The 72,089-nt window shown below is 44.2% G+C and overlaps 2 protein-coding genes and 1 pseudogene across 4 annotated transcripts; 1 reads left to right on the top strand and 2 right to left on the bottom strand.

The window, feature by feature from the left end:
- Window positions 1-13,637: 13,637 nt before the first annotated feature.
- Window positions 13,638-21,083, bottom strand: LOC118775074 (annotated as a pseudogene).
- Window positions 21,084-26,055: 4,972 nt separating this feature from the next.
- Window positions 26,056-32,612, top strand: LOC118773951 (C-X-C chemokine receptor type 5-like). Its single transcript, XM_036523003.1, has 2 exons — window positions 26,056-26,124; window positions 31,431-32,612. Exons 1-2 carry the CDS (start codon window positions 26,095-26,097, stop codon window positions 32,490-32,492), a joined length of 1,092 nt encoding a protein of 363 aa, XP_036378896.1. The 5' UTR covers window positions 26,056-26,094; the 3' UTR covers window positions 32,493-32,612.
- A 1,485-nt stretch (window positions 32,613-34,097) lies between these two features.
- On the bottom strand, window positions 34,098-71,027 carry LOC118775200 (B-cell CLL/lymphoma 9-like protein). 3 transcript variants are annotated; one of them, XM_036524974.1, is made up of 8 exons: window positions 70,654-71,027; window positions 47,772-48,200; window positions 46,029-46,154; window positions 41,783-41,948; window positions 41,066-41,150; window positions 37,625-40,079; window positions 36,936-37,190; window positions 34,098-35,345 (listed from the first exon to the last, which is right to left on the bottom strand). In XM_036524974.1, the coding sequence occupies exons 2-8, from the start codon at window positions 48,085-48,087 to the stop codon at window positions 34,099-34,101; spliced, it is 4,650 nt and encodes a 1,549-aa protein (XP_036380867.1). In that variant the 5' UTR covers window positions 48,088-48,200; window positions 70,654-71,027; the 3' UTR covers window position 34,098. The 3 variants fall into 3 exon arrangements, with proteins under 3 accessions (XP_036380867.1, XP_036380869.1, XP_036380868.1); XM_036524976.1 differs by having other exon boundaries at window positions 46,029-46,151; XM_036524975.1 differs by lacking the exon at window positions 70,654-71,027 and adding an exon at window positions 49,740-49,778.
- Between the last annotated feature and the right edge of the window lie 1,062 nt (window positions 71,028-72,089).

Here is a 72,089-nt window from a genome sequence, read left to right as displayed (position 1 = left end):
GTCTGTCGTACCCTGGTCTTCTAACGCAGCTCTGATGTGAGAGCCAGCAAAAATCCATAGTGCCCTTCTCTTATAATCATGACAACTGTCCAATGTGAGTTATTTCTTGTGGGCATTTACCCTAAAAAGCTGAGAATTAAATGTGTCTGAGAGTTAGCACACTTTTATTATACATGCTAATAGATTATATTATCAGAAAGTGTAAGGCCAGCATTTAATTCCTTATTGTCATCCTCATGACCTTCATGTTATCAAGTGATCTATTTTAGGTTAAAACAGTATTTACCCAGTTGGTGGTGGTCTACATGCCATTAGTTGTGTACAATAAATCCGTGGACTTATTTGAGTCATAGTTTTGCAATCTTCTTGGTACCAATGACAATTTACTCGATAGGCTACTCATCATTTATCGATGATGAATTTTTATGCAGAATCTCAGAGTTAATAATTATCTCTCAAGGAATATCAGTTGCATAAGTCAAAGGGGAAAACTGAGTGAAGTTGAGCCTGCCCTGCCTCAGAACAAGTAGTTCTTGCTCTGGCGTCACCTGAGCAAACTGCCAAGGCATCACTGGGAGAAAAGGGCTGGGACCCGACGGAGCAATACTGCCTCCTTGTGGATTCATGCGGCTCAGCATCTCACTCAGCAGCCATGTGACACCCCTCACTCCTTGTCCACTGCTTTTACACTGCTGTCATTTTGCTAAATGAAGATTTATTTACTGAGTCTAATCCAAAATAACAATCTTTCTAAAATCTGGGGACTTACATTACATATTGTAAAAGTGGTTTGTGGCATTGTCAGTTCCGGCAGCAGTGTAGGTGTTACTTCCTGAACCTGCAATACACTTTAATATCATTTTTTTTATTGCTGCTTGAGTTGGTCTAGCCTGTAAAATGTTTTAGGCCTTTTTCCTTTGTGGGTAACTTTTAATTATGTTCAGATTTTAAAATGGGAAAACGGCTTTGAAGTCTTTACGAAAGCCTGTTTCACATCACCCAAGTAGCTTAACTGTCATATAAGACGGATGAATGCTAGAGGTATGACTAAATCCTTCATTTGAAAGCTATCAGAAAGGAATATCCAATAATCTACAGAAAAGGTGATTCGGGACAGTGTACCATATTTAATGCAGTTGTTTATACAATTAAATTAAAAAGGTTTTCCCACACATGCGTGACAAAAAAAAATTATATGAGCTTTAAGCAAAAGAATCGATTAACCCAAATGAGTAGTCTCCGATTGCCTGCGTTTCCTGGGACATACGGACACAAATTACCCGGCATCGCACGACACTCGTCTGGCTCATCTCCCGACGGCATGCGGGAAAACCCTGCTTGCTGCTCATGTATCACCTGATCCGAAGCGATTAGCTGCGTAGCTCCGGGTGCAGTGGGGGAGATTAGCCACGGCGCAAGGACTCCGGAGGCAATGAGTTGAGTTTATGAGGCGGAGTTGGGAAAGCGAGAGTCAGCGGAGGGAAGGATTAATGAACCACGGGGCTTTCGCTACGCACATGCCCCAACAGCCTCTCTGAAGGGAGGGCAATTTACCTCGTCTTCCCCGATCCAAAGTTTTCTATCTGTATGAAGTCATTTTTATCCTGAATTAGGATTTGCACTCTTTGTCATGGACTTACCTGTCATCATCTTTTTTTGCCCCTATATTCTCAAACCACTCACCTTGAGGGAAAAATACTTGGGGGCAGAAGTCGACAACAGGGCAGGGCTCCAGCAGCCCTTAAAATTAGTCAGTTAACGGTCCCGCTGTTTACATGGGTAATATTAAGAAACGTTATGAATGGGAAAAGCTGTCTGCTAAGTAAATAGCCCAAATATAATTAATATCATTTAAGTGAGGTGTAATATTGTCTGTTGACATTTCTGTCATTACAGATATACAAGCTCATCGTTCATCTTTCTTTCAGAATTGCCACTGAAATGAACAATTGTGCTTTTCTTGGGTGCATGCTTATCTGTTAGTCTTACCCTTAAGGTAAGCTATTGGGATGTCACTAACCCCTGGCGGACAGGATGTGAATTTAATATTTTCTAAGGTTTGCCATGGATAGTTCTGAATTCACTCTAATACCTCTACCGTTCAGCTTCTGCTTGTCTCCATGTATACGCACTGGTTGTGTTGTAAAATTTAGATCCAAAAGTTACAGACAAAAACCATCCACTTTGGAATTCGTATAATTAGGCTTTTCTCTCTGTGTGCCATTGTTAGTCTGTCTGTGAACAAGCTGTCAGAAAAAGGATGTATTTAGATGAAGCATGGGGAAAATGATTGGTTTGGGGACAAGGACAATTCCATTTTAGCTGCTATAACATCTGCTAAAAGTGGCGGAGGTATGCACCCTGCTGAGTTACAGTGGGGGGGGGGGGGGGGGGGGGGGGTTGGGGGGGGGGGGGTTTCACTGCTGTGAACTAAATGTATTATTTGATTTTGAAACAGTAGTCTTGCGTTGTTGTTACTTAGCCTTTCAGAGGCTATTGCATGAATTTCATTAAACCTACCACCAGATTGTAGGTGGCGACCTGGCAATCTGCCCCAAATATTCCTATTTCATATTATGGCCATGACGCACAAACACATGGAAAAGGTAAGGTAGGGAATTGTTCGCTTCTAGTCAAAACGCCACTATGTTGCCACCCACAGGATGAAAAATGCAGAAGTAGGCATAGCAGGATGATAACCTACTATTTTACTATATAAAAAGATTTGCCCCCTCGCCATTTTAACTGCCCCCTCAGTTCATCTTGGCGCCGGGACCTGGCGCGATAACAGGCATCAATGATTGACAGAAGACCTGTTGCATCACCGTTAGTTCGTCTTGGTGTCGCCAATCTGCAAATTACAAATTTTATGCGTACGCCACCTCGAGACCATGCGCTGAGGTACGCATGTTGTCCCGGGAAGTATCTTTTCATGAATACCGTTTTATGTGTAGAAGAGTGCTCAGCACGATTTTAGTGTGTACGCACCGTTGATACATGTGGCCCAAGGTCTGTCCTTTTAAGCACTGAATGCTATTAACTTTTCAACATGAAGTCATGCCCCAGTAGTGACCAAGCTAATTATTACAGACTCCTGTTTCAACATACCTTCACACAAGGACCATTCTGCACACAAGAGATACTATGGATTTTATTACAAAATAGTCTGCAAACTTAAAAAATATATAATTATATAGATTATAAAATTATAAATAGCTTTCCTTAGAGAAGCCTTAATTTTTTTTTGAACATTTGTCAAATAATAATTCCAGTCCACTCAAACATAAGTATCTAATCCATGCATTTGTATCACACAGACAGTGCTTCATAAGTATTTTCCACTATAATTATTCCCACAGACTAAAACCAAAGCAGTTTTGATATGAAGTATTTAATTTTTTGCCAATCCCAGATCAGTGTCAGGTTTTGTCAGTGGTGGAGGACTGACAACAGTCAATGAAAAATAAGCATTCAATAACACAATGCAACAACAAAAAACACCTATCTTCTGTGAGAAGTTGTTTCTTGAAAGACCTTGGCAAAAGAGCAGCACAAAGAGCCATACAATAAGAAAGGTATTTGAAGATTTCAGTGCCATGCAGTGAAATCACAGCGGACAGAAGTGGAAGATGACCAATTTATTTACATACTGTGGTATAGCATCAGGAGTTATTTAATCTGCCTGCAAACAGCTACCACTACAAAGTCAACAAATGGAAGAATGGTAAGGGAAAATAAATATCTTGACAGCTTGACAGAAAAGGTAGTGTGCCCTTGTCTTAAGTGCTTCATAACCTACTAAGGCAGAATCAGTGACCAGTGGGTAGCACCATATGGCTCCAGAATCGCTGTAGAATCCTGAGGTGGTGACACAGCATGATTCCACGATTTCAAAACACGTGCAGTGTGTCAGTTCTGCCTCCCCCATTTCTCCTGTAACCCCCATAAAGTCTTAGGTTCACTTACAGGAGACTCGCTTGCAATATTTCAAAGAAGGTATGCATTTAGCTGCTAAGATATAAGAAGATCATCCCTTTAATCAGAGTATGTTTATTATGATGTCCCTAGCTGTTGTTCAACATCAGCTGCCATGATCACCTGCAGCCCTACAGCCATACTAAATTCCCTATAGAGAGGTAAGTAGACATAATAACCACAGGCCTCTACAAAGTAATGCCTCCGAACAAAAGCAGCAATTAGCCATGGCCATGAACTTTTCCACTGATGGAACATTACCAAGCTAACCCCACCGTAACCTAGCAGAAGGCTAAATTCCTCTTATGCATTCCTCTGCCCATCCTTCCATAGCAGATCAGCTGAATATTCCCTTTTGGTGGTCAATAATACTCAAATAATACCCAATACTTAAAACTCAACTATGAACTGTACTTCTTGTGCATATGAATTCCATTCAATGAAATGCAAGAGTTATATGACGATGGAGCATGTATAGAAAAATGTAGAAAATAGAAAAAATCCGTATTTTGTAACTGTATGCAAATGCTTGGTGCAATCCCATGTCTTTGCCTGGGTTCAAAATGATGCAGAGATTTTCCAAAGGAGAGAGTTATGTCTTAAAAGATAGAACTTTCAGCAACACCAGCACTAGAGGGGGAAAAAACTGGATTATTGAAATCTAGCCATCAGTCAACATGGTAATACATCATAGTAGCCTAACAATTGTTTGAACTGTAACTAATCTGCAGCTGTGTAACCGCAATTATGAAATGTTGTTTTAGGGAGGTTCCTTGGCTTCATTTAATCAGGTTTTGTTTTAATATATGCAGGAAGGATTAATTGACAATAGTAATGGTAATCCATTGTAGTTACCTATTGTGTTGAGCTCTGTACCCTTGCCACAGAGTAAATGAATTTCCTTCATGAAATAAATCTAATATTAGACATTTTTAGTATATATAACACCTATGCAGTGCACAATATCATCATCTGCATGTACTCTAGAAATATGTACAAGGAGCATGCATCAGGATTTAGTTGGTAAAACAAGCACTAAAGTATGAATAGACAGTTATCCTAGGTGTCACTTAGTTGGTTGAAAAGCATCTGTCAGATACTCAGGACAGCATATTGTTACATTCAGGAGTGGAGACTACTGTGCTGAAGGCACGGGAGTATAGAATCTGTGTGGGGCAGGTCAAAATGCCTCTCCACAGCACCTCAAATTTAGTCAAGGCCTCAAAAATCACTTTCCGGCACTTCGTCCCACCATTCTTAAGATGTGTCACCTCCATGAGAGGGAAACAAGAAAATGTGATGTTCCTTGCCTGTGCACAAGTGGTATTCTTAGTCCTACCTTCTGTTTGTCTTGACTCAAACCCTGTATTCCAGAACCAAAGCCATGACCTCAATTTGCCTACAGTATGTCACCAGGAGTCAAAGATACACAGGCTCTCAGATGTCAACATGATCTGGATGGCTCCTCTCAGGCTCTCAGCTTACCCAGATAACATAAGTCAGATCTGCAAAGCTTGTCTCCAGATCCAAGAGCATGCTACAAAGCACCCTGAAACAATGCAATTCTGCAGTCCCCCCCACACAAATGGGCAGGTATCACATTTTTATGGTCTCATGTTTGCACTATCCCACTTTTGTTCCTGCTCACCCCTGATCCATCTAAGGTGCAGTCTGCTTACTAGCGTCTGCCAGGCCAGGTTTAGAACACATGCAGAGAGACAGGGAGCCTAAGCAAAAACACTGCAGAAAACAAGTTGTGCTTTCAAATAACAAGGCTCAAATCAATAGGCGTTCACAAATTCAGACATGAATGAACTGCTATTTAAAGAACCCACAGAAAGATTGTGGCCACTTTCATCTTACAGTTTGTCCTTCACTGCCACCGCAGCAGCATCACACCATGTTGCAAAGATGGGCTAGGAGCGAAAGTGCAGTCCTGAGCACAGTGAGTGCTGACCAGCCTCTGTCTGGAACTTGAGAGCTTCATTGGGAGCATCCCAAATCCCTTAATCAGAGCCTAAAGGTCTAATAGCTTCTGCAGATCTCCAGTGTCATGCAGGAACACACAAGAGGGAAAGGCTGTGTCACAGGCGAATCCAAGGTGTTGCATTCTGTGTACACAGTACCATCTGCTGGTCAATAGAGCATACTGCACATCCAATTACATTATAGAAATAACATGACTGAGGAAAAAAAATGGTGAAACACCATACCTACAGTCTGCAGGGCAGATGAAGTAAAAGGCAGGTTGGATGAGTGGTGCTGTTGGTATTTACATTTATATTTATTCATTTAGCAGATGCTTTTATCCAAAGTAACTTACATAGGTTACAGTTCTTTACAATGTCATCCATTTATACAGCTGGATATTTACTGAGGCAACTGTGGGTTAAGTGCCTTGCCCAAGGGTACAGCAGCAGTGTCCCAGCGGGGATCGAACCGGCAACCTTTCGGTTACAAGACCTGCTCCTTAACCACTATGCTACACTGCCACCCCATGATGTATGATGCTGTACTCTTGCACACAAGCCCACTGTAGGGCCTTCACTCCTCCCAGCCATTCATTCTGGCCCTGATCACACCAAGCTGCCGCCACATCATCACAAGGCATTTTTAATTATGTCTGCACAGTAATCAGTGTGCTTTTGCAGCCATTACATTGGTTGCAAAGTCTGCTTGTTTGCATTCCCTAGGCATATGAAAATGATTAGCCCTCTATGGGACACTAAGGACACTAAGGAAAACTACTAAAAAAAAAATAACACAAAGTCTTAAACGATGACATTATCCCAAAAATGTGTCACGTGACATCCCTTCTAACCAATAAAATCAAAGGTTATTTCATATATTTATAACATTTGTTGCTCCAAGGAAGTGAAGGAGACAAGAGCACACATTGAGTCACATGCATGAGTAGCACGATGGTAAGTCCATTGTAAACACTAAAATATATAAAAATAATTTACCAAAAAAATATTACTAGATAGCCCAAACTGTTTTCTAACTCTTTTAGCCATTTCATATGAAGATTTCTAAAAATTAGTCTTTAAAACCTTTAAAAAATCTACGTCATGTATAACTGACTATTAAGTTATAGAAATTTCCATAATGACTCCATCTATTCTTCTATTGTTGGGATATAGAGGATCGGACAATTTACACATATATCTCTCTTTTCTGGCAAGGTGAAAGGCAAAGCTATGCCAATTCCTGAAGGCAGTGAGGACAGTGAGCAGCAGCGATGAGGACGAGGTAGTTGTAAGACTGGAAGACAGGAATAATGAGCATCAGGAAGACCGTGCCAGTGAGAGTGATGGCAGTGAGGAAGGGCATGAGGAGGATGAGGAGCCATGCAGTGAGGAGACTCTTCAGCCAGGGACAGGTCGTAGGTTGTTGTGGAAGTCAGGAGTCCTTGCCCATTACCCGATCCCTGTCTGGAAGATGCGTCTGGCTACAGCAGAAAGGGTGCATTCCCAAACCTATTACTTCAGGCAGATGTTCTCCTCTGAGTGTCTCAAACACATCGTACGTCAGACCAACCTTTATTCTGTGCAAAATGATGTTAATGTAGCCCTGAACTGCACAGAGAAGGAAATGGAGCAGTTCATGCCTTCTGCCTTCCAGATGTCAATCTATGGTGTACCAGCAACATGCATGTGTTGGCAGGCACGCTCACGCATTGGCAAAATAGCTGATGCGATGCCAATGAGAAGATGGGAGCAAATCAAAGCAAACCTGCATTTCAATGACAACACCTTGAACTGCAACACTGATGACTTTAAGCTCAGACCTTTTCTCAACTATACAGTTGAGAAAATGAGAAGCATCCCAATGAATGAGCACCTAAGCATTGATGAGCAAATCATCACATATAAAGGGAAGAGTCACTTGAAACAGTACAACCCTAGCAAGCCCCATAAATGGGGATACAAAGGGTATTTGCTTTGTGACTCAAAGGGCGTTGCATACAATTTTGAGCTCTATGTCGGCAAAATTCAGCCAGTCAGTGAGATGCCTTGCCTGCGTGTAGCATCCATAGTACCCCCATTCCTGAATTTCAAGTTATATCATGACAACTGGTTTACTAGCCTTGAAATTGAAATGGAAAAGGTGTCCACTGCCTTGGCACAGACACACTTCTCAGCACTTTCACTGGTGCTTACCCAGTTTCCTTGGTTCAAAGATGGGACAAAAAGAAAAACGAAACGATCAAATGTGACATGCCCCGCTTCTGTCTCAACCTACAATAAGTATATGGGAGGCATTGATCTGATGGACTCACTAATTGCACTCTATCATACAAAGATCGGGTCACGCAAGTGGTACACTCGCATCTTCTTCCATGTTATGGACATGGGCTGTGTAAATGCATGGCTTCTGTACCGCAGAGATAATGAGACATGGTAAATCACACAAAGGGATGTTCTCTGCTCAGAAGAACAGGCAAAGTCAAATGTGGGCAGCCAAGCCATGAAGAATCCCTCCCAAAGCTGCAAAAAAGGAAAAGAGTGTCACTCCCACATCCAGAGATCAGGAAGGACGGCATTGACCACTGGCCTTACTACACTGAAAAGCAAGGCTTGTGTAAAAATGACAACTCCACTGGTCAAACACGAGTGAAGTGCAGGAAATGTGATATACACCTGTGCTTCACACCAAAAAAGAACTGCCTGGTTGAGCTTCATGAGTGACAGATGGATGCATATCAGCAGGGGACATTTCTAACATATCCAGTGAGGAGATTCATCGTATGTTTCATTACATGAATTATTGTATATACACAAAAATAATAATTCACAGACTTCTATCTTTGTCATTTTTGTTTTGTCAAAGATCCTGAAATAAAATGAATTGATTTCTTAATAAAATATGTTCATGGATAATTATGCCATTGTTCATTAATGAATTGTTTTTTACATTGGGAAATCATGAAAGAATATATATCCTAATGGGAAGTAGTCATTTATAAATGACAGCACCCCAAAAAAAAGGTCAAAGGTCATTTTGGAAAAGTGAGCACAGGAAATTTTATGCCTAAAGCACACTTAAAATTAAAATAGATTTTTTTTCAAATTAATATCCTTAATAAGTCCCATAGAGGGGATTGTGGGAAGACAATCTGTAAGACCGCTGTGATGCATGCCTGAAAGGTTTCCTGAAAAGTTTGAGAAGCATTGCTAACCTACCCAGCCCCATTCTATCCCAGGCCAAAAAAAGCCATGTTCTGCTGCTGTGGGCTTCCAGGCAGTCAGCAGGTGAACTGGGAAATGTCAAACCCAGACTGCAAGCCTCAGCCTGCACTCCGAATAAACACCTTGCAGACTCAGCCACTAAGGACCCCATACATGCTTTTCTACTGATGCTCAATGTATTACCATATTTTTGGAGAGGACATCTTGCAGGTCCCAGGGTCATTGGCTCAAACTTGGCCTGACTGCAAGGTCCTTGAATGCTGTCCCTGGGGAAAGGGCAACAAGCTTACTAAGAAATTTAGCCTTGACTGATAACTGAACTCTCAAATCTCCATCAGAACTGAACTTGCCACCTCAGGTGGAACAGTGGAGGTACAGAAAAGGTCACTACAAATTTGGTATATTATCCAGAATGTCAATATGCTATGGATAACTAGGCCAAGGCAGCAGCACACCTCAGTGTTTGAACATTTCAACATGTTCACATTAGCCTTTATAAATACTGCACAAAGATAAACCAAAGACCCAAGATCATCTGGAGCAGCTAACTAACATTTACATGTAGCGCCCAAATTTAAAAGGGAGATTTGATAAAATGAAATACTGTCTACAACTGAAGCCAAAAAGACAACCAAAACACACATGGAATTCCAGTGAGCTTTATTTCATAACATAAACTTTACCACTTCAGATAGCAATCATTGTACTTCACAAACAGTGTAGAAACCCATTTATGTAAAAAGCTTCACTGACAAGTTGCCAATTGGAAAAAAGCCCAGATTCGAAAATAAAATTGTGAGAAGTTAGTCTCACTTTACTTTGGTTGGAATGTCAGGTAAATTGAAATAAACTGCCAGTTTCCTTTAAGGTATTTAGGACATTCCATGTTATCAGATATTACCCAAATAGCATTGATAAACTAAATATTTCTCCAAATTGTTCACGGGCATCAAATTTTGGTGTCTTCTTCAAACCCACAAGACCAGGGAAACACCCATGTCATTCCAATTAAATTCCACAGTTTGCTCCTCCCACATAACCTTAAAACCCAAAAGAAAGAGGGGGGAAAGATGCATCCGTACCAGAGCCTTGCCAGTTAACTTGTGGGTGTTATTCTTCATGTTGCAGTGGCTCCCTGCAATACTGTAAAACCATTCATGTAGCAATCTTTGGATGCATCAAGATGATATCCCCTCACCTACCCGCCCACCCACCCACCCACAAATCAAACACCTTAGAAGAATGAGATGTCTCTACTCATGTCCAGCTCAAAGTCAAATCTGAAGACAGAAATAATGTGCAAGATGCTCCCCATCTCATTCTTCAAAAAAACATACGTAAAATCCCACCCACAAAAGGAAGGAGACGGCTGCACTTCCTTCTAAGGCATACGGAAGAAGCAGATGATCCAATAACGGACAATGCCTCAGGGTTCCAATGTCCACAGGAAGCAACTACACGTCACTTCCAATTGTGGGAGGGGCAGAAAAGAGGGAAAAAAAAATCAGGCAGCTGCCAGACTGTACCTGCAGATTAACCTGTTCTCCTTCCAGTGAACCACACATCCACTTTTATTCCCCACCCCCTGCCAATAATGTTCCCCTTGGAGATGTGTGCATATTGGGGTCACTGAACATTAGAGGGAGAACAGGGGCTAGGTATTGCACACTGAGGGATGTGGTCCGATCAAACTGGCCACTAGCACAAAGGACTTGCCAATGTTATGGTCTCCAATACACTGATCAATGTTCAAACCCTCAAGACATTCCTCAGTGAGAAAAACCAGTAAAAAGAGCATCTTACCCAGAGATTTTACCTAGGGGCTCCACCTAAAACCTAGCCAACCGTTTCACCAGGTAACACATGGCAAAAAAGTCAGAGCAGTCAAGGTGGAGAGAACAATAATACCACAACAATCCCCACCCACACCCACCCCACCCCACGAAAACACTGGGATCAGAGAAGCGGAACAGAAGCCCGAGTTGCTGCATTTGCACCTCGGTTTTTCAAACTCAGATTCACCACTTCACACACTGGTCTCCAATCTCACGATATTCCCCCAACCAGGTGTATACTGAAAATGAACGCCCCAGTGCTTCTCATGCGCTACCTCCCGCACACTGCTCAGGAGTTGCCTTCCCGTTTTGGTAATCATCTTGTGTTAAATGTTAAAGCCCTACCTCAATCCCCCCAACCCCCCTCCCTTGACCCCCCCCCCCCCCCCCCCCCCCCCCCCCCCCCCCCCCCCCCCCCCCCCCCCCCCAAAAAAAAAACCCTCAATCATTCCATCTGAACCCCCTGCATCCACCCCCATCCCACCCCCCTTTCCCAAACATTCCTCTGCCCCTCACCAGCTGGTTCAAGTGCAGAGACAGCAGTGCAGTCAGCATTATCGCCTGACCCCATTACTCAAGTCTGTACTGAAGTGCAGCCCCAACTGCAAAGGTTTTTTTTTTTTTGTTTTTCATTTTCTGTGCAGCATCATCTGTAAACTGGTTAAAACAAGAGCCAGCTGACTTACGATGCACCACAGACTGTTCCCTTCTGGCTGCATTTTCATTCAGTCTTGCGAGATGACACTTGTGAAGTATTATCCAAGACGCAAATTTCAGAGGAAACCAAAACCTATAGAAACCAAGGGTTTCTGTAGATTTTTTTTAACCCCACTTGTGGAACTCTGCATGCAGCCACTTGCATGGGTTCTCTCAAAGGAACAGCTTAGTTTCATTTCCTATCACATATTCACATTGCCAATAAAGCTGCACTGCACCATGGATGACAATGATGCATATATATAAACTTACCTTTTTTGAGTCATTTAAGTCTTAAGGTTTAAACTTACAAAGCAGGGATCCTGACAAGTGCCTCGTAAGTCAGTATTACAAGCAAAGGCTGGATAATTTAAAGAAAATCCTTGTTCTCATAGTTAAATATATATTTAGGCTTAATTTTCCAGCTACCCGCAAGGCATAGGATGTCAAGTCAACACTGGTTATTAAGGAATAGGGGCAGGGGAGGGATTTATCAGTTCAACAATAATGCAAGTTGCAAAATAAATGCACCCAATGAACAGCAACAAAACTCTGAACCCATTTTAGTGCTACATTCAGCACCAGTTCTTCAGCATAAATAACGCAGTTTTAATCAGCTGTAAGACCCAATTAAATCCACAGATCTTCCTCAGTAATAAAGGGTCTATTAAATTGCTCTTAAAATTAAGTGCACTAACCTAATTGGGATCCCATCAGAAACTTGACTTTAAAAAAAAAAAACCATACACCCCTTCCAGTGCTGACAAGCATCTTAACCCTTGAAGGTGCTGCTAACATGTCACTTATTACAATAGCCAGCCTTACACACTTGTTTAAAAGAATCTTTAAAAATGAAATAAAGTATTTACAAAGTTTACATCGTGCCAAAAACGCGAGTCTCTGCGGCACATGTTGGACAGAAAGGGTGGCCATCCACACAAGGTGACAAAAGGGGCAAAATGCTGGTTTCCCCCTCCTCTCCTCCAAGTCCAAGAGACACAGCTCCTGCAAGTCCTGTTCCAGTCCCTTAGTGTTTTGACGCTGATGATGGAGGAGAGTGTTTTGGGTCTTTGATAGCAAATGCTCCTCGACAGCACAGGAAAAGAAAGGGAGCACTCGCTTGCTTCTGAAACCGGACTGAACAATGAAGTCCTGCCTGACTTTTGGACTTACACCTCTGGCACGCTTCTCTGCGCAACAAAGCCAGTGCAGGTGCGCTACCATTTCAACAATATCCACTACTCCACGCTCCCATGGAAACCAGTGAAGTGGATCCTTTTTTTTTTTTTCCAATGAACAGTATGGGAGGGGAAAATTTGGAAAGAATATCAAACTGCTGGAAATCAAAGACAAAAATGGGATAAAATTAGACAAGACTGAGGGGGGAAAAAAAGTGTTATTACTCTGAACAAGTTCGACTGCTTCTTAAGGCACTTGATACAAAGAGCAAAAAGCCTTAAATGAAACGTGAGGAGGAACAGGCAGGAGGAGCCAGGAGAAGTGGGAGTAAAGGGCGTCTGAGTGCTGGCTACGGACACAGGGAGGAGGGACGCCTTCTCTTCATTAATAAACAGGCTTCTAAATCTCCTGGCTTCCCTCCCCACGAGCATCTCTAAGTCTTCTGGAAGTGGTAGTGCAGCAAAGTGTCCGCCTACTTTCACATGGTGTCACATGGAAGCCATAAGCTCATCATGTCACACACTCTGGATCTCGCTCACACACACACACACACACGCACGCACACGCACGCACGCACGCACATACACACACACACACACACACACACACACACACACACACACACACACACACACACACACACACACACGGTGGTTCCAAAAGACAGCAGAACAGACAAAGTATACGCATTAAAAATAAGTCTTCTCCAAGAAATGGGCTGGGGGAAAATACTGAAAAACACTGGGGAAGGGTGCAGGGGAGAGGGGCGGGAGGGGGAGAGAAATGAAGTACGATGACCTGGAAGAGAGAAGGGAGACAGAATCAGAGTCAGAAAATTAGTCAAATTCACAAGTCAAATTCAAAATTAACTGCTGAGAGGTGCCAAACAGGAAAAAACAAACATTCACACACATGCATTCTCACAGTCAGAGAGCAAGGAGCTGCTCACAAAACCACGATAAAGCATGCTTTGCGTCACGTATACATACAGCACACCCCTACACGGCCCCCTCTGCCTCACCTTTCCCCTCACAGTTTGGCCTCCTCCCCGGTCTCGCTGTGGTACTCTGCCACATACAGGCTCTTGTCAATGCTGCCCGGGATGGGCTTGATCTCTGTGCCAAGCTGCTCCTCGATGCCCTTCAGGTTGAAGCGGTCATCATAGGTGATCAGGTTAATGGCCAGACCCAAGTGTCCAAAACGCCCTGAGATCGAGGAGGGAGATCAAAAGGGCCAGTGAAGACAGAGAGCACGGAGGGGCCAAATGAGAGACAAACAGCCAGACTACTGCCAGGAGGCCACATACCAGATCGGCCAATGCGATGAAGGTACGTCTCAGCCAGCTTGGGGAAATCAAAGTTGATCACCACATTCACAGCTTGAATGTCAATGCCTCTGGTGAAGAGGTCTGTGCAAAGATGAGACCGAGAAGTGTTACTATTCACTAGCATCACAAAATGATTCTTTCACTTCTAACCAAGATGCAGCAATGATGTACCTGACCAAACAATTTAATTGGGGTCATTACAGCAAGGTTGGGCAACTCAATTTTCTCTGCTTGGACAGAGACGGAGAGAAACAGCTTACCAGTGCTGACAAGATTCCTGCACAGGCCATTTCTGAAATCATGGAACACACGGTTACGATGCTCCTGAAAAACAAAAATATTCATATTGATACATGGAATCCTTCATTGGTTGAGAAAGCTGAACTAGTGGCCAATAACAAAAGTCATTCCAGGTGGAAGCGGGACTTTGGCCTGACCTGTCTCATCTTGGCGTGAATGTAGAAGCAGGAGTAGCCCAGCTGGGAGATCTTCTTGGCCAGCAGCTCCACACGCTGGGATGAGTTGCAGAAGATTATAGACTGGTTAATCTGGAGCTGGAGAGGAGAGGGGAACAGGGAAAGGCGGGGGTTCAAAACAGCAGCTCGCGTGCACGACGAGCACAGGAAGGAGAAACCACAATCAGGCGCTCGCCTCCACTTCCAAACAGCGTAGGCCTGCCAGCCTCGCGTGCGCAGGAAATGGAGAGTGAAACAAACAGCACGAGGCGACTGAACCTGTCACCACCCATGTCAACAGGTTCACCGTCAAGATCCTGTTTCCTACAGCGCGGCGGACTCACCCGGGAGAAGAGTGTGTTAAGGCAGTGGACCTTCTGTCTCTCCGTCACGTAGGCGTAATACTGGGTGACCCCCTTCAGAGTCAGCTCCTCCATCAGGTTAATCTCGTAGGGCTTCTGCAGATGGGCATTCTGCAGGGGGGGAGAGAGCGGTAGCATTAGCTCATCCTCTGGACCGTGTCCGGTCACCTATCGTGCCAGACGAGTAAGCCCATTAGGACCGTGTGATTCCATCCAATTGCCTGAATTTAGGGGTAACCAAGGAGACACTGACTGAGAGGCAACCTCAACACACCCGACTTCTGGAGCAGGGCCGGGCGCTTCAACACTCGCCAGGCATAATACTTGAATTGGATGACACCACCATGCCTGTGGCAGACAGCCATTTCCTACAGGTCTGAACTTCTGCCATCCACAGCATTAGTAGCTGACCTGAATGTGCCTAACGATGCAAACTCACCATGAACTTCTGCCACGCGGAGGGGGAAGGTGGCAGAGTACAGGAGGATCTGCCTGTGCTTGGGCATGGTGCTCAGGCATCTCCTCCATCATCTGCACAAAGTCCCTGAGGACAGGAGCTTGTCTGCCTGTTCAGGGATAGGAAACGAGAAGAAAAAACCAGTTCATCCACTAAACCTTTTGTTCTGTAATAATGCTAATGGATACAAAATCATCAGTCCACATCTTAAGCTTAGTGGTACTTATGAAGGGGTATATGCACTGGACCTAAACAATGTGTAAGCTTGTGGGAAGCTTGTGCCCAAGAGCTGATACAAGTGTACAAGTGGTGAAAGGGAATATGAAAGGACTACCTTGTCACCAAAAAAAAAAAAAAAAAAAAAAAAAAGCTTACATCTGCATATGACTAATGACATTTTCAGACATTACTGTACAACAATCCTATCAAACAACAATTTGAAAAAGTAGGACAATCAGGAGCATTCAAGATTCTGCCTGAGATGAGAGATGGGGGTAGAAGTGTAGATTCTCTCACCTCATCCAAATACAATTCATCTGTACTATGATTAACTTTGGCCACTCCTTTTTTGATGAGGTCTAAAATCCTCCCAGGGGTGGCAATGACTACGTGAACTGCAAAAAAAAAAAAAAAAAAAAATTCCAGCAAAATTCAAGATGGCTCAAAACTAACCATCATTTTCAAAATCTAACAAACCACACCTGCAACACCATCTGCTTATGTAACACTTAACCAGGGCCAGCTGCAATGCATGTACTGTACAAGGAAATACACGGACGCTAGTCAAGTGAAACAGCAGCCCTCTAACCAGAACGTGAACTCACTCACCTTGATGAACCTTCCTGTTTCAAGCCTGTACCCCTCCCCAACCACCATCATTCTGCCGAACCATTTTTTTTTTTTCCAATAAATGACAAGTTAATTAGTTTACAAAACAGAAATGCCAGTTGGTGTGGAGCAGCAGTGCAGGCTAGGGTTAAGAAGGCTTATAACCACAAGGTTTGCAGGCTCGTTTCCTCGCCACGAGTTATTTGATTCCCCAGTTACTTAACTCAAAATTGCCTCATTTAACTCCACCTTTATAAGCGGATAAAAATTGTAACCTTGTTAAGACAATCTAGATAAGAGCGTCTGCTACATGACTGACGTAATGTAATGAAGCACACCCTCAGCCTCACCTGTCTCGTCGAGCCTCATGATGTCATCACGAAGGTTGGTCCCCCCCCGTGGTTGCCATGACTTTCACCCCACCCATGTGTTTGCTGACCTGGATACAGATCTGGCTCACCTGCAGAGCCAATTCCCTGGTGGGAACAATGACCAGAGCTGGCGGACAGAACAGAGAGAAACATGAGGTGCGTGGTAAGCCATGCAGGTGACCGTGTGACTGCACCCTCAACCAGCTTCCTGTACCACGATCACACACTGCAGATGGCTATGCCCTGTAAAGCCACGTTCCGTGAGAACTTTAAGAGCCTGCACCAGCTAGCTTCCATGAAAGGCCGTCTGCCATTACAACTAAGAAAGCTCCTAACTTCAGTCTTCTCACCTTGTATACAGTCCTTCTTCAGGTCGATGCGTTCAAGTAAGGGAATGAGGTAGGCGCCCACTCTTGCCGGTCCCATTCTATTGCCCTTGGCCAGAATGTCCCTCCCAGACAATGCAATGGGAATGCTCTCCTCCTTCAGTGAGAGATGCCACATAAGCCAAAAGCATGAGCTCATCCAGTCACATCTAGATGTTCAGCACTGTCATTCCATCCATCATCTGTCTGCTTGTTATCAAAAATGAATCTACACATGAAGGTGAATCTGCACATGAAGTAGTGCTGCCATTTCCTCTGACATTCTCCCAAACATAGTATAGGCCCATTCAATCCTGCCTGCAGCTTCAAACTAAAATGGTGTTATTAATTCTGAGTATGAAGTACTGAGACTATTTATTGATATGATAACAGAGCTAACGTAATTAAAACAAGTTTGGAATCACAAAGCAAACAGCCACGCGTTTTAGAAATATTACAGTGACATCAAAAATAGTCATCAAAACAAGGCACCACAACAGTTAGCTGACTCGAGCAGAGGGTGTCTGGAGAAAACTGACCTGGATGGGTGAGGGTTTCTCCCAGCCCATCTCAAAGATGCCCATCAGCAACTCCCGCTTCAGGCAGTAATCTTCAAACTCATTGCCTTTTGTTGCAGTAACATCCTGAAAATACCCAACACCAAGATACAACTCATGGAGCTACTCAAAAACTGAAAGGTCTTGCATAAATCTCACAACTTTCCCTTTCCCCGTGAGGATGCAATACTACACAGGCAGTGACTAACAGGAATTCCTGTCCTTCACTGTCACCCTGTGCTTGTTCAAAAATTCAGATTTCAGCAAGTTTGATACAGTAACCAAAAAAATTGGCAAAATAAGTCACTCACACTAAAATTAGTTAAGAAAGTGAACACTAGAGCATTAAAATTCAATTGATTCCAGTCACTAAGGACAAGAGCAAGTTCTCCTTCAATGGATCATGACAGACAAACATACAATTACAAAGGCAAACATCTTCAATCACTATCATTACAAGCACACCCAAAACATCAAACTGAGTAACCTCATTCATTTTAACAGGTAACAATTCTTACCGAAGTCCTCATTCTCATGTCTTTTGGAGGGAGTTTTAAATTCTTCTTCCAGTCATCGCCAGGGCCTCGAAACAAAAAGTTGGTCTTAATACCTTGTTATTTTCAGTGGCAGATGTCCTGATCTAGAATGGTCTCACAGTCGCATTTCCACATATTCAGAAACACAACTGGGTGTGCACTGCAGTAGAGCAGGTAAAATACAATCCTCACAGATGTAACAGCAGGGGCCCATTGCAGAAATTCTACCTTAACTTTCAGAAAAAAACATCTGGTTCCCTGGCCTCCTAGTTCACTCTGCTGTCCTAATCAGGACTACCTGAAAGAGGCTGAAGCTGAAGACTGAACCTGCTGATCGCTTAATCAGTAAAACTGCTTTTACTTTTTGGTAACCCATAAGTACACAGTGTTAGGGACCTATTACACAAATTTATCATTTTACTTCAAAACTGGGGAAACAAACATTTGCTTGCCTTCAACACCAGCTTTGTATACTAGGGAGCACTTCTTACAATTTAGTGCTATACTAAAAGCAAAAATCCTAAGAGCACTTTCCCTTGATCCCTGTTATCATGCAGATGGGACAGCTGCTCCTTTTGATGTGTCCAACAATGTGGCTACTGAAACCAAAAACAGAATAACCCCAAATAGATGAACAAACTACAAAATAATGGACATTCACTTGCTTTTTAAATGAAAATTATGCATGGTGGAACGTTTCTTAAACTCCAAACATGGCTTGATGACCATCATCAATGACAAACGGCATCAGGAGGATGAACTCACTTGATGGCGGCATTGGCACGGTGGGTGTGGTCCCTGGGGGGGTGACGGTTTGCCATTTGTTGATTGTGCTGGAGGACTTCATTTGGCCTGTCTGTTGTGGTGGAGGACCACCCCCTCCTCCTCCAGGGCCCCCAGTGGCCTTCACTGATCCCCGCAGCTGACCATTCTGGTTGGACAACCCCATGATCACAGGGTTCTCTGTTCTAGCAGTGCTCATGGCTATGCTGAGTCTATTTCAGTCAATCCTTTTTCAATTTCCCAAAATTTTCACGGATGAAAATCAATGCTTCTGCTCCAAAAGTTCCAGGGGAATTTTCAAGCCTTCCCCTCTGTCCCACTGTCTCCAAAGCAAAACGTGTGGAAAAGTTTTCTTCAGTTCACTTCTCTTGTGTCTTTAAATATTAAACTTCTGCAGCTTATCTTATTCCAAGTGTCGCTCAGTAATTGAGTCAATGCTGCAATGCAGGGAAAACTAAGGGGTACAATCTGTTTGTTTCACCTTCCACATTTGTACAAGTAGTCTCACAAAACAATCCAAGGGTGTCTTGCAACAGTCAAAATTGCAGATTTCAAAATTCACTCTCTCCCATTACTTGATATTTTTGTCCTACAACAAAACGTAAACAACAGTCAACAGGAGGAACACTCAGTACCACAAAGTTATTTACTTTTGGTTGGCATCCATACACACAGTGGCAGTTCAGAAAGAGTTCAAATTAAATGGCTACCTTGCTGAAGGGTACAGCGTTTCACGTGGGATTCGAACCGCCTAATTAGCCCAGTTCCCCGGCCACAACTCCACACTGCCACCCTGTATTGAAAGAAGGTTTTAGAACTGAAGCTTTCGTCTCTTACAAAAAAACTCTAAAGGCTACAACTGAATGTCCTCTATTAGATGTGCAACGGGGACAACACGTACAGAAAATAATTGCCTAAGTGGAGGAGAAACAAACGATAATCCTTATGGACTTGGTTTTGGGGTGTTAAGTAAGGTGGACACACACTAAGCAGTACCAAAACTTAAACTGTCGTTATGGCGCTCTTTAAATGAAAAACGTAATTGCATAGTTGTGTACCAAAGTTACTTATATCAATCTATGTTCGTTAGTTCTCAATCCGTCTGAGAGAAGCTGTCAACTGCCAGAGTATAACTTAAATTTTGAAACGGACAACTGAGGCCGGATTATTCGTTAGAGGGAAAACAGGTGATAAGGTTATGTTCGCAAACTAAACATGTTATCAGTCACTGCTCCACTAAACGGAAAATTAAGTGTCACGGGTAGCGTTACCATTTGTAAAAGTTTGTGAACACAGCTCGCTTTGAGTGCTACGTCGCTGTGGCGGTGCTACCCAAGTTAGCCAATTCGGCTACCAAACAGGGTCTGGGCGAACGCTGTTAGCAAACACTTCTAAGTCGACATTTACTTCGAGTTTCCCTGTAACGTTGAAAAGAATACTCAGCTATGTTTACGTGTGGTGCAATACTAACCGTTTCACCGGCAACCTACACTACCTGCTCAGAGCCATCCAGCTAACTGGATGCTCGGCAGCTGCGCTGTGCACAGCGGGCTAGCTGGCTAGATGGCCAACTTCTCCCTTTAAACGTACTGCCAACTAATCAATACGCATACCACAAAAAAAACAAGCGGTACTCGAAAGAAAATGCCGAATCACGACTTGTGGCAATGGAGCTAACGTTACCAGTCATCAAAACAGCTACCTAGCTATTCGTAGCCAGCTAAAAACCTGGCCCAGGCTATGTTTAGCAAACATAGCTAACTATCTAGCTGGTTATTAAGTCTGATACTTTTAGAATTTTTCGCGAGCAAGACAACTCGAAGAGCAAACGTATATAACCAGAATTTTACGTCTTAGGGGAAATAGAGAATAAAGGAAAGTCTTAATCAATAAAATACAGAAACAAAACATCACCTAGCTAGCTACCTAGCTTTATAGCCAGCAGCGTCACCATGTTAAAAACGTACCACATTAAACAAATTCTTGCAAAATACTGATACATACTGGTCTGTAAATGTATGCCGAAGAAATATGAAATGGAAATAAAGAATATAATGGCGAATTTACCGCGGATGGTTGAGATAATCAGTACGGGTTTGGTAGTATCTGTGGTATTTCTATTTTGTTGGATAGCTACAGAAACCCAAGATGGCTTCCCTCTGTCTTTAAACCCTCCCCCATATAATCAGCTGACTAAGTCTAATAATTAATCAGCATTCAAACATTATAAACCCCTTTTGTTAAGGTTATTTTCAGTTGTGTTGTCAAACCGGCATTATAAACGCATGTGGCTGCCTTACAGGAAAGACACACAGGCAAATCTGTAATCCAATAATATTTTTTAGTTGATTGACATTTGTTGTACGCACGCCGTCAACAACGTCATCTCGCATGTTTATGCATGGGTCGTGCGGCGGTTACAGACTCATTCAGAAGCGTTTTCTTATTTAACAACGTTGGTCTGTTGCCCGAAATTTTTAATATTTTCGCACCTCAGAAAACACTTAGTTCTTAATAATTCCTGATTGCTTTGATAGTTAACGTACTATATGTAAAACACAACGTCATTGTAGTTCGAATTATTGCATACTACAACTACTATTACTACTATAGTACTACTAGTAATAATGACAATGATAATAATAATAACAATAATAATAACGTCTTATAACTTAAGGATCAAAACTATACATATTGCTTGTTTGTTTCCTCATACACATTTATAAGGTCGAGGAACTTAAATGTAAAGAGTAAGGAGAAGTTCATTCACACCACAGACACAATCAGTCATTATTCACTTATTTATTAAATAATGATTCTAAGCTCTTTGCCAGAAGATTAAAAAAGGGACTAGACTGCATATGAGGAACAATCCGGGTTTATGAGTGGACGACATATTAGCAATACTATTAGGCTTATAGCCTACTAGATATGATTGATTATAATAGTTTTATACCAGGTAAAGGACTTAATTTTATCTGTTGACTTTTATCAAGTTTTGATACAGTAGACCACAGATTCATGTTCAAAGCTATGCAATGTTTTGGTTTTGATGATCCTTTTTGAAATCCACTGAAACCTTATAAAATGGCTGTAACGGTTCGGTAAAATCAGTAAATGGTACGACTATAGGTTTGGCATAGATCGCGTCATACAACAAGGAAGTCCACTCTCTCCTTTTTTATTGCTATTAGTGACTCAAATTATGGCTGTACATATTAAACAAGGACAATTTCAGGGCATAACAGCATTAGGGGAGGTGTTTAAGCTATGCCAACTGGCAGACGACACTATAATTTTTTTTCAGAAATGGTACAGAGGTTAGTAAAGCAGTCAAGTGTGTTGATGAATTTTCATTTGTATGGGGACTAAAGCATAAACAAACCTGTTATTTCTGCTAAAAGAAGGTGATTTAACGGAATTAAATGGGATTGCTATTAAAAACAAAATTATATATTTTGGAGTTGTTATAAGTAAACATGAAAATGAATGCCATATATTTAGTTTGAATCCTATACTTGAGGATTAAACGTAAGTTAGACTTAAGTTCAATTTGTGGTTACAAAGAGATCTGTCCTTAAATGGAAAGGTATTGCTATCAAAAGCCGAAGGTATATCAAAATCTGTGTATGTCTCCTTATCTTTAGACATGCCCCATAGCATATGCAAGGAATTAGATAAAACATTATTCAACTTAATATGAAGAAATAGACCTCACTTAAAAAAGATATTTCATACAATAAGAAAAGTAATGGTGGTTTAGAAGTATTAAGCTATGACACTTTAAATAACACATTAAAGGTTAACTGGCTTATCAGACGATCATGATAAATATTATTTTAGTTAAATAACTTTGAATACTGATGGATACTTATTAACATATAGTGAATTTCTGGATAAATTTGGAGTGCCAGGTACATCCAAAGAATATGTCATAATCTTTGATGCTATACCTCAACAGATATTACAGCTTCTACGGTGTTCAGCAAATCACAACATTAATGTTGTGGTTGTTGATGATAGTGTTTTTATTGGGGAAACTGACATTCTAAAACACAAATGTACAAGTGAATGTACAATTGTACAAATGTACACAAATGTATGATTAGAACAGTTCTATCAGGTGAAGTAAAAGTATAACAATTATATTGGTCTTACTATTTTTGGGAATTTAAATTGGAGTGAAGCTTGGAAACTTTGTGATAAATACTGTGTAAATAATCAAATAAAAGAAGTCACATTTAAAATTTTACACTGTATATACCCAGTTGCAAAAGTCTTAGAAAGATTTAGGATGGTGTGATTTTTGTAGATTAGAGAAAGAAACAATTATCCACCTCTTATCAATGTACATATGCCAAAGTATTTTTGGCATCCGGAGCACATACAGAGGGATGCACTTGCAATCCACGGGGGCACAAAACATCATATCTTAAAAAAACGTAATAAATCCTATGTAGTAGGGATATAAGGAGACAACTGGGGGTGCACCCCTATAGCGTCGGCCCTGATCATGGCACAGCGATGAAAGGTTTAAAAAACAAGAAAGCACAAAGGACTTATTTTAGCTATAATCTTATGTAATGATTAAGTATAGTCTCTGGCTTTGTTCATGTTCATGTTTTGTATATTGTTGTAAATAAAGTTCTTTAAATAAAACCTGAAAAAATAGAGAAATGAAGAAGGGGAAGGATATCCTGGTGTGATCAGTGAGGTCATCATTTCCCTTAAAAGAGTAATTGGTCTCCAGTTTTCTATGTACATTTTAGCCTTATTTGTTTTGGGAATAGGTGTAATAAGTCCCTGTTTGAGATATGCAGGTAATTCTTCATTACTTAGGGATTCACTGAACATTGCCATCATAACAGGAATCACTTGTGCACTAAATACTTTCTAAAATTCACTAGTTAAGCCATCATTGCCAGGAAATGTATTATCTTTCAGGGACATAATACCTTCCCCTATTTCACCAGCATTAATATCTTTATCGCATAAGGTTTAAAAATCTTTGTCTGTTTTGTTTAAGCCATTTTACTCAAAAAATAAATCTATCTCTCCATCATGATTTGGAACTGAAGTATATAGGGATTTATAAAACTGAGCGACATACTGAGCAATTTCTTCATCATTTTCACAAATAGAACTGCTCTTTGTAAGTTTACGCAATGATGAAAGCTCTTGATTCCTCTTTAAAATGTTTTGTATTTTTTCCACCTTTTTCCAACCATCTGCATCTTGATCTTATGAAGGCCCCTTTTGTTCTGTCCTCATACATTTTATCTAATTGAAGCTGTAAGGTAGACAATGTATTCAATTCATCATAGTTTAAATCTAATTTATTGGATAATTCATTGTGTTCAGGGTGTTTGTGTCCCCATACATCTATTAATCCTTTTCTTGCACATATATATTTTTAATTCACGTTTCGCTATCTTTAGGAGGCCATCTATTTATTGAATTATCCATACCTGTGTTGAAGTCGCCACCCCATATAACTTTTGAGAGATTTTTAATTGCTGAAAATATTGTAATATTTTTCAGTTTGTTACTGGTGGCATCAACATTCACTATAATAAATTCAGAATCATCAATACTGATATGCAAAATTAAACATCTTCCTTGTATATCAACTTTTTTACTGAGTACCTGTCCTTTGAACTTACCTTTTAAAATAGCGACCCCGGTTGAACTGTTACTAGCCAAAAAAAAAAAAAAAAATGCATCATCCCCCCCGCTGACTTGTCCAGAACGCTGCATCTGTTTCATTCGCATGAGTTTCTTGAATGAAATAAAAATCGGCACCTTTTTTGACAAAATCTTGTTACTTGATCCCTTATACCTCTGGCATTAACAGAAAAAGGAAATGGGCATAAACAACAAAAATTAACTTGCTTATTCTACTTTAAACTTTAGAAAACATAGGACACGTCACATTACCGTCCATATTAGCTGCACATTTCAATTACCTTTTGCCACGAGCTGACCTATCAAAATCGAATGCGTGAACCTGTTTATTGCAATCATTTTGCCAGTTTTTCTTAAGTGCAAAAATAAAACCAAAAGCAGCTGTCTCTGTCTTTCTTGCCTGCTACACAAAGGTCTACAGACGACTGCGCATTTCCCTGTCTGCAGTTGTCAGATCTTCCTTCATTTGAATGCGATTATTTTAAAGAATGAATTCTTTTTGGATCCTCTCCATACTACATCTCTCGCTGACCGGGACGTGAACATGACAATCACTGGCCGTGGGGTCTGATTCAGACCTGTTTTGGGTTTTCTCAATCTGTGAACTACATCTACGGCAGTTGTGACCATCTCACCTTTGCCACATTTTAACGTTGCTCGGCAAGTCTCTTTTATTTTTGCTTTTATATCTTCACCCTTATATTCAGTGATTCCATACACACGTAGATTATCTTCGACTGTACTGTCAGCCTCGTTAAACTCTCGTACACTTTCTTCTGTAAGTGATCATGTTTAGACTTTATGGCCACATTCTCCTTTTTAGATCTACCACCTCTTGGTGACAGTACTCCATCGATTCCTTTAAGCCCTCAATTTCCATGGTGTTTCACAGCTTCATCAGTCTGGTCTGCTCGTTCGTTAATCTTAGCTGTGATTACACGTATGATGTTGTCTTGCAGCTCGATTAGTGAAGGCTCGGTAGGCTACTCACATTCTCGCTTTCATTGCTGTGCCATAGTCAGGGCTGGCGCTCTTTCCGCACTTTCTTGGGTTTTTTCATTGGTGTATTTGGGACTGAGTTACATATATCTTCCTCGTTTTGTAAGCCTGGCATGTGTAGGATTGCGTTTCTTTTATCATTGTTTTCTCTTTTTCCTTTGCGGCGGCATCAGACAGCACAGCGGACTTCAGCTTATTCGTGGTCACCCAATGTTTTCTCTAGCCTAACATCACGAATTGTCTTCCAACATCTATAATTATAACCTTCAACTAGCATAGAAAAACTAATAACTCTGCAACTACATCAAATGCAATCAATTATGTGACAATATCCTATCGAAGTTTCCTCACTTTTCATACACGACTGGACGCACCGCCATCTAGAAAAGGCGTTCCCCTTCTTCATTTATCTTTGAGACCTGCCTGACTAAAACATCAGTCAGCACTAAACCCACAACCTACACAGCACTGCTTATCTTCTGTCATCACACCATGGCAATAACGGAGAGTATCATTCTGGAGGTGAGTGAAAGAAGCATGCATACAGCCATATGCTCTGTAATGACAAACATGGTAACACAAGTCTGTGTGCGTCATGTCTTGTGCAAGGACAAATTACAATAATTGTAAATAAAAGCAACTGGACAAACTACTTTTTCACTTCGCTTTTTGTAGGAAAAGTAACATACCTCTTTTAACTAAATAACTTTAACGTCTTTAATAGCCTGTCGTACGCATTCACTGTAGTTGTTTTACTTATGCATTTTTGTCAAATATTGGTGTTATTAATTATTAATGTAGAAGACTCTAATAGTGGCCAACATATTGTATTCTCTTGTCAATTGTATTGTTAATCGTGTGCATTCAGCTACTCGGTGCTGTTAATAATATCAATCCAAGGAAATGTCACTGGCCTCAAAGGATGTTTGGATTGCATAAGAGTTTGATACATGTCCCGGCACGTTGTCTTTTGTGCGTTAATATTAATGCATTACTACAGGATATGTTTAATAGGATGTATGCTTTTGCCACATCCCCATTGATAACAGATGACTTGAAGAGGCAAATAGTGGAGGCTATAAGTATATTCTGACAGTTTCAAGCATTAAATTTATTGCTATTCAGAATACAGTACAATCAGTGATTATACTCTGGCTTTTTACAGCCGTTTCTGTTTGTCTCTATGCATTTTATTGGCATTTTGTACTGAGTGGAAGTTGTAGGCGTTGTGTGAAGTGGATGTTGCCACATCTGTGATTTATACAGTAGAGTGATTTTTACTTTCCCGTCATCTTTGTTCCATTTATATACTGACTGATAGACACTCATACCTTTTTTATGTTCCATGATGTCCTCTAACTTGTATTTATATATATTTTTTTGTAATTTCAGGCATCACTGCTTTAATTTATATTAGTAAGTGGTAGGTCCTCCCCACTTAATATCACAGTAGGAACATATGTCTTTATTAGGGTCCTCTGATACTAGTGTCGAAATTCAAACCATAAACTTTTATTTAATCTGAGACACCACAATTGCTTTTGCATTTTACACCATTGCCATAAATGGTGCAATTGCCACCACTCGCACCATATTATGCTTATGGTGTACTCTCTATACAGTGACAAGAGGGTAAATGAAGAGTGCATACACTATTTCAAAGGTTACCAGTCACAGAAACTAACAGTTGAACCAGCTGTGGTCTCCACTAAACCAGAGAAAATGATGATTGTATGTTTTCTACTTGAACAAAATTATTATGGTTATTTTTACACTTTTCCCAATTCATCAACTTACAATTACATATTAGCCAGGTAAAGTATCAATTTCATATCTCCTGTGATGGAAATGTGATGTGAACCTGCATTGTGGGCAGAGGGGCAGAGTTCTGATGGTGGTGTTATCACCTGGATTTGCTGCTGCGGTTTTGCATGCCGTGTTTCACACCTTATGCGAGTGGGAGTAGAATGAGTCAGGCAGTACACAAGCGCATCATCAGCGTCCATTTTCCATCTCTCTCTTTCAAACCACAGGAAGTCAATCACTTGTAGCTCAAGTTGAAAAACAAACAAAATTGTGTGTCTTTATATTAATGCAGGGACTTTACAGAAAAAGGAAAACATATACAATAAAACAAAAGATAAATGCAGCTGCAAGCATTCATGTATATCTGCTCAGTGGAAGAAGTATTCCACTAAGTTAGATAGTAGCACAAGGATTCATGACTTTACATCATGTTGCTAATTTATTTAAATATGTAGTTTGAAATTGAATAAAATCACTACAAAGACCAATGTGGCACTCAAACCAGTGAACCAAAGTAGAATTTACCAAACGAATACTTTTCACACAGCTGTCGAAAATACTGTCACAAATTGCCCAATAAGAATAAACAATTTATGGCTTTTTAGACCTTTCTGCAATTTTACCATTTAAGGTTACTATTGGCTGAGAGTTATGAGTCACTGTGCAGCACGGAGCAATGTCAACTCAACCACTACGCAGATGCAGATATTTTCTTCACTGGGCCTCAAGACTGATCTGAGGTGGAGCTGTCATTTGTCACCATAGCATACACAACCTCTCACCTTCAGCTTTCTCTTCTGCAGTTCTCGCTTCTCTCCCGCCCTTTGATACTTTCTCCAAACTTTATACTGATTCTGTTCAGCATTCTCTCCTCTGTTATCTTCCCTTGATTCTCTCTGTCCTCTTTTTTCCAGGCCTGCACGACCCACTCTACTTTGTCCATGGCTAACAGATTAACTCCGTGAGAACAGGGCCAGGCTTCATGTGTCAGAATAGAAGTGGAGAAAATCCAGCTCCTCTGCCGATCGACTGGACTATCAAGCACTCCTCTCTGTGTTCTCTTCAAGTGTGACTTCTGTTTTATGAAGGCTTCCTTTTATGAATCAAAACCCACTTTCTAATCCACGTAGGCTGTTTTCTACCTTCTTTTACCTCCGCACCCCCCTCTGACCTTTCACCAGATGACTTTGCAGATTACTTTAACCGGAAGATTAGACAATCGAAACTCCCTCCAGTCACTACAGCCCTTATCTCTCTCCTCTTCCCCTTTTTCCTCCCTCCCATCTTCTCCCCACCTCTCTCAAAATTCTCTCCACTTTCAGATGTTGATGTCGCTCAACTCCTGACATCACAATGACCTACCACCTGTGCTCTGGATCCCATTCCCTCACCTCTCCTGTAGACCATCATTCACGGCCTTTTACCACTCATATCTGCTTTGATGAATTTGTCGACCTCTACAGGCTGTGTGCCTGCAGCTTTCAAGGAGGTGCGAGTTACACCCCTGCTGAAGGAAAAAAGTCTCAAAAGTCTGGCTTCAGGGCTGGTCATTCCACATCTCTTCTCCACCACTGAAACTCTTCAGCCTGCCACAGCATCCTCCACTCCACAATCTTAATTCTTCTGGACCTTTCTGCAACCTTTGATACAGTGGACTACATCCACCTTCTGTCTATCCTGACTATGTTGGGGATCAAAAACACTGCTTTTCTTCAGCTTCAATCCTAGATGGATGCTTTTTCAGGTGTCCTGGAACAGTGGGTTATCTAGAGCCTACAGCCTGCCTATGGGTGTCCCTCAACCTGTGCTTGGCCCCATCCTCTTCTCTCTTTACATGCAATCTCTTGGCTCTGTCATCTCCTCCCATACCACTTCTATGCTGATGACACTCAACTTTTCCTGTCTTTTGTGCCATCTCACAGATTAATCTGCACACATCTCAGCTTGCCTGAAACACATTTCACAGTGGATGGTGGACCACTGCCTAAAGCTTAACCTGGCTAAGACTGAGATGCTTTACATCCCCTCCAGGTCCTCCCCGTTTCAAGACCTCTCCCTCAGCGTAGACTCTACAAGCTATTTCACTAGCAGTACTGCTAGTGTCAAAACCCTTGGGGTAATGCTTGATAGCCAACTGTCCTTCTCCTCTCAAGTTGCAGCAGTGAGTTGGGCATGCAGTTTCTTTTTGTGCAACATCCAAAGGATGCAGCCTATTTCACTGTGTATTCCACACAGCTTCTAGCATAGGCCCTGGCCCTGTCTTGCCTGGACTAGTGTAATTACGTCTTTACTTGTTTTCTTGTCTGTGCCATCAAACCCTGCAACTGTTCCAGAATGCAGCTGCACAACTTGTCTACAACCTCCCTAAATGTAGTCATCGCACCCCTCCACACCTCACTTCACTGGCTTCCTGTTATCACTCGCATCAGTTTTCCTGCATTGCTATGAATTCTATGGGCAGCCTGTCCATGAATGAACAAGATCACACTGACAAACTGGATGTCTACTTTGAAAGAGAAAATGGGTGCTAGTGCATACTTTGACATGCTTAAATGTTGATTAATATTATATTGTTATTATTTTTCTGGGTGGGTGTTAAGGCCTAAGCACCACCCAGAATGGGGGTACTGTTGCTTTAAGAAAGACAAACATAGAGTGTGTTCAAACATGCTTTGAAAAGGCACCTATGTTCTGTTATGTTTTGCCTATGGAAATTCAAGTGAGTTTATATTTATTGTGAAGATGGGAAGTTTAATTGAACAAAGAGCTTCCGACTGTAAATCAAATACTAGCTGACTATATTAGCTAAACATTGCAGTTATAATTTCGTTGCTAACAATTCCAAAAAGGTAGATAACTAAATTGGTATTGGCTAACTAGCATGTTTGTGAGAGCATGTTTACAAAAAACCTTGATACTGAAGTGTCTTGAATGTTTTGGTTGTTACCATGTTTATTGTATAGTACTGGTCAGCAGGATTTTCCAGATTAGACGAGGCAGGTCCCTCCTTGACACCTAACATTCAAACTCAGTGACTGAATCAAACTGGTGAATACTGAAAAAAAAAACATTTTAGTGAAGTGCAAAATTAATTATGAAATCCACTGAACTGTGTAACATATTGACACAACATGCATCAAAAATGCATGCATACAAATTCTGGAGACAGCTGAACTGAAAACAGTTCTTATATTTTGTGATTCCTCTACACACTGTTTCCACATCCAAAATATTGGGAGAAAGTACTATTTACCTGTCTTCTGGTCATGACTGTTCAAAGAAGGCAACTTTCATATGAGCAATTCAAAAACACAAATTGTGCTTCCCCTTTTGCTGCCCATGTGTCAGGTGTTAATGGGTTCATATTCACATCTCTAAGACATAACCTAGTAACCAGCACCGTAACGCAAACACGTGAGTCCCCCCCGCAGCTAACCCTGAGTGGGCCCCTTTCCTGCAGCACAGAGCAGGGGGGTGAGTGTGGCAGAGCTGATGTGAGTAGCTTGTGTGAGCCCCGCTTAAAAGCCTGTGGGGTAGTCGGTAGCAGGTAGCCGAGCGGGCAGCGGTTACGTCACTCCCTGAGACCTGGTAAACTAGCGTTGTTGCCGACAGGCTAGGGGCAGTTTGCCTTTAGCTCAACTGGCAACGACGCTGGCCAAAAGGGGTTGGCAGTGAGCAGTGAGAACCCCGGTTCAAAACTTGCTCGCTCGCTGACTAACGCAGTCTACACCCTATATAATTGTAATTGTAACTATTTTAAAATAATATTTTTAAAAAAAAATTCTTATCATAATAGTTGTTGAAAGTCGGGGGCGCGGCCTGTTTGGACTGCGGGCCCCCCCCCCCCCCCCCCCCCCGCCTTGCGGGGGCTGCAGGGGTATACTTTACGGCCATGCTAGTAACAATGTCTAGACAGGTTTTAACCAGGCTACTTATCTTGTGTGTCCATTACCTTTTGTTCAACTAGCAGGGCACCAAATAACCAAAAACTGAGACTCCACTTACTCTTGTCTTTTGTGCAGTTTCCATATGTAGAGGGATCTTCTGATTATGACAATATGACAGAGGGCCCCCAAATCTCCGAATGCAATAAGGACTTGCAGCTGTTCCACAAAATGTTCCAGCCTGTGGTGTATGGGGTGGTACTCTTGGTAGGTCTCCTGGGCAACGGGCTGCTGATGGCTGTACTACTGAGGCGCCTGGGAAGCCTGCGCGTCACTGAGATCTACCTGCTGCACCTGGCGCTGGCTGACCTTCTCCTGCTCTTCACCTTCCCATTCACACTGAGCCAGAGCATGGTTGGCTGGGTGTTCGGGAGCTTCATGTGCAAAGCGGTGGGCCTGCTGAGCTTCCTCAACTTCCTGTGCGGGAGCCTCCTACTGGCCTTCATCAGCTTCGACCGCTACCTGGCCATCGTGCGAGCCGTGGAGAGCATGCGGGCCCGGCGGCCGAGGGGCGTGCACTTCACCTGCGCCTCCATGTGGCTCCTCAGCCTGTGCCTGTCCGCACCCAACGCTGTGTTCATGTCCGTGGACACCGAACACATCGCCAACACCACCGTGACGTACTGCTACTTCTTCAGCCACGGCCTCCACAGCAACAACTGGAACCTGGCCAGGCGCTTCATCACCCACCTGTGCTTCTTCCTGCCGCTGGCCCTCATGACCTACTGCTACTCGGCGGTGGTGTTCACCCTGTGCCGCACAACAAGGAGCCGCGACAAGCAGGGCGCCATCCGACTGGCCATGCTCATCACCGTGGTCTTCTGCCTCTCCTGGCTGCCCTACAACCTGGCCCTGCTGGTGAACACCCTGGTCGACTTGGACATCATCTCCCTGAGCTGCGAGAGCTTGGCCCAGCTGGAGAGGGCGACAGTGGTGACGGAGAGCATTGGCTACTCGCACTGCTGCATCAACCCGCTGCTCTACGCCTTCGTCGGGGTGCGGTTCCGCCAGGACCTCCTGCGGCTGCTGGGGCACTGGGGGTGCCGATGGACCCCATGCCTGCGTGCCATGAGGGGGGAGAGAGCCAGCAACGCTTCCTTTTCGGAGGGGGCAGGCACCACCAACAGCAGCCTCATCTGAGCAAAAACGAGACCCCGTGCCACCTGTGCCTCAAACAACCACAGGCTAGCAGACAACAGGAAGTGGATGAAGGGCGGACGAGAGCTGAGCACCCAGTGATTCTACCTGAAACCACTGTCATCCGTGTCTTCTGGTCGAATGGCTTCATGTTCATGTTCATGCTTGGCTTGAGCCGTCTGTGGCAGTATTACCATTACTATTGAGGCCCTAACTGTAGGAGTGTTCTACTGCCGAATATTGTCTTATCTAAGGTATCTACCAGAGATCATGCAGAATATTCATCTTCCTGACTGATGCGCCTACTGTAAGTATGATAAAACCTTGACGCAACTCATAAAGACTTTGTTGTTGACAGACTTAGCGTGACAGCGGCATCGTGGTTTACCCGCTGCAACGGTTATGACATTTTACTTCAGAGACTAATTCAATTGTGAAAACACCCAAAAATTGAAATGTACAGTATAAAATTTCCATGTCTGTTGAATGCATTAGCCCCCATCATATTCCAGTCAGAGGTTTTTCAACTGTTGTTCTTCTCATAGCTTCTTCCAACAACAGCAGTAAATATATACCCATAATGGCATGTGCTTTTAAAATGTCTCACAATTACGCTTTATATCTCTCAACTCTCTTTTGTTTATACTATATAGGGAAATGAATGGAGATGTATATATAGCCATTATGCCCAATATTCACTGATTGACTTTTGCTTGTAACGCAACAAAATAAAGTTTTTTGTTTCATCTCAGGATGTCTCTATTCAAGTCTTCATTTGGATAGCTGCACTCACCATTGTGATTCCAAAACTGAACAGTGTGTGCTGACTGGACACTATTTAGTAAAATTTACACTCAACTGAATCACTCTGAATCATCCTTTCCACTCATCATCGCATGTAAGACTTACATAGCTGAGAACAAGGCAGAACACGTCACCTTTCAGCCACGTGTATATGATGTAACAGGCCTATTGGCTGTAACATGATTTAAAACATTTACACATGTGTTAAACTTAAGCTTCCCTATCCCATCACAGCCACCCCTCCCCCCTACCCCCGCCCCCACCCAGTCCCCATCCTTTCTCACACTTATTCTTTCCATTCCCTCAAAAACACTCCCACAGTATTTTGACAGAGGCTTTCTTCATTTTAAGCTTCTATTAAAACACAGTTGTACAGAACAGTTGCAAACAATCACAAATTGCTTATCTTATTTACAGCACCTATGTAACCCCTTGCACAACAGTTTGGTAGCCAGAGGGAAAAAATGATCCAAATAAAATGAAAAATAGGTCTAAATTTAGGTCTCTGTACTCCTTACCACAAACAGCACCGATGTGTGAAATGTACATATCTTACATATATAAAAAAGAAATGGCTTCAATAAGATTCCATTTATTGTTGGTACACTATTTTTCACCACTGCTCATCAATATTTTAAAAGCGATCAGAATTTTTTTGAATCGCTTTTTTGTTGTTTTACTCCAAAAATGAAAACAATTTTCAACAATAGCAATAATGATAAAGATTGCAATAATAATATAACAAAATGACATACTTAAAATGAACCCAGAGGAAATAAGGTTTTTACACAGTCAGGAGGCTGGTTCAGAAGGGCATGTTGGCCATGCTCCCAGGCCCATAACGCAAGGGACCGTCTAGAGCCATGCCCCGCTGTCTGAAGGCCTGGGGTCCCATCATGCCTGATTGCGGGTGCGGGGGCCCCATCATGGGCCCCTGAGGGGACATGAGGGGCCCCTGCTGGCCATAGGGGTCCCCGTGGACAGGCATGCCGCGCTGCTTGGCCTGCATCATCATCAGGCCCTGCTGGGTCATCAGGTTCTGCGGGTGCTGCTGAGGCGACATCATGGCGGGGTGCGGGTGCGAGGGGTGGTGCAGCAGGCTGTTGGCCATCATGGCCTGCTGCTGCTGATGGAGGTGCTGCTGCTGCTGCTGCTGCAGGGAACTGTGGGGCACCATGCCTGTCCTGCCCATCATGTGCCCCGGGTGGCACATGGGGCCCATCCTCCCCGCTCCCACCTGGCCCCTCAGCGGCCCCTGCGGCATGCCCAGGCCGGAGCGCATGTCCATGTGCGAGGGGTGCTGGGGAGGGGGCAGCTGCTGCTCCGCCATCATGTTCTGCAGGTTGGCGATGTGCGGGTTGGAGGAGGGGGCATTGCTGTTGGGCGGGCCCGAGGAGGGGTGCTGCTTGAGGAGGTGGGGAGGGGGGGGCTGGTGGGATGGCGGCGGGGGCGGCTGCCCCTGGTGAGGGTTCTGCTGGGCCTCGCTCTTGGGGAAGTACTGCAGGGTGCTGCTGGGCTTGTCAGAGGGGATGATCCGGGACAGGTCGAACTCCGGGATGCCCGTGGGCGTGGGTCGGATCACCTCGCTCAGGTCCGGCCCGTCGCCCATGGGCATGGGGGGGAAGGAGTCTGGAGGGTGCGAGGAGCGCTGGTGGGGCAGGCCCTTGGCGAGAAGGTGCAGCTGGTGATGGGGAATGACGTCGTCCGGGGGCGGGTGGAACTGCTGGGGCATCCCGGGGCTGGGGGAGTGCAGCGGTCCGTGGGGGGGCGGCTGCATTCGGGGGAAGGCGCCCATCTGGTTTTGAGGAAGCATCGGGGAGATGTTGCAGGGTCCCATTCCATCCGGTGGGCCTCCGACTCCCATCATTGCCGAGTTCATGCCGGGCATGCCCATGGGGTTCGGGGAATGCAACATGGGTCCAGAGGGATCGTGGGATAGCTGTGGCTGGCCATGGAGGACCATCCCCATGGGGCTCTGTGACCCACTGTGAGGGCCCATGGAGTTTTGAGGTGTGAGGAGCATTTGGGAGGACTGATGGTTTCCATTGTTTCCTGATGGATTCAAGAAGAGAAATTGAAATTAACATGAGTGACAGAGAGTGAGAGATAGACATAGAGATAGAGATCGAGTGAGAGAGAATTCTCCAAGGGAAAAAGCTGCTAAAGATAAGCATACATTATTTAAACTACACAGCTGCAAATACCTCACTACGCCTAGTCTCACAGTTCTTGAGAGCAGATTGAGCAGACTATGAGTTTTGACAGCTTTGTGCTACATGCAAAACGGTATTTCAAAAGAAAGGAAAAAAATGGTCTAGCTGACTAATATCTATCTATGAAATAAGCGGTCAGGAAAGAAGAGCCTCAGGCGAGATCATCATGCTCCACTATCTGGGCATGTTTCTGTGCAAACACCTTTCAAGAAGCAAGACCCCCACTTGATCTAAGTGCTGCAGGTGGCATGGCAACCTCCATTTCCTGACAGTATCCCACAGCTAACACCACTGCAGTGGGAGTAAGGGAGGTGGTGTGGAATAAAATTTGCCAGTAAGTGAGCTCATGCTACCCACACAGCAATCACTGTATGTGAAGGTTCAAGAGCATTTGGCTCCAGTCGTTGGGACACTCCCGTAAACTGCCAGCGCCTCAGCGAGTCGAAATGTGGTTTCTCGACTCAAACTGAAACATATGTGAGCAGTCAGCCATGCGTGAAACTCCGCTTCTGACATCCCTGATTGAAGTATGTATGCAAATAAGGGCTATATACAGCTCAAATAGAGAAAACACATTACTCAATAAAATACAATGAATACCTTTAAAATGAGCAATTAATGTCTAATTGTATACGTTATAAGTACTTATATCTATACTGACTAAAAGAGGAATAAATGACCAGACGTGGTTTTTTACCATGACATGACTGAGACTGACTATTGCATTGATATTTCAGGTCATTCGTAGACAAGGAATAGACTGAACTTGCCGAATGTCTTGTGGAAATAATGAGCAAAAACACAAGAAGGAATACATATGGCATGTTTATTGGCAAAAGTAATCCTTGATGCAACAAGTATGTGGAAGGCTGGACTAAGTACGCACATTGCTGCTTGCTCTTTGGTGTTCAAAGCCAGCAATTTCTAACCTGTCCAGACATCACAGTTCAACAGTCCATCACTGATAGACCACCATCTAGGACTCTGTGTGTCACAACACATTGGTTCCTTTCTGGATTTTGCTCAGGCCCAATCACCCATCAGACCTCATCACCAATGCCCAATCTCCTCTCTGAATTCAAACATTTTTAATCAACATCCTGTACACATTAATTATCTAAAAATATACATGCATCAATGAAGTATAGCTTGGTAATTACACTTTTACAGTGTGTTACCTTTAATAAGTATGAAAAATAGTATAATTATTTTTTGTTAATATTGTTATTATTTTAACATTTTAATATTGTTTTAATGGTTGTGGGCTCTTCTTAGTGGGATGAGGGGTTTTAAGATTACTTAATATTACTAAAAATTTTCATCCTGACCTAAAATACTGTACAAATGTATTTTGTAATTATTTTGTATTTTAGAGGTTCCCTGTATTTAAATGATGATATGAAGATACTGTGAAATGCGCATACTGGACCTGCCATGTTGACTCCGGGCATTAAAGGACGATCCGGCAGCATCTCGTCATCAGAGGTGGCGATGGTCTTAATCGCATCATGGTACAGCGGAGTGGAGCTGGGCATGGCATACTTAGACATCTGGGACATGATAAGAGACAGAGGATTCTGGGAAGGAGGAGCATCTGGAGATGAGGTGAACGGCATGCCGGGATTCATGGAGCCAGGCTGGCTGATGGGAGTTGAGTTGGTACTGCGAGGTGGCAGTGAGGGGCCTGTAATTAGGTAAAACAGAACACAAGAGTGAAAAAGAAAGAAAAAAAATCATTACTGTTACAAACTATGACAGTCTAAAGACTTCAAGCACTAATCACACAAACAGAAAGAGTTTTTCCCTGAGGTCTAAAAATTATTATTCATTCATTTGGTTGACATATTCATCCAAAGTGATTTAAAGGTCCTATAATGTTATACATACAAACACACAAACATGTACTTATAAAGAAGTACTTATACAGAAGCAAGATTTTCTCATTCACACAAGGAACACAACATACCTTGCTCAATGGGACAATATCCCTGTATACTGCAAATACTTAATCACCTTAAGTCTGAAGCCAAATTATATTAGGTGTACAATTTTTCATCATGGCAACAGCGCAGGTAAATATTATCACATCTGAGGGTTTCCACTATACTAAGGTCCTACCTGTATCAGTAGAGCTGCTTCCCCCATTACCGACTCCCTTGACACCGCCCGGCCCACCTGGACTCGGCAGGGTGGTTTTCGGAGATGCCGTCCAGCCAGGGGAAGCAGTGGGCATAGCCGGGGATTTGAGCCTTCCAGGAGAACCAGAGGGAGAGTGCAACCCCAGAGAGGAAGGACCCATCACTTGGGGAGACTTGATGGAGGAGGATGGGGTTCCAGCGCCTGTGGTGGCGGGGGGGAGGGGAGGCGGGGGGCCTGTTGGGGGGATCTGCGGGGATTTGAGGCTCGGGGCAGAGGGGGAGGGCATGAGTGGGGATGGCGCCTGGCTGAGGGTCGGAGACTTGAGCGGGTGGGGGGGCGGAAGACCTGGGGACCCCATGGGGTTCATGTTGATGGACAGGTCAGAGGAACAACGTGAGCCAAGGTCTGCGCCCCTTGGCCCGGAGTTCATGGGCATGTGGCTGAGCCTGGGGGTCCCGCCCATCGGAGAGGGTCCCTGCTGCTCTGCACCGAACATGTCCGGACCGGGCTCCGTAGGGAGGTACTCGTCTCCTGCGTGACCGCCTGGGTACGAGCCCTGATTGGGGAAGGGAAGAGGGCCCCCTCCTCCTGGGATCATATTTTTATTGCCAAGCATCCCCCGGCTGCCACCATTCTGCGCTGCCCTGACTCGAGAGATCTCCTCAGGGCTCAGCAGCTCCCCTACCCCGTCGCCCGGCCCTCCTCCTGGCTTCTGCCCCAGCATCATGTGCTGCTGCTGCTGGGCATTCATTGGCAGGTTCAGGTTCATGTTCACACTGTCCACCATGTCCCTAGCTGGGGGCCCCCCCGGTCCACCGGCCGCACCAATAGGAGAGCCCATCATCCCCCGGGAGCCGGGGAAGTCCATGGGGTCGCCCCGCGACGGGGGGCCCCCGCCCATCCCAGAATTGGGAAAGCCGCCCACCCCCCCAGGGTTGTCCATTAACCTGGGGCCACCCTGCTGCTGCTTGGCCAGCCGTTCCATCTCCAGCCTGTGCAGCCCCTGGAGCTGCCGCTTCTCCAGCATGCGGAATATCTCCTCCCGTGTCTGAGGGGGCAGGAGGCGTTCGGGGTCACCCTGCAGGTGCTGGGGAGGTCCGCCGGGGGGGTAGCACCCTTGAAACGGCCCCCCTCCTCCCATGTTGGGGGGCATGTCGTCCTGCCAGCCCATCCCTGGTCTGGGAGGCCTCTGGTGTCCCATGGCCTCCATGGGCATCCCGCCTCCTGGGTTGATGGGGTAGCCACCTGCTCCACCGCCGCCAGGATGCCCTCTCTGCATCTGCCCAAGGAACCGCGGGCCCCTGGGTCCCTCCTGGTGCATGTCCATCAAGCGCCCGTTCCCGCCCATCATGGGCCCAGGTGGCCACTGCGGCTCGCCCGGTTTGCTGTGATAGGGCGGCGGAGGCCCCCGCATCATGAGGGGCGGCCCCCCTCCCATGCCCATCTCAGGCACCATCCTGTGGTGGTGGGAGTGCATCTCCTGCTGCCGCCGCTTCTCCTGGTAGTACTCCTCCTGCAGCTTCCTCCAGGCCATCTGCTCGGGGGTCAGCCCGTCGGGCCCCAGCAAGGGCCCCATGTCCATGCCGGAGGGCGAGGAGAGGTGGTGGTGCGGGTGGGAGGGGTTGTGGAGGGGTGGCAGGCCATGGTGGGGCCCCATCTGGGGGTCGTCCAGGCCCGGCCCGCCCAGGCTATGAGTCTGAGAAATGATGGACTGCAGCGGCTCCTCGTACTTCTTCAGCGGCCCCGGAGGAGCCAGGGCGCCGGGGGGCAGGCTGCCGTTATTGCTGCTGCAGTTGCCCGGGTGACAGCCCCGCCCACCACCACTCTCGAGGCCACCACCGCCACCGGGCACACTGCCGTTGCTGTTGTTGTTGCCGTTGGCGCTGGCGTTGGGGTTGGCGCTGGCTGGCCCTCCCGGGTCCCCCGGCCCCCCGCCGCCCCCGCTGCGCAGCAGTAGCCTCTCGATGTCCCGCAGAGTCTGCAGCGAGCGCTCTCTGTGCGCCAGCTGCTCCTTGGACAGACCGTCCGGGTGCCCAGGTCCCGGCCCCTCCTGCTGCCCCTGCTCACCCAGCAGATGTGTGGGCACCGCCCCCGGGCTGAGGGAAGGGGAGACGCCAGCCCCCGCTTGGGGCAGCACACCTGGCCCGTCCTCACCTCCGGGCCGCCCTCCTCCCGCCAAGCCTCCGGCCCCGGACAGATGGGGTCCCAACCCGCCGCTGCTGTTGGAGGACCCTCCCGGCCTAGCCTGCTGGGGCTCATCCTCAGGGTGCCCCGTAGAAGACGGGGTCCCGCCCGGGTGCAAATGTCCCCCCACGCCCCCTCCCACAGATGCTGGCCGGGGAGTGCCACTCTGAGATTTGGGTGTGCCAGTTGGAGGGGTGCTCCTGGCACTCAGCTGCTCTGACAGACCAGGGAGCTTCCCAGCCAGGGCACACTGAGACAGAGACAGATGGAGAGAGGTGTGAAGAGGAACAGACAGAGATGGAGACAACAGGGGGAAGAGAAACCACAAGTTTCTCTCATAAGGTGTTGAAGTTACTTTTAGTTTCACATAAAACAAGCAGAGGCTTAGACCAAAAGCCCCCCTAATGCCCTGTTATGCATGCTGTTATACACGATAACCTGTGCAGTATCTGATGAGTGTAAACACAGAGATGTCATCTCTAATACACTGTTACATGTCAGCGGAGAATGCGGACCACTTTCCCCAGCTCGTGTAGAGAACTTATATCACAGCCATTTGAATGACAAGTTAAATAGATTAGTGGGTGGCACAGACCGACAAATCACAGTTCACTTGCTGGAGGTGACTGTCAATTTCCTCTTTAACTGGAAACTTATAGATAGAAACAGGAACAAAGCTGAAGATTTGAATAGAAATAGAAATGTCATGGCAAAAACAGCCTCCCACACTCTTGAGCACCTGCAGTGCCTGACAATATATACCCCTTTCTGCCAGACCTGTAACACACCAGAATAAAGCTGTTGTTTTCATAAGTGGGCCTTTTAACCTTGGGTTGCCATGCAAACTGCACTGAGGATACAGGTAGTGCTCTTTAGATGAACAAATGTGATGTTAAGGACTTATGTAATACAGTACAGTGTGTGAAAAGGTACTGATACTGTATGTACTTTGTAAGTCACTCTGTATAAGACCATCTGCTTAGTGACATAACAAAGACAAAAGTGGAGGAAGAGAGGAACCAGTGAGGAAGCCCACTGTGGTTAGCGTGTGTATGTGCATGCACACATGAGCAAGCACATGAACACATGGGTGAGCGCTAGCATAACACTGTGAAACTGCCTGAAAGGGTCTTTGCAAATATGAATGTCTGGGTGCGTGTGTGTGTGTGTGTGTGTCTGTGTGTGTGTGTGTGTGTGTGTGTGTGTGTGTGTGTTGGGGATCACAGCGGTACCGACCTGGTCCAGTTTGGTGCGAGGGACATTCTGCTGGTGAAAGAGCAGGATGGAGTCAGCTTGACCGTGGATCACTGCCTCAGCCGCACTGACAAACACAAAGATAAAATGCACCACAGCTGCATATGTGCCACTGCCTCAGTGGTCTGATAAGAGGGGGGCATATAGCAGCAAAACAGACACTACAAGCAGAGCACCTACTCATTTAAGCTGTAAGTGCTGCACATCAAATGCAGTGATGAAGGTTTAGGCCAAAACACTGGCATTTTTTTGGTCAAACCAACGAAGGTTGCCTACCCCAAAAAGCCACTAAATGTTGCTGCACCCTGAGGGTAAGTTATGGATTACATTTGCTGTTAATGCACTGTGGTAAGATGATGAAGTAGTGCCAGACTTTCCGTTTTTTTTCATGCTAACGTGTCTAATGTTATGCTAATGCTAATGTCTTTCAAAAATATAGGCTCCATGCCAAGGTATAGGAAAGGAAGTGGCAAGTACAATTTTTATGGTTGTGGATGGGACTGGTTTGTTGAGGTTTGGTTAGTTGCACAGGGATTGTCTGAAAATTCCCCTCCCGAATCTCTGTTTGGACCATCAGTGAGTGCGGGATTGTAAGGTTAGCGTTTACAGTGTTAGAAAACACAGCTCTGCCGGTACTTGTGCTGCAGCTGGCCATGAGGGTGCCAGTGCAGGTGCGAGGGTACGGCGAAGCGCACTCACCGGTTGGCTAGGCTGGTGGTGAAGACATACACCACCTGCTGAGGGGGGCGGGGTGCAGAGCCGAGCTCGGGGCGGAGTCCGGGTCCCACGCTCCGCCCCACCGCAGGACCAGCTGAATCACTGACGGACCCAACTGTGGAGGGTCCTGGGAGGGGCTGGCCTGGACCTGCCCCAGATGAACCAATCACAGATGAAGCAGATGAAGCGTAGACCGTTGTATGTCAACGCTGTAGGGGGGCTTCCCCACTTTTCAACAGACCGAGAAGTGCCCCTGCTTCACTGGATCTCAGTTAATGAATCATTTGACTCAGACTACTTAAACCTTGATTCAATAACACAAAGAAAAGCCTATATCAGCTTTTAACCCACAGAAATAATAAAACATAATCCAGTCCAAGTTATTTTTAAATATTTTCAATAGACTTTGAAAGTACAGATATCTTTTTTTCCTAAACAATCATTTTTGTAGTAAATAAAATCAAAGGACAACACAACCATACAACATTTTTCTCAGATGTAAGAACTTTCTGTACGTAAGATGTAAATTATTGATTGGCACATCTGTCCAACAACTAGGACAATTTGAACAAATTATGTCAGATCATTTTTTTCTGATTCAGTCTGTTTTATTTTGTCAATATAAAAGTGCTATACTTTTCTGTTGCTTCTCTGTAGTGCTCTCTGTGTCTACACTGTTGTTACACAGCACTGTATTAAATAAACGTTGATGGACTGATATGATTGCCTACAATACAATGACTTAAGGACTGTTGAGCCTTACTATTACGCGTTTTATCACACAGCATATGTTAACTGAGGGACATTTATCATCTGATGAAATCTAATCCTGAACAGTTACTTCACAGCACTTACAGTAAAAACTTGTATGCATGCAGTAAAAGTCTGCCATGCATTTCACCCTACGGGCACTAGATGGAGCCATAACACAGCAGATGTCTGATGAGTCTAGGTTTTGAGCTTTTATGCCAACATTCCTCCGCTTGGTGCTTTGTACTGTGAAAGGACATAAGCCCTTTGTCCGCAGAAAATCACTTTTATTTTGTATAAATGGCTGATATTTTGCTGCTTCACACCCACACCAGCGTGGCAGAACTGAGTCACCTGGACCTGCAGCTGTAATCCCTCTCAAGGCCAACTGGTACATCTACACCATTCATCCCTTCCCATACAGAGATCCTTTCTGTTGAACAGAACAGCACCCACCCTGCTGGCTGTGCTCTTCCATCACAGCATTACTGATGCTGATTCTCAAGTTGTTTTAATTGCTTTAGTTTTTTGGTGGGGAGGTTGGGGACATCACCAACAGGCCAACAGGCTCCAGATGACTTCAACAGACCAGACTTCAACACAGAGAAGACCAGGATGTTCACCAGTATGTCCGTGCACATGCATACACACACACACACACACACACACACACACACACACACACACACACACACACACACACACACACACACACACACTCACACTCACATGCACAGACACACAAACCAGGGGCGATTCTAGGATCAGACCTTTAGGGGGGCTCAGCCCCCAATGAGAATGGATAACTGGATAACAATTAATACATTAATATTTTTCTATATATGGTATTTTAATTTACAACAATAATACTTTTAATTAATTACTAGTATGTAACATGAGTTTTATACCACAAAATATTTTTCTTGCTCTCTCTCCTTCTATTCTCTTGAATATTGGGTTGCTGTGGGCAATGCAGTGAGTTAACGTCATTTTGACCTTACTCTCTCACCTGAACCTGGCTGTTTTCTTTTTTAAAAAATCGTATATCCATCTACGGAAAAGGAGACATTTCCAATGAGTCAGGGTTTGTTCCAATGCTTTGATTCACTGTCCATAAATGTACTGTAAATATACCAATAAAGCCCAATTCTATCAGAATATGAAACATTGTGACTACTTTAAAATAATAAAGTGCATCAGTCAGCTCCTTAGCTGGCAACTGTGCAAGCAGAATAGCTTAGAAAACTAGCATTAGCCGATCATCTCCAGCGAACTACACCAGCTAACGTTCTTTGACACTATTGACACCATGGAACTATAACCAGATACTTTCTATGTAAGGAATAAACCACGACTGGCAGTGCACTTCTATGGAAATAAACCACGACAGGGTGGTGTCATTAACCACCCTGAAGTGGTTTATTTCCAAAGAACTGCACCGCCAGTCATGGTTTATTCTGCTTATACCACAGCTACTTACCAAAGAAATAATAAAGCATTATTATATTAGGCTATATTATTAAATTAGGCTATTTTATTATTTTTGAACAAAAATATATATTACAATATGTGCACATCCGCAGAATATAGTCCATTCATACAGCTAGCTTGACACATCCAAACTTTAAAATTTAATTATTGTATATATGTAGGCTACTACATTAGCACACATTAAAAAATACTGCATGGTACACATCTAAGTTACTGACACTACAGTAACTTAGCCCACTAACTAAAAATTTCTGATACAGCTAGCTACACAGTGTCGGCTTAGCTGGTGAAGTGGATATTTTCGACTACCCAGTCTCTTAAAACCCCGATTGCCCATGTTGTTGATTTCTTTGTGTTGTCCTCGTGTTTCCCTTTCTCTGTTTCATTACTTTCATCCTCACTGATGGTTTTATGCCTTTTGTTGTATTTTTCCACTTGTTCCCTAATTTTTCTTTTGACAGGCGCACCTCCTTTTTTTGGACTGTGCAGTATTTTCATCCACGTCTCAAAGTCACCATTCTTGCCAAAAAGGTTAAATGTTATTTCTGAGAAATTCTCCATTTTAAGTGGCAAATGTCACGGTGTATTGGCGATGTCACTTGTTGACGCTCTAGCTATGTTGTTGCGGTTAACTGTAACGTTATCTAATGTTATTACACTGTTGCCGTTATGGCCATTTCGGTTGTAAATGGAATTTTCAGTAGAGTTGAATGAGCTTGCGTATTAATTTTGAACAGTGATAAGGCCACTTTCACTGGAACTTCTTCACAGCAGTGTATTATTACCGTTCATTTACTAGGAAATAATGCACACCCCTCCAGCCAATCAGAGACGAGTATTTAACCAAGCCGTGGTATAAGTCACAGTAATAATGACTAATTTGTCCCAACCTTTTCAGAACATTCAGCAATTTGTTTGCTAACGTTTCAATTTACTTGTGTTTTTAATCTGCACCATGAAATTCACTAACCTACCTCTTCTCCTTCTCCTTTCACTGGCGTGGCGGACTACCAACGTTAAAGGTGCATGCCGCCACCAACTATACTGGAGTGTATAACATCATGACTTCATAAAGAATACTGGGCATGTTTAAATAAAGCTGTTTGAACCTTTAATTGTTTGCCCTGTCTCTAACAGACAAGTTCGCAAAATCTAACGTTAAAAATGATTTCCCCTAAAAAGAGTCTAAAATCGCCAATGACACACACACACACACACACACACACACAAAGCGCACCAACCACAGCCACAGCGGTGTTCAGATCTGCCACATTTAATATGGCCTGAGGTTTACAAGAGCTGGGCGAGTCCCCAAAATCTTTAATCCAGCAGAATGACAATGTATCAATGAGGTCATTTTAGCCTGTGGCTTTTAAAGGGTCCTGCTGGATCTAATTTCAAATGCAAAAGCAGCCATACAGCTTTCATTTTATACAAAAAGTTTCTAGCAAAACAACACATCAAAATCTGTAGGCCTGGTTTGTTCTAGCTATTGGAAACGCAAACAGTGCAACGATCCAGCAACCAGGAAGACCAAGATGGTGCATCAGTGACGATAACTGACAGCTAGTGGGTAGTGGTAGCTAAAATGATATCCAGCTTGTTCTGAGTTGTTCATTCTTTATAAGGTATGGCACTGTGAAATGCATTCCAAATGTGCCCTCTACCATTGTGTGAAATGCAGCAGACTGTCGTCATGAGTGGACTTCCTTTGTTTCTATGAATGAGGACTATTTCTGTGGCCTTGTGCTGTTGCTTTGGCCCAGCGTTGGAGACAGGTCTGAGAAAGGAATTTCAGACAAGCAACAGCCCACCACAATGAAGAAAGGGGGTGTGAGACTGACCTTAATTACCATGTCCCAAGCCCAAAGTGCGGACGAAGAGGTAAAGTATAAAAGTGCAGACTCCTCCTTTCCTGGTAAGACAGGCAGCTTTTGTGACCTATTTCTTGCTGCCTCGTTCCCCCACTTCCCCAATGCGCACTTACGGTGGGAGGCAGCAGGTGGCTTGTCATCGTCTTCCTCTGTGTCCGCACCGGAGCACCACTCGTCCCCGGTGTACGGCTGCTTCTTCTCCAGGACACAGCGGCGCTTGCTGCGCATCACGCCCTCTGCTGGCGGGTGGAACACATGGCGAGGGAAACACACACATGAGTTGAGCAGGTCAGGGAGACAATCTCAGGTAGAACTCTTCAGGTAGGACTGAGAGAAAAAAAAACAAAACAAAATAACTGCATATAGGGTGAACTATCCACTCAGCATGTGATGGACAATACTACATACTACAGACGCTTGTACACAGCGTGTTCTTGGATCATAAATGCAGCAAGAAGAGGGGTTTGTCTTACAGATTTTGTCACTTTCTGATTGGATTAACCTGACCTTACTGACCTCTAGTTATAACCAGAACACCAAAATCAGTCCAAAGCACCACCCTCACAGCTATATCTATACCACGTGAACCGACGTTTTTGCTTTATTTAACAAAGCAATGCATGGACTTCCGCTGCCTGGCTGATTAGAGCAACAGGTGCACAGATAGGAGGGAGTGATGATAGGGAGAGAAGAGATAAGTGAATGGATGTGTGTCTGCTCTGTAAAGCAAGAGAAAGCAAAGGACGCTGAAGCTGCTGGAGCCACCCCTCTCCACGCCCCCCTTGGTTTGAACCAGACGCCCGGCTGCCTGAAAGTGCAAGCCAGCACCAGCCTTCCTGACTTTGGTCTACCCTCTTCAGGTGAGGCAGGAGGAGGGGCAGCTCCCGCTTCTTTTTAAAGTGCTCCTGCCACTGAGGTCAGAGGGTGAAAATGTAGATGCTTGAAGTTCTCCCAAACCCCCCCCCCCCCCCCCCATCAAAAGATCCTGCTCATTTATGGAGCTGTGTGTGTGTTTGCATGCATGCGTGCGTGTGTGTGTGTGTGTGTGTGCGTGCGTGTGTGTGTGTGTGTGTGTGTGCGAGAGAGAGAAAGAGAGAGAGATAATGCAGGGGCAGGTTTCTTCATTTCTACAGGAAAGCCAGGATGAGTCACTAAAATTGCAGAAGAAAAACAGTGTTTTTCACAGACACACACACACACTCACACTCACACACACACGCACAATAGAAACACAGACACATTGCCCATTCCTCAGATAGTCGCACACATTCACAGGAGCTCAATGCACTCCATCCCCTCTCCCTTCCTCTCACCAGTACCGACTCTCACCCTCTCTTCCTGAAAACCGCCCCCGTCTCTCAGTCACACCCGCCTCCACGTCCCTCAGTGTCCCAGCCATCCCACCCACTCGCGCCTAACCTGCCTGCGTGGAATCCCAGCGCTCACTGTCCTTAACAGGCTCACACAATCTCAAGGAACTATGAAAAAAAAAAAAAAACGGCCACATCCTCTCTCTCTCTGTATTCACTGCAGCTCTGAAGTACAAAAATACAAAAGCGGAAATTCTACTGGACTCAACAAACATAAAAAAGGGTCAGGACCTTTTAGTCTTCCGCACACACTGAGCAGAAGTCCATTTTCCCCAGTCTCCGAGCATGCGATTATTGTCACATGTGAAACTTTTTTTGTTGATTTGACTGAATCCTGTTTTTGACACTTAAAAAGAGGACACAGGGCCCGGAACCTGGATAGATATCAGCGCAGGAACCAGTGAGCGTATTGATTTGGGTCCCTTCTGTGCCCTGTGTGTTGGTGTATTAAGTGCAGTAGACGCTGAGTTTCCTGCACTCGCCTACCTTTGGCGTCCGGCTCCAGAGCGGGGGTGAGAGCGTCTCGCGGCTCGCCCGGCTCCATGGAAACGCTCCTCTCCCGCTTGGTCTTGCCTTTCAGCGGCCCCCCCACGCTGCTGCTTGATTGGCCGCTGCTCTTCAGCCCTGGGTTTCCCGGTGAGATCTGACTGACCTTGGCCCCATGATTCCCCACCCCCACCCCCTTGGACCCGAGGTTGCAGGTGGGGCCCTGCTGCTGCTGCTGGTTCACATTGGGGATCTGGGATTGGGCGGTGCTGATCACTTGCTTGCCATGGTTGGTTAGTTTATTTTCCGGGTGCATTTGACTGGCTGGGGCTAGAGAGAGGGGCGGGGGGGGAGCAGGGATGTGGGTGTATAAAATCCGCTGCGCTCTGCTGTGGTCGTCAGCAAAGTTCACTCCGCCAACAGAGACCCCTGAAAACACAGACAGAGAGGGAGAGACACACACAGACATGGACACAGACAATAAACACCAGCTCAACAGGACAGTCTCCTACAGAGCAAACACGAAATATCACACATTACATATGAAACGAGAGCACTGCGGTGTAGTGCTAAGGAGCACAGCCAGTTTGATTCACAGGTAGGGCCCTGCTGTTGTAGCTTTGAGCAAGGAACGTACCTGCTTGGGTAAATATGCAGCTAAATCAATAGATGATATGTCAGCTATGCAAATCTCTTTGGATAAAGGTGTCTGCTGAGCAAATAAATAATTCACTAATGTAATCAGACTAAGAGACATAATATTAGAAACCTCAGACAGTCTGACTGGAATACAGAAAGGCAGCAGATTCTCCATCCATCCAGCTGTCCATCCAGCAGCTTTTAGGAAGTGATAAGGTGAACTATAGGGGAACAGGGAGAGTCACAGACAGCACTGTGACTGGAGTTCATGAACACGCTCTGCTCACATAAGCCTCTTTCCTTGCCTAACTGGAAGCGGGTTTGCATCGATTTGGTGTTAAAAATAGTTTGTGGGGAGCTGTGGGCCTTTATGCAGCGAGCTCCACTGACCGGTGCGCTCAGAGTGTCACATCACAGGGTAATGACAGTGTTTTCCTTCTCACGAGGCCGGCTCAGATTTCCAGATACTGTTCCCTGACCCGCGGTGTATGAGAAAGCACAGGGTTTTTTTGCGTGCGGTTTCCACAGCTGCGCTGAAAGACTAGGAGGAAATGACCGCGGCATCGAGCTCACTCTGTCCGCGTTTTCCTTTTTTTTATGTCAGCCAATCTCCACCACACATATCTCCTCCCCTCCTCCCTGGCCCTGGGCAAAAGTCAGGGGTCACAGCTATTAATATTATCTCCCTGACGATAAGGGGGGTGACGTCGCTGACATTTCCGCAGCTTCCGCGCACAGAGCCTGACACTGAGGCACTTCCTCTTGCTCCGTCTGTCCCTCTGCATCTCGACCTACGTCCGTCCCCACTCAGCCAGCTGCGCTCACTCTTCCAGCTTCCCCCTGCTCACTGCCTCTGTAACCGTGTCTGTACACAGTACCTGCCCCCAAAATCACACTGTTCTACCTGTGCTACAAGAATCACACTGTCTCAACGCTGCACGTAAAAGTACTGCAGTCAAAGGCTGCATTGTCACCTCACTACACAAGCTCGGCCAAGATTTAATCCTATCACAGAAGGGGACTTTTCTTTACTCTGGCACATTCTTGTTTTTTTGTGCCTGCTAAACTCATGATGATAAACAACAGTCATGGAAAATGTAAAACGTGCTTCAATTCTCTATTTATGGACAAAGCACCTTAGCTCTGACTCACACACTTAAGCCCAAGCACAAATATTGCGTTCATTTTCCCTTTTTGTCTTTACACATCATTTTCCATTTGATTGAGTGAACTCATAATGTTGCGTAAGAAAAGTTGGGGCAATCAGCACACGACTGCGTGGAGCGGTCCTGGCGACCGTGCTGAGGCTGACCGGGCGGTCGCGCTCACCTCACACGCACACCAGGGGCTGGAGGACACGGAGGAGCACGCTGGCTGCCGGGGGGTCTTCACTGACCGCACACGACCCTGCAAGAGCCAATCAGGGTCAGCCTGAGACGGGCCACAGAGGAGAGAGCCCACTGTGGGGGAGGCAGAGGGAACGCACCCAAGTGGCACAGTCAGCTCAGCCCTGTTAACTCAGATCGACTGCACATATCTGATGCTAACCTGTACCAAGCAATACCGCTTATTTGTCTTATAGTGCTAGTGCTAGTGTTGCCTGTAGTTTATGTTAGTGACTTCTATATCTAATATGTTAAATGCCACATATTTATGTAAAGGTTTTAACATGACATCACAAACATATCATAGTGCAGGAAGAACACCTGCAAACCACAAATTTGCTCAGAATTTAAATATGCAGTGTTAAATTTCTGGTCTGGTAAAATGTTCTTTTTTTTAAGCCTGCTACACCAAGCGATAATATTGTGTGACAGAGATACCAAAAGCGTAACATAACTGTTTGTGAAAACATCACACTGGCATATAAGGTATCTAATTAGGAATCATATCTATACCTTGTACATACTAAGTCACTTTGGATAAAAGTGTCTGCCAAATGTATGAATGTAAATGTAAATATCTATAATTGGTTAGCCGGCAGTGTAGCATAATGGTTAAGGAGCAGGACTCATAACCGAAAGGTTGCCGGTTCAGGCTGCTGCTGTACCCTTGGGCAAGGTACTTAACCCACAGTTGCCTCAGTAAATATCCATATTATAAATGGATAACATTGTAAAGAACTGTAACCTATGTAAGTCGCTTTGGATAAAAGCATCTGCCAAATGAATAAATGTAAATGTTAGCCAACTAGTGATCATCCAAGGGTTAACCACTTGATCATAAACTAGCTACCTAGACAGCTAGGTCCCACAAAAGGTTCCATCACAACAAAGTTACAACATCATTAGCTAGCAAGTGGTGACAACATTAACCACCTGCACAATGACCATTATTTGAATATTACATATTAGGGAAATATCACTAGATGGCAAGGTAGCTACCTCTTACGAACTACGAGCTGTCCAATGTCACAGATGCTAGTGTTTGGATCAACACGTGTAGAATCCAAATATGAATCAGCATATTGAACAGATTATTGCTAATACCTGGAACTTGTATTTTTTTTATTTTCATAAATTGCTGAACCCTTTCTTAGGCCAAAATGTTAAATATTTTACAAACATGAGAATATACTTATTAGGCTAGTTAAGTAAATCACACTGTTTTTTGAAGTATGATAAGCCTAGGTTTGATGTCTCCTTTAATAGTTACACATCTTTTTCTCACGAATAACACACAGACATAGATTGCACGTGTCTGAACAGAGATTTACCAGGCAAAATCACATGTCAAACAGGACTATGCAAGTGAGGATGGGTCCTGTCACTTTAAGGCGGAGAGAGCGTTTGAAGAGGAGGAGGAGCCTCTGAAGCCTCTGATTCAGGATTGTGTTGCCAAGATTCCATGCCCCTCCCCTCAGGTCCAACAGCACACAAACCGCAGAATTCCACCACATTCCACAACTTTCTCTCTCTCTCTCTCTGCAATTCCACAAGTTTAGAAACCCGACACAGTAAGTCATAGCACTCCGCAAGTACAAGCACAAAGCTCACGTCAGATATTCCACTTACTATAGGAGACAAGACTGATTTGTTGGCATTGTTAAAAAACTGTATTATTACCAGTGCATATACATATACATACACATAAATATATACATACACATAAAAATATATATATATATATATATATATATATATATATATATATATATATATATATATATATATATATATATATATATATACATACACACACACACACACACACACATACATACACTGCACATTGTAGTAGCCCTCCTGTTACGAAAGAGGGCAGGTCTGAAGCAATGCTACCTCTCTAGCCAGGTGAGTGATAACATGGCTGCCATTTGTAGGGCTTACGTCCATAAATGGAGCGGCACGCTTCCTGGTGTTGTACATCACTATCCTCGCCTCGAACAGCGAACTCCTGCGAGTGTGTATGGGCACAGGCTTATTCAGTGACCTGCTCAGGCATCTCAGGTGAATGACACCGATGTCCTCGGTGTTGCACAAAGCGAAAGGTATGCGCCTGCGCATTTCTGTGAGTCACTCACTACCAGCAACACCCTGACACTCATAAAGCAGATATGCAGTATCATTCTTTGCGCCTGGACAGCAAACTTGTTCAGTTACAAACCATGGGGAAGCAGATGTCTGCAGATTGGTTATCAACCTCATCAACGTCTCACTCTGGGGCAGACTGGGCCATCTCCAGCAGCTGCTGTGTAACACATACAGCACATATGCACACAAAGTCAGCCTGTTGAGAACACATGCAAATTTTAGCCACCTGCAGAGTAAAACTCCACACAGGCACATCATTTGCAATGTCCTGTTCCCCTCTAACTCCCCCACCTGCACTCACACACACACACACCCACGCACACGTGTGCACACATTCCCACACGCACACACCCACCCACACGCACATGCACAAACACACTCCCTTATTCCCTGCAACCCTCTCTCTCAGACCTGTCGATCAGGTTCAGTTCCGGTATTGATGAAGCGGATCAATTGAGGGGGGGGGGGTGTGAGAGCGCAGCACGCAGGCTCTGGCCGCTCAGCCGGGCCTGCCGCCCTCCCGCTGAGCGGAGCCGCACCACGGCACGACCCCGTCATCTGCGCACACACGTCCCTCAAACAGACTGTATCGAGAAAATCCCCGCCTCCTCCCTTCAGCTAGATGCACAATCTTCAGAGGAAATGACTCAGTCAAGACAACTGTGAGACTGTGTTCGGCTATTTGCAGCTCCCCTCCTTTGAGTGTACAATACACCTGCACCAAAGGTGACCAGCGCGGTTGAATGAGCCATCTGCCTGCAAGTCAGGCACAGGGACACTGTGATTGCCTGGCAACCTGGGTCCATTTCAGATCGTGCAAGCTGCTTCAGAACAAATTAAGAAGAAAGAGAAGCCTTGTGAGCTTTGGAATTCATGGCATAAAAGTGTTTGCTGAAAGTCTGCTCTTGGTAATCACCCAAATGTGGATCAAAATGCAGAGAATATCACTCAGAGTATCACTGTTACTATCACTATTTTTCATGGATCTTGAGGTGCTGGTAGATATAAAATGAGACTACAATTACCTGCAATGTTGTATAGTCTTGGGTGGGTTATAGCCAGGAATTCTGCATTAACGTTGGCCACTCAATCAACAAAATGGGGGGGTGGGGGTGGTTACAAGGGTGCCTCTCTGTACTTTTCATCGATTTGAGGCAGAGTGGGAAGCGCAAACTGGATCCAGAGCAGAGTCCCAGGTTGCCTCGTTTCCACCCGGCTCCCCACCAACAGGGCAGCGGTGTGGGCCTTACTTTGGGTATGGGGGGGTCAGAGTGAGAGAGAGAGAGAGCTCCTGTCCCCTGTCCCACAGCATGTCCCAGCTCCCTGTATTTTTAGAGCGGGGACATATTTATAGCCTGAGTCCCCCGAGGTGGAAAAAAGGGAGAGGGGAGGAAAAAAAAAAAAAGACAGGGGGCTTTACTCCAGGAACAGCCAGCGCGCGCGAGAAAGAGAGAGAGAGAGAGAGAGAGAGAGGCTCAGGGGCACAGAGCTCTTCTGTGGACGGCAAGAATAAACAGTGGCTCTCCCTCGGCCACTCCGCCACAGAAGCCCAGAGTGCTCTTAATTGCGATGAATGGGGCAGAATGTTTAGCTGGCCCGGAACAGACGGCGCGCGCACGCGGACAGACAGTCGCGGCATTATAACACAGCCCCCGCTTTAACAAACTGCATTTGAGCCGCGGCGCCACTGAAAATGCAGGGAGGGAAATGAGAAGAATGCAAGGCTCAGTTTGCATCCAGGGGCTGATGCAGGACAAGGGTATATCTGGGATAGGGTAGGGGGGTGGGGGGGGGGGGGGGGGGGGGGGCTTTGTTTGTCTCAGCAACAACTTCAACTCTAATCCTTTCGGCTACTTAACCTCTTCAGCGCTAAAGCGTCTGGCTCTGTGTCCATTCTTACACACTGAAGCTCATTTATTTATTTTTTCACACTGAATTACAAGACTTACAAGGTACCACTGCCTGAAAGTGTTCAGGAAGCTTGCAAGCGTTTAAGCGAAAGAGAAAACGAGGTGGACTCTAAGAACGCGAGATTACATACCCGCAGGATGCAGTTATAAATTCAGGTCAGAGGAACGGCAGACCATGGCTTGAAGGCTGTCTCCACACATCACCCATCCACAGCCTTTCCATCACTGATTTGGTGCAAATGCAGTTAAGACATTCTCTCTGCTGTGGTCCATCAGACAGAGGGTTATATATATATATATATGTGTGTGCGTGTGTGTGTGTTTCACGCATTGCTGCTTTTGAACTGATGCAGGGTGAAGGTTATCCTCTCACTTCGAGCTGAGAGACAGAGAAACATGGGACAAGGGACAAAATTCACATACTGCCGCCATGGTTTAGACCTACTCTTGGATCTCTTGCTGATGCCAGTTATAAATGATACATGCACTTTTCCACAAGCGCACTTACACTCAGCTAAAACTGACATTTCTTCAATAAAACAAATATGCGTGCACACACACAAAAACAATACTCTCCCAGACCCTGGGGCCTCCCAGAATTGTATATAAACTGTTCATCTCCTCTCTCCCACGCACTGGGACCAAAGGTCATCCCGGGGTAGCCTTCGTAGCTGAGACCTGACGTCACAGCATCACCTGACAGAGCGACCTTTGAACCCTCCTTATCTTGTCATACCGAAAAGCAAACAGCAGACAGATGAACACACTGAGCACCACTGGCAACACAAATCCTCAAAACAACACAAAAGACTTTCAACACTGCTCTGGTGACTCTCCCTGGCAGGGAGAACCGATACAGACACACAGACTGACTGGCTGGCTGGCAAACACTGCATTCAACACATTTAGTCATTCATTTAGCCATACAGGCACCCATCAGCTCCACTGATTTCCCCGTTAAAGTGATGAGCGTCCCAAAGTGTGCAGCTGAAGCCCAGCGCAGACACCAGTCAAATGGTAAACACCTCAGCAAGTATAAAACCAAGAGCTCCCTTCATTGCATAGGCTTTAACATGCCTGCAAAGGTGCAGGTAGCTTGTCAGTTGTAGCTTGTGTGTTGGACAGTCCCTTTGGGACTCCAAACTGATATTCTTTATACGTATAGATCAGGAGTCTTGTCTCTGGATCTGGCGGGTCCTCTCTCCGACAGTGTGGACCGGCGGTGGGAGAGAGGCACAGAGGCCGCGGAACAGAGAGAAACGCAGGGAGAGGGGGAGGAATCCCTTCCTGTTTCCGACACACCGGCGGATTTCACAGAACGCATATCCTCTGCAGTGACAGAGAGAGAGAAGGGAGAGAGATGTAGAGAGAGAAACAGAAAGAGAGAGACAGAGAGAGAGAGAGAGAGAGAAGAGAGAGAGGAGAGAGAGAGAGACAGCGAGAGAGAGCCCGGTCCACTGCCCAGCCTTCACACCGTCTGTCTGGGGCTCATAATTACCGCGACGCACGTGAGGCTCACGGGGAGGGAAAAGAGCACCTATTAAAAGTGACCTTCTCGCGGGGCGCAGCTGGGAAGAAGCGCCGAGCGCTCAGCGGCAGCACAGAGACGCCGGGACCGCCGCGGATTGATTAAGCTGCCGGCTCCGACAATTCCGCCGCTGTCCGCCGTCTTCTCCATCACGCCCGGGGTCAATAACAGCAGCACTATTAACCCAATTCATTACACATCAGTTCGACCGCACGGGATCATTTTTATCCTCCAGAACAACAGCAGCTACACTGCCGGTTGTTTCGCAGCCTCCTCGGCCTGTCCCACATGCTTCAGAGAAGGCTGATCCAAGCATTTACAAAACTGCCTTGTAAGAGCCAAAGACTTGTATAGCCTAATCGTACATGTGAATCCATCCATTCAGCAACCAATACTTACTGATCTCCAGATAAAAGTTTGGCAATGGCTTGATATTTGAAATAGTAAAAACAGCACAAAGCCAAAGCCATCATCCAAAAGACACCACGGCAAAACTTTTTGAGATGAAAAGATAAATAAGCCTTTATTAAAATGGCTCACCAACGCACTTAGGCTGACTGGCCTTCATCAGGTTATGTTTACTGATCTCCTCCAGCAAAAACCTAAATAAGCTTCAGATTCCCCTCAGACACAGGCGAATATGTAAAAGCCTCAGGGCAAATGTTTCCTGTTTCAGAACTATCCTAGATCGTAATGTTGTCAATGGCAGCATCTTCAAATAATTAACAAAAAAATGACTGACTAACATGTTTTCACTGTCCTCAGCCAGCATAGTTTAATTCTGCTGGTTGGGAGCGATCGTGCTGGCTGAGTGGGGGAGAGGTTCAGCTATCTTAAACACAAAAACCGCACAAAGGTCCAGAGCATATGGCATGTCTGCATGGCGCCCGTGCTGCCGGGGTACCAAGCAAACAGCTTCCCTCATCTGGGGGATCAGCATGCTGTTAGAGGAGGAGAGGGACACAGAAAACAAAAACAGGTCTGTTTGTCTCAGCAAACAATTCTGAAAACAGAAAATTCAAAATGGTCGCATATACTGGTATGACAATAATGTATGCATCAACAGCATAGTACAAGCCTGTGCTGTCAGAAATGAAGAGTTTCTGAAGAGTTTTTGGATATGTATTTTATAATTCACTCCATCCTTTAGCCAGAACACTGCACTGTTTATTTTCATGTTCTGTTGTACACACAAATAATGGCAATTAATCATTTCAGAATAAGTCAACAAAGTGCATGGCTAAGCTGACAGCATCTCACAGCTGAACTGGTTAAGCTTCACTTTCTCTCTCTCTCACACACACAGGCAGACACACTAATACACTAACACACACACACACACTCTCACGCCATCTGCTCCAAGTCTACTCAAACACAGCACCACACAACACAGGCCCCCAAACCAGAGGCCCCACCACCCCAAAATAGCAAAACAGACAGATGGGGAGAGGGGATCAGAGACAACAGACATCAGGAGGAGAATGACTACCTGGTAGAAGAGGGAGACTGTACGTGTGTGTGTGTATTTGTCTGTGTGTGCGCGCGTGTGAGTGAATTATAATGATACAAAATGAATCCAGCAGTACACAATACATACATAACGCACAGAACTGCAATATAAAACGACAGCACAGACCGGAAACCATTACTAAGCAAGGATTAGCCATTGCTAAGCATTTAGCCTCAGCACAGGCTCCTTCTCAGCTCACTTCTCTATGCACTCTGCTCTCATTAATCTGGTTTCACCTCCTCCTTTTCTGCCGCTAACTCTGACTTTCAGCAGCGGCAGTCTCTCTTCGTCTTGTCCCTACCCCCTCAAGTACAACATCCTCTCTAGCCTCATTCACTTGAGGCAAGCTCTCGCTACCGCCACCAGAGCCTGACACCAGCAAAACACTGGCAAAACACCAGTGTATTAACACTCACACCGGTGATGTGATGTATTATGACCAGTTTATTGCTGTGTATAAAAATACAATGCAGAGAACGGCGGCACCCAGTTTTCCTCTGTATTGACGCAAGTGTTCGTTGCATTTAGCGCGCTTCCTCGACGACACTTCATATTGCAAGCGCAGATGACGCACCTCTTGCAGCCCACACCGCGCCGAGCAGGAGGCTCTATAGGAAGCTGCAAGATGGCCCAGGCAGCGGCAGTCTCAGTGTTTTTGAGCAAACAAGACAGTGGCTAAGAAAGTGCATTGAACGTCCCAGACGTCCGCGGCTGGTTACACGTTTATGACGTGCCGTTGTGTGCACCGGTGCAGGGGTCGTGCTAACGGCAGCGACCTGTAAGCTCCACTCACACCATGCAGTCACCAGATTCAATGTGGCATGAGCACCGACTTCAAAAGCCCGCCCCAATGCCAGCTACTTTTCCAGGTGGACCCTTTCACACTGAAGTGGAGAAGGCTCTCACAGCAGCAGATGTGGGGCTGAAAGCACATTCTAAGTGTGTACTGTTACAATGGTCCATGTGTGTCTGTCTCCCTGTGTGTGCGTGTGTGTGTGTGTGTGTGTGTGTGTATGTTTGTGTGAGACTGATGCTGACTGTAATTGCTTGGGCGCCAGCCCAACCAAGCCCCGTGAAGAAGTCCTGTTTTTAGCGCTCAGACAGCCTGGTCCGCGGCAAACACAGAGAAAAGGATGTGCATAAGTGTTAGTATCAGAGATGCCTTGTATGGCGATTCATCCGCTCGCTTTTGCCATCTGACAGATGGACATCTTGCAATAACGTGGATCAGCGGCTCCATTTGCAGTGGAAGGAGGACTCGTTCCCAAATGCCTGCCCCCCCGCCTCCACCCCTGTGGAAGCTTTTCAAATTTAAATCCAACAGCCAACAGCCAAAACAAAACATAAATATTCTGGGACCGCCGCGCGAGAACCGGGAGGATATTTCTTCATTACGCCGAGTATTCTTTTCACGCACACACATTACGAAGGAGCCCATCTGTTTGCGGGCGAACGAGGACTTGGATTCTCTGGCACCTTTTGCATCTGTGCCATATCCAAAATGCTCGCGTCGGATCGCCACTTATGCCTGGATCACTTTCTGGTAAAACTCATCGAGCTGCGTTCTAGCACACTTTTCACTTCAGCTGCAGGTGAAAGAAGAGAAGCGTTAGAATACATCACACAAAGCACACATCAGCTCCACACTGACAGGGAGACTGTCTTCTGATCTGGGTGTGAGGGGGGTGAATGGTAACAACGTGGCAAGGGTCAGGTCAGAGCCAATCAGAGTCCAGCATATAGACAGAGGGAGGGAACGGAGGGAGAGAAAGAGAAAAAAACAGCAGCCAATAATATAAGGCAGCAAGGCCAAGGTTAGATATTGTGCTTCACAACCCAGACACACAACTTATCATAAATGTGACCCAACGCCAAATCTATGCGCTATGAGTGTCCTAGATCCTTGAGCAATGACATGTTTCTGAAGAGCACAGAGACCTTGTAGATGTGCTGCGAGCCACCTAAGAGTTCCATTTTCCTGTTTCTGTATACAGTACAATGTCTCCATTTTACAGCCAGAGTGAGAGGCGGGAGGGAGAGAGAGAGAGAGAGAGAGAGAGAGAGAGAGTGGAAAGAAAAGTGTACAGAGCAAAGAGTGAGCGAGCCAAGACAAACAGTCAAATTGAAATCACGGGTTTGAGCAGGGGATGCTGTTAACAGCTATCTTTTAGCGTCTGTCTAATCGCTGTGTATGTGCAAGTATATGCCTGCAAAATCTGTGTCTGTGTGTGTGTGTGTTTGCGTGTGTGTGTATCATATGGCTTATCAGTGGGCTTGTGGATGTGATGCGAGTGTGTAATGGATAAGCAATGTTGGGTATGCCCTCCAGTGTAAGCTCTGTGTATTCCTTGCCCGCAATCAACGGATACACCTGGTTGCAGGTACGCACAGCCCGCGTTTCCAAGAGCACCCGCAAAGCTGCCACGGTACATGACACCAGCGGTGCAGCACTGCAGCAAGAGTGGGAAGAATTTGAATTTGGGAAGGGCAGGTTATTTTTACATGGAATGAGAGAGAGAGAGAGAGAGAGAGAGGACTTGCACAGAGAAAAAGGGATATGGAAGGGACTCCATACCCCCCCCCCCCCTCGCCCCCACCCCCTCAAACATATACACGCGCACACACACAGACACACACACAGACAGACACAGGCTTTCCCTGTACACACGCACAGGGACGCACGGGTCTCAGGTTGCACTAGGGCGGGGTGGGGTAGGGGGGTGGGGTCAGGGGTTGTACCTTTTCCAACACATTCTGGGAGGGCAGCCAACTAGAGCAAGGGAAAAGAGACCGAACTGAAGCTGCAGCACAGACCTGTGGGAGCTCGACACGGACAGAGACAAAAGAAGAGAGGAAAAAGCTGACAGATACAGAGGCCTGCTTCTGTAAAGCACTACTGCAGAGAGACGGAGGGACAGAGGTGGTTAAGGAAATGGACTGGTACGCCTGGTCAGCAGGTTACGAGTTCAAATCCTCAATGTGGCAGCTCTGGGGCACCCATGAGAAAGATACTTAACCTGAAATGCTTCGTTTATCCAGCTGTATAAATAGACAAGCTATGCAAGTCGCTAAGCAATAAAAAAAAAAAAATCAAGGGGGTGCAGGAAAAGGGCAGGCCTTTCATATTAAACAGTCCAACTGCCTGTCGTATATGAAGGAAAACCTCATTTAAAAGAGTCATAGAGCCAGTGGGATACCGGTAGCCCGGCCCCCGTCCCCTCCCCGCTGGACGTCCCTCAGCTTGGACCCAGGCTTTTTCACAGGGCGTTTGGGTGTCTCACGTCCACCCTCTTCTCAGTGTCGCATTATTCTTTAATAGCCCACCTCGGCGGCGGTGCTCGTAACTCTAGCCCCGCTGCTCTCAGATCACACGGCCAGATAACACACCCCGTGGGCGCGCTCGCCGAGTCCGCCCGCCCGGGCTTCCACGTCCAAACCCAGTAACCAACAGAGGGCTTTCATACAAACACCACAATGCGCTGCGGCCCTAACAGAGACAAGCCGAGAGCCCCACCAGCCCTCAGATATTTGCCTTCTGTTTGCTGAATGCAAATGCCGAGATAAAGGCTGGCCTAACACCTGAATTATTGGTGAGCCCCTATGTTCTCACTTCAGCGATGTAATGCAGATATGTTGAATTCACAAAACATGTTGAGACTGATCACTGGGGGAAATGGTAATGAAGAAACTGCTGATTCCTTGTGAGAAAAATTCCTACATTTTTACTACTATTGACGTATCAAAGCTAATAAAAAACATTCTGTGTATTGTTGATGCCTCCACATTCATGAGAGTAAATGTATATAGTTAGGGAACAGGACTGTGGTCCAAGAGGGCTGCATTTAGTCCAGGGTGGGGCACTGCTGTTGTGTTTTGAGCATGGCACCCAACATGAATTGCATGATATTGTGCTGTATCAATGGGAAATAATAGTGGCAATGAAATCGGCCCTAATAAGGCCATCTACATATGTGGGGGGATTCACCATATTGCTTTCTCTTCAGTAATGTTACAGGTGGACTTCTGCACAGCACCTCTGCAGTAACCTGCTAATCTCCAGACACTATTTTTTTTTCCTCTCAGTTAACGCAACTTTTGTATGTGGCTGTGCATTTGAGCATTGAATTCCAAATGAATAATTACACTGAGGTGGGTTTGCAAACATTTATGGAGCAAAACCGGTTGCCTGTACAATATTTTCAATGCAAATAAAACAGAACTTATTGTCCCACACTGGTTAATGTGACACCTGCCTTACAACAAAAGGGATACAGCCTGCTTGTATTTTCATACTCCCACTCTGATTCGTGCCGATTTGGCACTGCAGGCAATGCAGTGACTCCAGCCCTGCAGGTGTGAGTAGAGGGACCCAGCCGAGGTCTAAAGCTGAGAGAAGCAGTTTGGCCAAACTCATGTCCGCTTTCAAGAACAGTAGGATTCTGCGGTCTTGTATGCGTCTTCTGAGCAACTGCTACAGTGAACACACATATGCTGAGGTGTTCAAAGATGTTTAAAGGCAAAGTTTAGTTCATTAGTCACCTATCAACCAAAAAAACCGAATCATACCATCAAATCACACATAGAACATGGCGAACATGGCGGAAAGGTACAAGTCCTTCAGCAGTTACAGAAATCCGAGTGATGCCACACGAATCGCCCTCCGGAAGAGACTGAAGGAATGCTTTTTTGATTCCCTCAGAATCAAAGTGCGCAGAAAGCTGAGCAGAAAGTGTTGCACTCTCACTAAGGAGTGGCATCCCTATAGCAATCAAATCTCTTCCAGAGAAACTTCGAGAATGTTGGGATTGTCCAGTGTGAGAACTTGCTTTTGGTGTACACCTCAACAAGAAGACAACACACTACACATGCAAAATTACACATTCTGCTCGGCCCTGTCAGAAAACATTTTGTGTGTTCAGATATTATTTGGATACTTCCAACTTCCAATTACAAATCATAATTACTTTGCACATCAAAATCATTGCAGTGTGCTCTCATTAATCTGGTTTCATCTCCTTTTTCAAAATGATTCTTATATCTTAATCATATATATAACATTCTAACAGCTGACAGGTGGTTTTTAATAATGACTTTAATAACAATTGTAACTGTAAGTCTGCTAGGGTGGAGGGGCAAGCCAAACACAGGCTAGCTCATGTGTAGCTGAGACTGAAAGTTCACAGTAGAAATCTTTTTTTCTTTATATGGAAACCGTACTGTAAGAATTTCCTTTCTGATTTTCCTCTAGACATTTATAAACATAATTGACGGCATAATTGCAGCTATGCAAAGTTGCAATAAATATGACTGAACAATTTCTTTGTGCTTTGCACAGCATTCTGGAACAATTCCATTGTGAAAGGTACAAAATGTAATTTTATTGACTGACTGTCTGCCTAAATGGCAGACAGACTAAAGACCAACACGTGCAAAATATCCCACTAAACAGTGCAGACCACAAGAATGCACCTACACCTCTATCGCAATTCAGGTTTTACTGCACCTAGGTGGATTCTGTTTTCATGTCTTTGACTTAGACATAAACCTAAGCTTATGTCAGGCCTAAACTGGCATTAGTAGGAACTAAATAAGGAGGTGCCATGTTTGTTTGCTGTACTCTACCCCTGGTGTGCAAAGCATTGATGTTTTGTATGTTTCATGACATTCATGGTCAAGCATTCAGCCATAACTAGATTAGGAGGGTTCAAGTCAAAATAACTTAATTTTTCCATATTGGAAGCTCTGATTCAAGGCAGGAAATTTTCAAACATGCATTACAGAACTTGATGCATATTGTGAAAAATATAAGATGAAACCTTAAAGCTTTAAAGTTTTTCTATTAATGGTAATATAAGTAAAAAAAAAACTGCATCTAGTTGTTTCAATCAATTTAATTTTACTTGATGCAAAGCTCTTAAAGGATTTTCACAGAATGCACTTCACTGAAAATCACTTCTTACAACAGACATACACTATATAGCCAAAAGTATGGACTCCCTCCTAATTATTGAGTTCAGGTGTTTCAGCCACACCGACTGTTAACAGGTGCATAAAATCGAGCACATAGCCATGCCATCTCCATAGACAAACCTTGGAAGTAGGATGGGTTGTACTGGAGAGCTCAGTGACTGTAAACGTGGCACTGGCATAGGATGCCATCTTTGCTACAAGTCAATTTGCTAAATTTGTGCCCTGCTAGATCTGCCCCGGTCAACTGTAAGTACTATTAATGTCAAGTGGAAGCGTCTAGGACCACCAACAGCTCAGCCACGAAGCGGTATACCACGCAAACTTACAGAGTGGGGCTGCTGAGTGCTGAAGCACGTAGCACGTAAAAACCGCCTATCCTCTGTTGAATCACTCACTACAGAGTTCCAAACTGTCTCTGGCTGCAACATCAGCACAAGAACTGTGTGCCGGGAGCTTCATGAAGTTCATGAGTTTCCATGGCCGAGCAGCTGCACACGAGCCCAACATCACTATGAGCAATGCCAAGCGACGGCTGGAGTGGTGTGAGCTTATCTATGCACAGGTAGGTAGTCCAGATATGTAGGTACTGACAGTTGAAACGGAGGAATACAGGCTTGTAGAACCAAGCCTCTGCACTTATCAGCAGTCACTTTCTCAAATGCAGAATCTTCACTGATGGATGACAATTCTTTTTGCATTATGAATGCCTTAGAAAAAGAGTGCACTTACTTACTTACTTACTCTTACTGCTAGATTCCCAGTGACTGGTCTGCAAGACCTGACCCAGGAGTGGTGTGTGTGTGTGTGTGTGAAGCAGTGAAAAGCAGTCTGCACTAAAGCACTCTGTACTGAAAGCGACTTGTTTATCCCAGTGTACACGGTAGTGCTTGTCCACTGCATGTCCACAGTTCAACAGGGCTGTCATGGCTACTGTAACACTGGCACGCTGACCTGGTTAAAAGAGTTTCCCCTCATCTAGACCGCTCCATGTGCCATAGGTTAAACACACGCACAGACACCCGCGTTTGCAGGAGGACAGCTTGCCGTTCATGTGTTCACAGTTTCACACACATTCAATATTCATGTGCTAACTGCAGGAAGCTGGAATACAGAAGGGCTCGCTATGCTTTCCGATCATATTACAGAGTAGCACGCTAAGCTCACGCAGCTCAGCACAGTGTCCACTATAGGTGAATTGGGACTGCTCTGAGGGTTAAGACAATATAGGTCATACACAGAGGTCACAGTCCTCTAGGATCAAGTAAAAACTTTCTTTTGTACAATAAACTGCAACAATGACTCTTTTAATAAATCGATAGACAAAGACAGACATTTTACAATGACAGACAAATTTACACTGCTGATATGTTCCTTCTTAAGCTCAAGTACATCCAAGCTCTAGCCACAATAATTTGTGTTATTTTGTTTTATGACATAAATGCAGCGCATTCCATCAATGCTGTTTTCATAGCACTGACAGAACACTCCGTTACTGTGTGCTATCTAAAAGAAAAACTAAAACACACTACTGTGTTTTGGTCTAAATAAGGACAACCCAAGCAATGCAAGTATTAAAGGGGAAGAAACAAAACATGCTACTGACCTCGTTGCCGTTATGGTCAGTTCATTTTGTTCGAAAATGTTGCATTAACCTGGGGTGCATTTTGACATTACCGATGTGAACATTAACTTTTTAAGCTACTGATGTTCAGCCAGACCACACTAAACTACAAAGTGCTTTGCAATGGCAGTCATTACACTGGCTCGCATCAAGTGATATTACAGAGATTCTTTACAAATAAAGTGCCAGCCTCATGTGATAATCAGTCAGGGAACTAGCAAGCACTGAAAAATCCAGACTGGAATTCATTTTCAAACTATGAAGGGAATCAGAAAATGCAATTTTCCTGCACATATTACTTCACAAGACAAGCATGTTTGCTACACACAGTTTATGTCTGAACTATTTTTATAAGCAGTACAATATTCAAGACATGTATTACACTTCGATATCCTGCACTTACTCATGGCACGTCAGGAGACTTAGGCCACTACGTATGAATTTTAAATGAAAAAGGAGTGTGTTCTAGAATTCTGGCCAGATTTTTTGGCTCCTCTTGTTGTGGTCAGCGCAAACACCCTAACATTTAACTGTGTGGGGTTCAAGGGCCTCCTGGTGCATACCACTTCATAACCTGTTTAGTCTAAAAGAGACACTCAAAGCAAGAGCAAAGACACAGTAACAAAGGAACAAAGCCTTGATTTAAAATACCAAATAAATTACACACACACACACACACACACACACACACACACACACACACAATTTCAGATTATTACAGTGATGTGCACAGATGACCTTATAGAATTAGGTTACCGCTAGCCGTAACAGTATTCCACTGCCCCATTCCCCATTGTGCTGCTATTCACTCCACTAAATATGCTCTACACTGATATCACAGTACTTGAATTGTTGAGCACCTGCGTTGTATTTGTTTGTTCAGTTCATAGCTTGAGCAGCAGTGAGACATGAGTGTTTAGGGGACTGGATCTGAGATTCGCAGGTTTGAATCGCTGTATCCTTGAACACGCATTTACTGCAGCCCGCTTCATATCAAGTCCAGCAACATGTGTCACCCTGGATGGGTGCGTCTGATAAACAAATAAGTATAACAGTTAGCCAGCTCTTCATCTGACGTGAAACATTTCTATTTGACCAAAGAAATGGCCTCACAAGAATAACAGAAAGGTTTGCAGAGAAAAGTGCCCACGCTCCAGTTTTCAAAGTGCCAGCAAAGTCCTTTTGAAAGACAAACAATGACAAACCCACAAGACCATATGAGCGCAGTTTTACCTTGATCTACGATAACAGAGTGACTCACACTGCGATTCTGCTGTCATGACACGCGGGGCGAATTCATTTGCGTCATGGCCTGTGAGACCTCGGAAGGAAAGCGATGAAATGGGCCTATAACAACAACACTGTGCTGAATATTTGAATAGTTGCCTAAAGTATACAGATGCTGGAGTGCCACGCCAACCTCAAATAAATGCCAAGTGTACCCTTTTCACATAAGTGTGGCAGCGGAGTGGCAGTCCGAAACCTGTAAGTTCACCTTGATGTTGTCTCAATGCAAGCACACCCCTCTCGCTTGCTCAAAGCAGCTGTATGCCTTGATTCCAACTGCCAATCCAAGTTCACTCCATGCAACATCAGACTTAAAAATCAAATGCACTTAAATGACTTAATTCTTTGATATAAGTGAGTATAAAACATGAAAAACAACATTTGAAAAGATTTGTTACTAACAACTCCGCACTTAAATTGGTTTAATAATGTGATTTGAATTTTGATGTGAAATTTCATACCACAAAACTACTCAGCCTGGTCTTTGGTGAGGCATGAGTTCTTAATGACGTCACCATGCCCTGGTTTATGCCTACAGTATCAACTGTGATGTCACTAAAAGCTGCGCACATTCCATCTGTTTCTGAATGGCTGTCTGAAGATTATTTGAAATCACATGATTGTTTGAGCGTTAATCCAGTTTTGTAGTCACAGTAAAAATATGGAAATTACCATGGTTTCAGAGCATTTGCACTTTAATGGTAAAGTATGCTAATATGCAATAATGATATATGCTGATAAAAAACCTCTTCCCACAGTTAAGAACAAAGCACTAATGGAAACAGTAAAGATATTCTGGAACTATCACACATCACACCCCCTACCTTCATCTGTGTAGTTTTCGGGAGAACAGTCACACCCTTCCAGAGGTTCAGAAAAATATGTAATGGCACTTACACAAGAACGCAGATCACTTCCAAGACAACTGCTTAAGACAAGCAACCCTCCACATGCAGAGGGAAACCCCAGGTGACTAACCAAAACAGGACTGTATGAGTGTAGTATTCAGTCATTTGGTGACAGACATGATGCTCTTCTACAGAACCTACCTTTAAGTTATAATCATTGCTAAGCGCATACTCTTATCCAAAGCGACCTTCAAAGACTAAATAGCATTTATTTTATACATATGGATATTTACTGAGGTAATTTGGAGTTAAGCGCCTTGCTAAAGGGTAAAACAGCAGCACCCCACTGGAGAATCCAGCCAGCAACCTTTTGTCACAAGCAACGAGGTGGATGCCCTGGCTCCAGTTTTCCCCTTCAGCTCAGTATAACTGATAACTTGAATTGGTAACCACACTAAAATATGGTCACTGGATGTGGGGCAGAATGAAACTCGTTCTGTTAGTTCTGCATCTGCAATAGTTGACAACTTTAAAAAATAAGCTTAAAACTAGGTTGTCTTGAGTTCATTTAGTATGCAACAGTAATTTATTGTATTTTACTGAAGTGTGCATTTTTACAGAGCATGTTACATGTTTTGCTTTTTTTATTACAAATTTGTTTTACAAATAAACTGTACTTCAATGCTTAGAAAAACATTTGAGAGAAAGAATATTGAATTATTTAAAATTTGTAATTATCTAAAATAGTATTGAAGACAATCCTGGAATTTGAAACCTGTCTGGCCACTGAAATATTTCATGAGACTTGACTGCCAAATTAGCCAGATTCCCATGACTGAAGCACTTAATATCACATATTAAGTGATAGTCACATATTAAATTAAAGGTCACTTAATAATTAAACATGTAGTAATCTTGATAATCTTGTTTCAGTGCCTTTACACACAGAAAATGATCATATGTACCTGTTGTAGCTAGAGAGTATTATCCTTTAGCATACATAATCTTGGGATGAAGGCTGTGTTCACAAATTATTCAATATGTAATATGTGGGATATTAAAAAAATTGTATCATACATAAAATTATTGGTATTATTATAACTGAATGGAACAGGTAATGAATTAAACCTAAACAACAGACTATGTATGGTAGAAGTATACATTATTTACCAGTAATGACCATCAATTGAATGCCTGCAGCCTGAATGATTTTAAATGGTGAGGTATAGTAAAGGGAAATCTATGTCTTTCTAAGCTAAGATGATTCACTAGGCAAGGTATAACATAATCCTTCCAGTATTATTTCAGTGTCTGCAATTTCACCTCTTAGTTTCTATGGCAACATTTTATACAAAGCAAATATTTTATCATCACACATTAAGCTTTTATAACCACTGATATGTATTTGTACAGCTCAGTGTGTATCAACTATAAAAGAGTTACATAACATTGTATAATAAAATTACCCAAAATTTGTGTTCCAGGTCATTTTGACTTGTATGTTATAAAACCTGTCGAAAGTGACCAACATCAGAGTTGACAAAGGCAAGCTCTGAACGCTTACTGGTATTTCGCACTCCCAAAATGGTAATGTCACCTTGACAAAATTGTCAAAATATTTGTCTGAAATACCGAAGTCCTGTGATTTTAAATGTGTGGAGAATGTTTTATGCCTGCAAAGGTAGTTTTTCTGGTAATGTCTCCAGTCTAATTATTTCTCTTCTTTATTATAGACAAAAGAGGAATTTAAAATAACACAGGTGTACTGAGGTTCTGGAAGGCAAGAAGTGCTGAAAGAAAACAATTGTAAAACTATAATCGCAGATTTAAAATATACTCAGTGCGCTATAATGATATAATGCAAATGAAAACACTAACACTCTGTTTAGGCTCTAGGTATTTTAGGGAGAAAATAAAAATGCTACCAAAGGGAGATACTGGAGTGCTTCTTTAAAATCTTACCACTCTCCACTCATCCAGTAAGTACATTTTCTTCATTTCTGCATGCCATATTTAAGACTGTGAAATGTTTTAATGATATATGATGGTCTTATCCATTAAATGTGTTTTCACTAGCATTACCCACTATCACTTTAGGTGAACACACATACCCAATGATAAAGATATAGAAGCTAATGAGTAACTTACTGTAATTCTTCCGGGATTTACTATTTGTAAAGAGCAGCCATGTTCTATTGTCATTCTATTGTCACTGTGCATCCAGGAATGAGTGGATCCCATCCTCCACCTCCTCATACTGTTACCAAATTAAGTTACATCTTATGAGGTATTTTGTTGAAAAGGAAGAGAATCTACCATTGAAGGAATCAATGCATGTGATTCACCATCTGTGGGTCAAAACTTGATTTCTCCACGTTCAAAACTGAAAATCAACAAACGCAATACTAAAAACAACCACAGGCTGCTGGATGCCCTATATGTACATGGCCATTGATGGAGGGAATCATTTTCTAAAATCCCAAGAAAAAATGCAATTTAAACATACCACTTTCCGCAGGACACTGTGCATCTACAATACACAAAACCACACGCAATCAACATGTTACTGCACATATGGGAAAGAAAATAGATATTAATAAGTAGTGGACAGACCCGAAGCATAGAATTCCATGAATAAACCGTAGATGAACCGGAATTTTGCAAAAGACTGCAGCTTCTGGGATTTTACGTCAGGGTCATCCGTGGTATGACACAACTGTCCCACAAACCCGGGCCACTGAACGATACTGTCGAACTTGGGAGGCAGGGAAGACCATTTTTAACGGTCCCGCCCCATCACAGAGGAGACCAATGAAAACGCAGAGGTCGCTGAGCGTTCACCAATTAAAACACTATAGCCAAGTAGTTCCTTGATCCTTACATTGGGCCTGGATCTCTATACGTGAGACCATACATTGACGAGAGTGTAAGCGTGTACTGACAGACTGTGGATTGAGTTTAACTGCAACAGATAACTGTGTTTCGCCCAATTTGTTGCTCAGTCCACTGTTTCAGACACATTGATACTTAGCTAGGTCTGTTTTATGTCAGAGAAACAAAAATTTGCTGCTAACATCATTCTTTCTTGAAAAGGTGTGTAGCAATTGTAACTGGCTAGCGAACAAAAAGGTTCTTCCTGCAACACTAGCAAGCCAAATAAATAATTAAATTAGAATGTTGCTTGCTTTTCACTATCGGTAACGTAACGCAATGTCAGCTACCTAGCAATCCAAATATTGTCTTATCCAATGTCTTGCGGATCAGCACCTTCAAAACTTCTTATCTGTTTCGTGGCTAGCTAGATAGCTAACAAGCTAGCAAGGTGGGTAGCCAGCTGTCAAATATAAAGGCAGATAGATACATTTAGGTATATATCATAAGCTGTAGCGTTAGCTTGCTATCTGAGTTACTAATGTAGGTAGTTATTTTCGCAGATGAATTAGTTTTACCTGATGAGCTGGATACTGAATTCCATAGGTGTTTTGCGAGGTAAATACCGCTAGGGTACAATCAATTCCCCGCAAAACTGTTAGCTTGCTTCATAGCTAGCTACCAACATTATTGGATGAGTCGCTAAGTATTTTTGCTGGTCAGTAACCAGCTACATAGCCAGCCAACTTGTCAACTATCTATTCATTAACTACCTACTTTAGATGTGTAGCTAATCCACGCCGAAGGATACATGTTAACCACAGCCAATTGTTTTATTTTTCGTAATGAAATTTAAAATATCCAGTCAGCTAGCTGGCTAGCTAGGTAGCTCGCTTGTAAGCATGCTTGCTAACTAACCAGCTAGCAAGCTAACGATCGAACACGGTTGCAAAACGAGACTACAGTAAATCTGAATTCGCCACTTGCAATCAATGCGAACTGATGTCACATGGAAAGGCCTAATTTATGAGCATGTAGTTATTGTACTTAAATAGTTTTTGTTTCTTAGAATCAATGACAGCCATTTTAGAAGGCAAATAAAACTATATTACCGGGTGTAGTACATGCTCTGGTTATGTAATTAAATGAACTGTCGTATTCTTACCTCATTCCGCTGTATCTAAACGAGGCCGATGTCAAAAAAGTGACGGCCAGCAGACATGCCCCGAAGTCGCCTCTGCTCCGAGCTTCAATGCCGGTGCCGCTACGCGAGATCTTCCGGGCTTTAACAACCAGCACCAGGCATCCACTATTCCAGTTACCCTAACGTTACTACGCTGGCCGGTCTGGTCGTGATAGAGAAGGCGGTGTTTCTATGCTGGTGTCTACAGCTCAAAACGGAAGACGAGTCCCTGACGCGAAGAAAGCGGCTCATGACTCCTCTATCGGAGACAGGGAAGGGCAGGTCGCACGGTCTGCTTATTAGGGAGAGTGGAGTCCATAGCCACCACACTACGAAGGCTATCTTGCTACACAACACTTGCTCAGACACACGCACACACTGGCGTAGATTATTGTATTCACCACTGCAATCGACTGACACATGCTTGCAGTCAGACATTCAGAACCAGAATGTACTGTGTATACATAATATACAGAATATGTAACTACTGTTCTCATTTGACCATTTCTTTTAGTTTTTCTTGTCAAAGGGTAATAACCATAAATCATACAAAAAAATAATAAAATTACAGATACTGTTTGTTTTATACTGTTGCTAGTAATCTAGAGTAACATAGCTCGGAAATTTCTGTATTGCTATGTCATGCATTTTTTAAGTATTTACGTGTGATCAGTCATACTGCAATTATGTGAAATAATTTCTGTTACTGTTGGTTTTTGTTGTTATAGGAATTATTCATTTAATAACTAAATGTAGTTATAAGGATGATGCTGAGGTCGCCAAAGTTGAGGAATTTTCCACGGGTTATTAGGCTGCACAGAATAAACGACGTACTGTTCCTTGTCTCCCTGATTCTGAATAATTATTCAGGGAAAACATCATTTTTCACTTTGCCAGCATGATGCTCGTGTCAAGTTAAGAGTTCCCGTTTAACAAATGCAGGAATGCGCTCGCGCTGCATCACTGCAACAGGCACGCCAGGGGTGAGCGGCGATGGTTACAGAAAACATTGCTATTGTCTATGATTTATAATTCTTCTAAATCTCAGAATACGCTGTTTCAGTTGTGTTGGCCGCAACATATAACGTCATATATGCCAACATTAACGTCGAGTCCAAACAATTCAATTCAATTCAAATCTCAAACGCACTTTGGCTTTAAAGCAGCGTTGATTATCTTTTTTAAAAGGAGGAATTAACTGACAGCTGTAGAAAACAAAAGCATCTATATCTGACCGTACTCTGGACCGTAGACTGGAAGATTACTTTATTCAGTGTACATTTAGTAAGTATACCGTGAAGTTACTTACTCACCAACTATTAAGCGCTAACAGTCCATCTTTCACCAGCTGTGTTACAAACCGGCCATGTGAAACCGATTCAAGTGAAAGACATGCATGAGATCTGAAATCTGAAATA

The sequence above is a fragment of the Megalops cyprinoides genome, chromosome 3, assembly GCF_013368585.1.
Source record: "Megalops cyprinoides isolate fMegCyp1 chromosome 3, fMegCyp1.pri, whole genome shotgun sequence".
Taxonomy (NCBI): domain Eukaryota; kingdom Metazoa; phylum Chordata; class Actinopteri; order Elopiformes; family Megalopidae; genus Megalops; species Megalops cyprinoides.
This window is presented reverse-complemented; position numbering and strand designations above follow the sequence as displayed.

Excerpts from the sequence above, each read along its gene's own strand:
- LOC118773951 (XM_036523003.1), top strand. The coding sequence starts at position 26,095 with ATGGCAATAACGGAGAGTATCATTCTGGAG. Across the intron at positions 26,125-31,430 it reads CGGAGAGTATCATTCTGGAG|TTTCCATATGTAGAGGGATC; the intron begins GTGAGTGAAAGA and ends TCTTTTGTGCAG.
- LOC118775200 (XM_036524974.1), bottom strand. The coding sequence starts at position 48,087 with ATGCACCCGGAAAATAAACTAACCAACCATGGCAAGCAAGTGATCAGC. Across the intron at positions 41,949-46,028 it reads GCCACCTGCTGCCTCCCACC|GTCCAGGCCAGCCCCTCCCA; the intron begins GTAAGTGCGCAT and ends CATCTGGGGCAG. Across the intron at positions 37,191-37,624 it reads AAGCAGCTCTACTGATACAG|GCCCCTCACTGCCACCTCGC; the intron begins GTAGGACCTTAG and ends ACCTAATTACAG.